This window comes from Scyliorhinus torazame, chromosome 24 (genome assembly GCF_047496885.1).
Source record: "Scyliorhinus torazame isolate Kashiwa2021f chromosome 24, sScyTor2.1, whole genome shotgun sequence".
NCBI classification, from domain to species: Eukaryota; Metazoa; Chordata; class Chondrichthyes; order Carcharhiniformes; family Scyliorhinidae; genus Scyliorhinus; species Scyliorhinus torazame.
The window spans coordinates 17066296-17127437 of NC_092730.1; the positions used below are offsets into that span (position 1 = coordinate 17066296).

The 61142-nt window shown below is 55.6% G+C and overlaps 2 protein-coding genes across 3 annotated transcripts in view; both read right to left on the reverse strand.

Annotated features, from left to right (window-relative positions):
• LOC140399931 (calpain-1 catalytic subunit-like) overlaps positions 1 to 2013 on the reverse strand; it is a 123585-nt gene extending 121572 nt beyond the window's left edge. The window contains exon 1 of the mRNA XM_072489415.1: positions 1815 to 2013. The gene's annotated coding sequence lies outside the window, so the exon portion shown is untranslated. The remainder of the gene's footprint in view (positions 1 to 1814) is intronic.
• Positions 2014 to 18641: 16628 nt separating this feature from the next.
• Positions 18642 to 59564, reverse strand: LOC140399932 (ependymin-1-like). Of its 2 annotated transcripts, none has more exons than XM_072489417.1 (7): positions 59404 to 59564; positions 56752 to 56865; positions 54333 to 54367; positions 43092 to 43229; positions 33053 to 33233; positions 29920 to 30007; positions 18642 to 19420 (listed from the first exon to the last, which is right to left on the reverse strand). In XM_072489417.1, exons 2-7 carry the CDS (start codon positions 56831 to 56833, stop codon positions 19345 to 19347), a joined length of 600 nt encoding a protein of 199 aa, XP_072345518.1. In that variant the 5' UTR covers positions 56834 to 56865; positions 59404 to 59564; the 3' UTR covers positions 18642 to 19344. The 2 variants fall into 2 exon arrangements, with proteins under 2 accessions (XP_072345518.1, XP_072345517.1); XM_072489416.1 differs by lacking the exon at positions 59404 to 59564 and adding an exon at positions 59242 to 59272.
• Positions 59565 to 61142: the final 1578 nt, after the last annotated feature.

A 61142-nucleotide genomic window follows, 5' to 3' on the forward strand; every position in this document is an offset into this window, starting at 1 on the left:
CGATCTCCCAACCCCCAATCCTCAATCTCCGTCCCCCAACCCCCGTCCACGATCCCCATCCCCCAACCCCCGTCCCCGATCCCCATCCCCGATCTCCCAACTCCCGTCCCCAATCTCCGTCCCCCAACCCCCGTCCACGATCCCCAACCCCCGTCCCCGATCCCCAATCCCCAATCCCCGTCCCCCAACCCCGATCCCCAATCCCCGTTCCCCGTCCCCATCCCCGATCCCCAACCCCCATCCCCGATCCCCGATCCCCGTCCCCAATCCCCAATCCCCGTCCCCGATCCCCAATCCCCGTCCCCCAACCCCCGATCCCCAATCCCCGTCCCCCGATCCCCAATCCCCGATCCCCAATCCCCAATCCCCGTCCCCGATCCCCGTCCCTGTCCCCGTCCCTGTCCCCGATCACCGATCCCCATCCCCGTCCCCAATCCCCGATCCCCAATCCCCGTCCCCGATCCCCATCCCCGTCCCCAATCCCCGATCCCCAATCCCCAATCCCCGTCCCCGTCCCCAATCCCCGTCCCCCAATCCCCGTCCCCGATCCCAGTCCCCATCCCCGATCTCCCAACCCCCGTCCCCAATCTCCGTCCCCCAACCCCCGTCCACGATCCCCATCCCCCAACCCCCGTCCCCGATCCCCGTCCCCAATCCCCGATCCCCAATCCCCGTCCCCGATCCCCAATCCCCAATCCCCAACCCCGATCCCCAATCCCCGTCCCCATCCCCGATCCCCAATCCCCGTCCCCAACCCCCATCCCCGATCCCCGATCCCCGTCCCCAATCCCCGATCCCCAATCCCCAATCCCCATCCCCGATCCCCAATCCCCGTCCCCCAACCCCCGATCCCCAATCCCCGTCCCCCGATCCCCAATCCCCAACCCCCGTCCCCGATCCCCGTCCCCAATCCCCGATCCCCAATCCCCAATCCCCGTCCCCGATCCCCAATCCCCGTCCCCCAACCCCCGATCCCCAATCCCCGCCCCCCAACCCCGATCCCCGTCCCCGATTCCCGTCCCCAATCCCCGTCCCCAAACCCCGTCCCCAATCCCCGTCCCCAAACCCCGTCCCCAATGCCCGTCCCCCAATCCCCATCCCCGTCCCCCAACCCCCGTCCCCGTCCCCCCAACCCCCGATCCCCAATCCCCGCCCCCCCAACCCCGATCCCCGTCCCCGATTCCCGTCCCCAATCCCCGTCCCCAAACCCCGTCCCCAATGCCCGTCCCCCAACCCCCGTCCCCGATCCCCGTCCCCATCCCCGATCGCTGTCCCCGATCCCCGTCCCCAATCCCCATCCCCGACCCCAATCCCCAGCTCTGATCCCCGTCCCCGATCCCTGTTCCCAATCCCCATCCCCATCCCCATCCCCGATCCCCGATCCCTGTCCCCAATCCCCGTCCCTGTCCCCAATCCCCGTCCCCAATCCCTGTCCCTGATACAATCCCTGTTCCTGGTACAATCCTCCAGCCCCTGCTTCCCAATCCCTGCCTTTTCTACGATCTCTGCTCCTCGATCCCTATTGCTGCTACAATCCCTGCTCCTGATCCTGGTCCAACCCCTCCTTCTGACCCTCTTCCTTGTGCCTGCTACAATCCCTGCTCCCGATGCTCCAGCCCTCTTTCCCAATCCCTGCTCCTGGTCCAATATCCCTCTTCCTTAGCCCTGCCGCCTATCCCTGGATTGTGTGGGCAGATCCCAGCCCGGGGGAACAGCTCCCTCCCTCCCAGATTGACACTCCGCAATGTTGCAATAAATTGTTGCCATTTTTTGGATACTTTGCTGTAAGTTACACTCTGGTCAATTTCACTCACCGACTCCTGGCCAAGCTGCAGTCCACCTCTCGCCTGTCCCCCTGCTCCAGTCTGTGTCTCCCTCAGTCTGTGTCCCCCCTCAGTCTGTGCCTCCCTCGCCCTGTGCCTCTCTCGCACCCTCCCCTCAGCTCCGGCTGCCTCGGGGGTTTGGCTCCTCCTGTAGCTCAGGGCTCGCCTCCGCCACTCCCGGATCTGCTGTGTGGGGGGACTGCGCACTGCGCAATGCACCGTCCGCCCGTCCCCGACACCAGCAAACCCACCCCGGCGGCAGGCAGAGGGAGAGGGTGGTCCGCACTCAGAGACCCCCACCCCACCCACCCTCCCAGAGCCCCCCCCCCAGACAACTAACACTAACTGGACCCCACGCCAGCCCAGCACCCAACCCATATCCAACCCTCACTAACCTGGTTAACCCAACCCATATCCAGCCCTCACTAACCTGGTTAACCCAACCCATATCCAACCCCCACGAACCTGGTTAACCCAACCCATATCCAGCCCTCACTAACCTGGTTAACCCAACCCATATCCAGCCCTCACTAACCTGGTTAACCCAACCCATATCCAGCCCTCACTAAACTGGTTAACCCAACCCATATCCAACCCTCACTAACCTGGTTAACCCAACCCATATCCAGCCCTCACTAACCTGGTTAACCCAACCCATATCCAGCCCTCACTAACCTGGTTAACCCAACCCATATCCAGCCCTCACTAACCTGGTTAACCCAACCCATATCCAGCCCTCACTAACCTGGTTAACCCAACCCATATCCAGCCCTCACTAACCTGGTTAACCCAACCCATATCCAGCCCTCACTAAACTGGTTAACCCAACCCATATCCAGCCCTCACTAACCTGGTTAACCCAACACATATCCAGCCCTCACTAAACTGGTTAACCCAACCCATATCCAACCCCCACTAACCTGGTTAACCCAACCAATATCCAGCCCTCACTAACCTGGTTAACCCAACCCATATCCAGCCCTCACTAACCTGGTTAACCCAACCCATATCCAGCCCTCACTAAACTGGTTAACCCAACCCATATCCAACCCTCACTAACCTGGTTAACCCAACCCATATCCAGCCCTCACTAACCTGGTTAACCCTACCCATATCCAGCCCTCACTAACCTGGTTAATCCAACCCATATCCAGCCCTCACTAACCTGGTTAACCCAACCCATATCCAGCCCTCACTAAACTGGTTAACCCAACCCATATCCAACCCTCACTAACCTGGTTAACCCAACCCATATCCAACCCTCACTAACCTGGTTAACCTAACACATACCCAACCCTCACTAACCTGGTTCAACCCAACCCATAACCAATCCTCACTAACCTGGATCAACTCAACCCACAGCCAACCCTCACTAACCTGGTTAACCCAACCCATAACAAACCCTCACGAATCTGCTTCGGACCAACCATAACCAACCCTCACTAACCTGGTTAACCCAATCCATAACAAACCCTCACGAATCTGCTTTGGACCAGCCATAACCAACCCCCACTAACCTGGTTAACCCAACCCATATCCAGCCCTCACTAAACTGGTTAACCCAACCCATATCCAACCCTCACTAACCTGGTTAACCCAACCCATATCCAGCCCTCACTAACCTGGTTAACCCAACCCATATCCAGCCCTCACTAAACTGGTTAACACAACCCATATCCAACCCTCACTAACCTGGTTAACCCAACCCATATCCAGCCCTCACTAACCTGGTTAACCCAACCCATATCCAGCCCTCACTAACCTGGTTAATCCAACCCATATCCAGCCCTCACTAACCTGGTTAACCCAACCCATATCCAGCCCTCACTAAACTGGTTAACCCAACCCATATCCAACCCTCACTAACCTGGTTAACCCAACCCATATCCAACCCTCACTAACCTGGTTAACCCAACACATAACCAACCCTCACTAACCTGGTTTAACCCAACCTATAACCAATCCTCACTAACCTGGATCAACTCAACCCACAGCCAACCCTCACTAACCTGGTTAACCCAACCCATAACAAACCCTCACGAATCTGCTTCGGACCAACCATAACCAACCCTCACTAACCTGGTTAACCCAATCCATAACAAACCCTCACGAATCTGCTTCGGACCAACCATAACCAACCCCCACTAACCTGGTTAACCCAATCCATAACGAACCCTCACAAACCTGGTTCACCCCAACTCACAACCAGCCCTCACTAACCTGGTTAACACAACCCATATCCAACCCTCACTAACCTGATTAGCCCAACACATAACCTATCCTCACGAACCTGTTAACCCAGCCCATAACATACCTTCACTAACCCTGGTTAACCCAACCCATTACCAGCTCTCACTAACCTGGATCAACTCAACCCATAACCAATCCTCACTAACCTGGTTCAGCCCAACCCATAAGCAACCCTCACTAACCTGGTGAACCCAACTCATAACCAATCCTCACTAACCTGGATCTACTCGACCCGTAACCAACCCTCACTAACCTGGATCAACTCAACCCGTAACCAACCCTCACTAACCTGGATCAACTCAACCCATAACCAACCCTCACTAAGCTGGATCAACTCAACCCATAACCAACCCTCACTAACCTGGATCAACTCAACCCTTAACCAACCCTCACTAACCTGGTTAACCCAACCCATAACGAACCCTGATAAATCTGCTTCGGACCAACCCATAACCAACCCTCGCTAACCTGGTTAACCAAATCCATAACGAACCCTCAGGAAACTGGTTCACCCCAACTCACATCCAGACCTCACTAACCTGGTTAACACAACCCATATCCAACCCTTACTAACCTGGTTAGCCCAACACACAACCAATCCCCACTAACTATGTTCAACCCAACCCATAACCAACCCTCGCTAACCTGGTTAACCCAGCCCATAACCAACCTTCACTAACCCTGGTTAACCTAACCCATAACCAGCCCTCACTCACTGGTTCAACCCAACCCATAAACAACCCTCGCTAACCTGGACCAACTCAACCCATAACCAACCCTCACTAACCTGGATCAACTCAACCCATAACTAACCCTTACTAACCTGGTTCAGCCCAACCCATAACCAACCCTCGCTAACCTGGATCAACTCAACCCATAACTAACCCTCATTAACCTGGATCAACTCAACCCATAACTAACCCTCACTAACCTGGATCAACTCAACCCATAACCAACCCTCACTAACCTGGATCAACTCAACCCATAACTAACCCTCACTAACCTGGATCAACTCAACCCATAACCAACCATTGCTAACCTGGACCAACTCAACACATAACCAACCCTCACTAACCTGGATCAACTCAATCCATAACTAACCCTCACTAACCTGGTTCAGCCCAACCCATAACCAACCCTCGCTTACCTGGATCAACTCAACCCATAACAAACCCTCACTAACCTGGATCAACTCAACCCATAACCAACCCTCACTAACCTGGATCAACTCAACCCATAACTAACCCTCACTAACCTGGATCAACTCAACCCATAACCAACCATTGCTAACCTGGACCAACTCAACCCATAACCAACCCTCACTAACCTGGATCAACTCAATCCATAACTAACCCTCACTAACCTGGTTCAGCCCAACCCATAACCAACCCTCGCTAACCTGGATCAACTCAACCCATAACAAACCCTCACTAACCTGGATCAACTCAACCCATAACCAACCCTCACTAACCTGGATCAACTCAATCCATAACTAACCCTCACTAACCTGGTTCAGCCCAACCCATAACCAACCCTCACTAACCTGGATCAACTCAACCCATAACTAACCCTCACTAACCTGGTTCAGCCCAACCCATAACCAACCCTCGCTAACCTGGATCAACTCAACCCATAACCAGCCCTCACTAACCTGGATCAACTCAACCCATAACTAACCCTCACTAACCTGGATCAACTCAACCCATAACCAACCCTCACTAACCTGGATCAACTCAACCCATAACCAACCCTCACTAACCTGGATCAACTCAACCCATAACCAACCCTGACTAACCTGAATCACCTCAACCCATAACCAACCCTCACTAACCTGGTTCAGCCCAACCCATAACCAATCCTCACTAACCTGAATCACCTCAACCCATAACCAACCCTCACTAACCTGGTTCAGCCCAACCCATAACCAGTCCTCACTAACCTGAATCACCTCAACCCATAACCAACCCTCACTAACCTGGATCAACTCATCCAATAACCAACCCTCACTAACCTGGTTCAGCCCAACCCATAACCAACCCTCACTAACCTGGATCAACTTAACCCATAACCAACCCTCACTAACCTGGATCAACTCAACCCATAACCAACCCTCACTAACCTGGTTAACCCAACCCATAATGTACCCTCACTAACCTGGTTATCCCAACCCGTAACGAACCCTCACGAACCTGGTTCACCCCAACTCACATCCAGCCCTCAATAAACTCAACCTCAAATCCAACAATTATCCCCTGACTCTCTCCTTGTGCCGATTCCCGCCTCCCAGCGAACCACTCCCCACCCATCACATTCCGAGTGGAGCGACTGCTCTTGACGTGGGAGCCAAGACTGCAGAGGCTGCTGGGGCTGGCTGAGACCTGCTTCGGAATATCACCTCACCCCTACATTCAACTGATTGTGGTCACGCTACTGAACAGGGTCACAGGAGTCAGCTGATGTCCTGGAGTGCCACATGCACTCGAGTTTCACCTCCCATGGGATCTGTCAGATACCCGGCCGTGCCAACATTGCTGGCCGGGGCTGTCGTAAGGCATCGTCAATCTTTGGGACTCCTTCGACCTCCTGTCCTTTCGCAATCCCGCTTTATTGCAAGTCCGTATCCTTCAGCCCCGTCTTTCAACTTGGGTCCTTTGCACCTCGCTCTTAAACTTCGCTCAACAGGAACTATTTCCAGATTCCTCTTTTATTTGACCAGAACGTCCGCTGAGGACCTCCTTCTGTCCCTCTCGCTGGTTTGGGGACCTCTCTGTGCTTCAAGTTTGGGGCCTGCTCTCTGTAGTCGCACTTCAAGCCAGTTCCAGGAGACTCTGCTTCCAAATGAGCGGACTACTTTTGCTGTCTCTGTGGGGCCCTCGTTCGAGGCAACAGTAGGGTTTCCCCCTACCTAGATACAGAGTAAAGCTCCCTCTACACTGACCCCATCAAACACTCCCAGGACAGGTACAGCACAGGGTTAGATACAGAGTAAAGCTCCCTCTACACTGTCCCCATCAAACACTCCCAGGACAGGTACAGCACTGGGTTAGATACAGAGTAAAGCTCCCTCTACACTGTCCCCCATCAAACACTCCCAGACAGGTACAGCACGGGGTTAGATACAGAGTATAGCTCCCTCAACACTGTCCCCATCAAACACTCCCAGGACAGTGTCATGATATTCAAACACACACATCATGATGGACACACTAACAGGCAAATCAGAGTACACAACACCACAACCAATCACAGACAAGAACACCAACCACATAAAAAGCACGAGCACGACACCTGGAGGTCAGTAGGTCTGGGGAGAAGGAAGCATGAAAGAGCTGTTGAAACACCACAAGCAGGGAGCCCCCCACGTGCAGAGTGCAAAGACCAAGTTGTAAATAGTGAGTTTAAATAAACAAGTGTTGTACCATATGCAACTGTGTTGGCTCTTCTGTGTGTTAGAACACCCAACACCACATGGTACAGGAGTGGATCGATACCTGCCTACCAACCTGCCATTCTGGACATGGACCACACCGGCAAACCGCAGCCGATGCAAGTCACGGGGAACCTAGGCACCAACTGGAAGCTCTACAGGCAGCGATTTGACCTGTACATCCGTGCCACCGAAAAACAGAATGTCTCGGATGATTCGAAGATTGCAATGCTCCTCTTCTACGCAGGCCCCCACCCAAATGATGTCTTTAATTCACTGGTGTTCGAGGAAGGCGAAAACCAGGCCAAATATGACACGGTCATCCTCAAAATGGACCAGCACTTTCAAACTGAAGTAAACGAAACTTTCGAAAGATACATCTTTCAGCAACGCCTGCAAGGTAAGGAGGAGCTTTTTCAACCCTTTTTGACGCACCTCCGGATTCTAGCGCAGTCCTGCGGTTACGGCACCACCACAGAGTCCATGATCAGGGACCAGATTGTTTTTGGCGTTGCCTCCAGTGGCCTACGCCAGCAGCTTCTTAAAATAAAGAGCCTCACCTTAGCGTCTGCTGTGGAAGCCTGTGTCCTCCATGAAAATGCGACCTGCCGTTTTGCCCGATTCCAGGCGTCCGAGTTGGCACGGAGGGGGTCCCCAGCCGTCGAATCGGCAAGCCAGGCCGCCCACGACGTTGAACGCATCCAGGCCGTCGATTTCTTCCCGCCCCACGGCCCGGACGACAGCGGCCGCTTCCCGCGCTTTTCGCGGTCTCCCGCGCAGGTGCGCGCCAAGAATAACGGCCACAACGAGGGACGCACTGCGCAGGCGCGCCCACCGCAAGATCGCACTGCGCATGCGCAGTGGCGCAACGAACGCCGTGACGTCATGACGTGCAGCAAGTGTGGAGGTCTACACTTAAAAGGGCAATGTCCTGCAAAATACCAACAGTGCAACAGATGTGCCATGATAGGCCACTACGCAGCCCGCTGTCGTGCGGCTCAACCCATGGATCCGGCGCATCCTCGACAACCTCGCACACGAGTCAGGACCGTCCAGCCCACGCATCAAGACTTCCAGTTAAGTGATGCAGATGACCAGGATGACTTCAGAGTTGCCGTCATTGATGTCAACAAGGTCAATGCCATCAATCCAGACGATGAGTGGTGTGCCACCCTGACGGTCAACCGATCGCGCGTCGCCTTCCGTCTGGACACCGGCGCATCCGCCAACCTGATTGCTTACTCTGCAGTCCAGGCCATGAAGGTCAAACCACTCATCACACCATCCCGGCTTAAGATGGTTGACTATAACGGGAACGTTATCCCGTCCGTAGGATCTTGCCAGCTACAGGTGACTCACAAGGGGTACACGGCCACACTCCCCTTCGAAGTTGTGGGCTCATCAAAGGACTCGTTACTGGGCGCACAAGCGTGTAAGGTCCTTCACCTGGTACAGCGCATCATGTCTCTCTCTCCAGATGAGATATCCGACTTCCCGGATGCTGAGTTCCACGCGAATCTCCATTCCCTCCTCGCTCACAACCAGGAGGTTTTTGAAGGCATGGGGACATTGCCACACACGTACAAGATTCGACTCAGACCGGACGCCATCCCTGTCGTTCACGCACCTCGCAGGGTTCCTGCGCCTCTCAAAGACCGCCTCAAGGCACAACTGCAGATTCTTCAGGACCAAGGGGTCCTATCCAAGGTCACGGAGCCCACGCCATGGGTCAGCTCCATGGTCTGTGTAAAGAAGCCCTCTGGCGAGCTCCGTATATGTATAGATCCAAAAGATCTGAACAACAACATCATGCGGGAACACTATCCCATCCCAAAACGAGAAGACCTCACCAGCGAGATGGCGCGAGCCAACATATTCACTAAATTGGATGCGTCCAAAGGATTCTGGCAGATCCAACTGGACCCGGCCAGCCGAAGACTATGCACATTCAACACCCCTTTTGGCAGATTCTGCTACAACCGGATGCCATTCGGCATCATTTCGGCATCTGAAGTATTCCACCGCATTATGGAGCAGATGATGGAAGGCATCGAAGGGGTACGTGTATATGTGGACGATATCATCATTTGGTCCACCACTCCGCAGGAACACATGCATCGTCTTCGACGTGTCTTCACCCGCATACGGCAAAATGGCCTGCGTCTCAACCGTGCGAAGTGTGCTTTCGGCCAGACGGAGCTGAAATTCCTCGGGGACCACATCTCAAGGTCCGGGGTCCGTCCCGATGCAGACAAGGTTAGCGCCATCACAGCCATGCCACGACCGGCTGACAAGAAGGCTGTCTTAAGATTCCTGGGCATGGTCAACTTCCTTGGGAAGTTCATTCCCAACCTGGCTTCTCATACAACAAACATGCGCCATCTCGTAAAAAAATCGACGGAATTCAACTGGCACCAGTCGCATCAGCAGGAATGGGAGGAGCTCAAGCACAAACTGGTCACGGCACCAGTGCTGGCCTTCTTTGACGCGACTCGCCCTACAAAGATCTCAACAGACGCCAGCCAATCTGGTATTGGAGCGGTACTCCTGCAAAAAGACAGCACGTCATCATGGGCCCCGGTTGCGTATGCCTCACGAGCCATGACCCCTACCGAACAGCGCTACGCGCAAATCGAAAAAGAATGCCTGGGCTTGTTAACTGGACTGGACAAGTTCCACGACTATGTGTATGGCCTGCCACGATTCACGGTCGAAACTGACCACCGCCCCCTGGTCAACATCATTAACAAAGACCTGAACGACATGACTCCTCGCCTCCAGCGCATCTTACTCAAACTCAGGAGGTACGATTTTGAACTGATCTACACTCCGGGGAAGGAACTCATAGTGGCGGACACTCTTTCCCGAGCAGTGAGCACACCACCAGATGCGGAGGGGTTCGTGCGTCAAATTGAGGCACACGTGACTCTGACAGCAGCAAATATGCCAGCTGATGATCCTTGTCTGGCCCACATACGCGCAGAGACGGCGACTGACCCTCTGCTGCAGCGAGTGATGCGCCACATGACGGAAGGGTGGCTAAAAGGGCAGTGCCCCCAGTTTTACAATGTGCGAGATGATCTCACCAATATAGACGGGGTCCTTATGAAATCGCATAGGATCGTCATTCCACACAGTGTGCGCCAGATGATTCTTCGTCAACTACACGAAGGCCACTTGGGTGTCGAAAAATGCAGACGAAGGGCCCGGGCGGCGGTATATTGGCCGGGTATTAATGAAGACATAGCCAACATGGTGCTCAACTGCACAACCTGTCAGAGGTTTCAGCCGGCGCAACCTCCGGAAACACTTCTACCACACGAGATGGTGACGTCCCCCTGGGCGAAGGTGGGTGTTGACCTATTTCACGCGCTCGGCAGAGATTACATTGTTATTATAGACTACTTCTCAAACTACCCGGAAGTCATGCCTCTCCATGATCTGACGTCGTCCGCAGTCATTGGGGCCTGCAAGGAAACGTTTGCTCGCCATGGCATTCCAAGGACTGTCATGTCAGACAATGGACCTTGTTTTGCCAGCCGTGAATGGTCGTCCTTTGCCGCAGCATATGGTTTCACTCATGTGACATCCAGCCCTCTGCATCCACAATCGAACGGGAAGGCTGAAAAGGGTGTCCACATCGCAAAGCGGCTCCTGTGCAAGGCGGCTGATGCCGGATCGGACTTTAACCTTGCCTTGCTGGCCTATCGATCGGCCCCGTTATCCACGGGCCTCTCGCCAGCGCAGCTACTAATGGGTCGCTCCCTCAGGACGACGGTACCTTCCGTCCTGGCACCGACAACAGACCATGAGGCGGTTCTTCGGGACATGCAACTGCAGCGTGATCGCCAGAAAGGTCGGTACGACACACGAGCGACGGACCTGCCCCCCCTGTCCTCCGGAGACAAAGTACGCGTCCATCAACCGTATGGTGGCTGGTCAGCACCGGCCGAAGTCCTCCGACAAGTGGCTCCCCGCTCGTTCCTGGTTCGCATGCCGGATGGTTCCGTGCGTCGCCGCAATCGGCGCGCCCTTCGCCGACTTCCACGTTCACAGCCACACAACACGCCAGATCCTCAACAGGCTTCCGAGGATGACTTTGTGGAGCTGCCGCACATCACGCCCTTTCCATCGCCACCCATGGCCATGCCTGCACAGCAGCCGGTGGTTCTTGATCCACCCTTAAGGCGGTCAACCCGAATTCGTCGCAAACCCATTAGAATGGACTTATAATACAGTTCATATGTTTAATAAGTTGGACAATTTTACATGATAACCTGTTGTTGTTTATCGTTCCAGATGTCGTCTGACTGGACAACTGTTCAAAATTTTTTTTCTTCTTCTCTCGTTCGCATTTCTGTTATGTTATGGTACAACTGGATTCATGTGACGCACTCGACATCGCCCCATGTACATAGTTCCGTCATAGACACATGCTGCACACGACACACACACACTCTTAGATGCACTCACGTCACGATCATATTTATTACCACGTAGGCACATATCTTTGTAAAAAGGGGGGATGTCATGATATTCAAACACACACATCATGATGGACACACTAACAGGCAAATCAGAGTACACAACACCACAACCAATCACAGACAAGAACACCAACCACATAAAAAGCACGAGCACGACACCTGGAGGTCAGTAGGTCTGGGGAGAAGGAAGCATGAAAGAGCTGTTGAAACACCACAAGCAGGGAGCCCCCCACGTGCAGAGTGCAAAGACCAAGTTGTAAATAGTGAGTTTAAATAAACAAGTGTTGTACCATATGCAACTGTGTTGGCTCTTCTGTGTGTTAGAACACCCAACACCACAGACAGGTACAGCACGGGGTTAGATACAGAGTAAAGCTCCCTCTACACTGTCCCCATCAAACACTCCCAGGACAGGTACAGCACGGGGTTAGATACAGAGTGAAGCTCCCTCTACACTGTCCCCATCAAACACTCCCAGGACAGGTACAGCACGGGGTTAGATACAGAGTAAAGCTCCCTCTACACTGTCCCCATCAAACACTCCCAGGACAGGTACAGCACGGGGTTAGATACAGAGTAAAGCTCCCTCTACACTGTCCCCATCAAACACTCCCAGGACAGGTACAGCACGGGGTTAGATACAGAGTAAAGCTCCCTCTACACTGTCCCCATCAAACACTCCCAGGACAGGTACAGCACGGGGTTAGATACAGAGTAAAGCTCCCTCTACACTGTCCCCGTCAAACACTCCCAGGACAGGTACAGCACGGGGTTAGATACAGAGTGAAGCTCCCTCTACACTGTCCCCATCAAACACTCCCAAGACAGGTACAGCACGGGGTTAGATACAGAGTAAAGCTCCCTCTACACTGTCCCCATCAAACACTCCCAGGACAGGTACAGCACGGGGTTAGATACAGAGTAAAGCTCCCTCTACACTGTCCCCATCAAACACTCCCAGGACAGGTACAGCACGGGGTTAGATACAGAGTAAAGCTCCCTCTACACTGTCCCCATCAAACACTCCCAGGACAGGTACAGCACGGGGTTAGATACAGAGTAAAGCTCCCTCTACACTGTCCCCATCAAACACTCCCAGGACAGGTACAGCACGGGGTTAGATACAGCTTTGTTCTGTGTTTGGAACTCTCTCCAAAGGGACGATGGGGACACTCCATGTGATCAGTCTGGGCTGAAGTGGAACTAGCATTACGAAGTGAAAGTAATGTAATGTAATGTAACAGTCAGTTCCTTAAAAACCCTCATTTCTCTACCCACCTCTCAGATCTCCGTCTCAGCTACTTCCTATCAACATTAACCACAGAGAACATTGAATCTCTCTGTATGAGAACTCTGACTGGCTTCATAGTCACACCGCGTGGAAACATAAGTGTGGAAGGAGACACACTAAACTCATCATGCACATCACGCCCGCTCTACACTTACTTTCCCCCGTCTGGGTCCTCCATTGTTTCCCATCCCTAATTGCCCCCCCTCGAACCGAGTGTCTCGTTCGGCCATTTCAGAGGGGTGCGGTTAAGAGTCGACCACATTGCTGTGTGTGTATGTGTGAGGGGGTGGGTCTGGAGTCACATGTAGGCCGGACCGGGGTAAGGACGGCAGATTTCCCCCTTTCCCCTAAAGGGGGACATTAGTGAACCAGATGGGTTTTTATTTACGGCAATCGATGATCGTCGTCACGGTCGCCGTTACCGAGACCGAGCTTTAGAATTTCAGATTTTACTAATGGAATTTAAAATCCAGCAGCTGCTGTGGTAGAGTTCGAACCTGTGTACCCCCTGAACACTAACCTGGAGGTCTCTGGATTACTGGCCCAGTGGCGTCACCTCCTCTCCTGATTTGACAGGCACGGAAATAAGTCGTATACTCGTTCCGTACGCCCGGGGGGCACTGTCTGTGTCCCTGGTTAGGAGTGCAATGTCGAGGGATGCCGCCAAGTTGCTCTCCCATCCCTCCTCCATGTACAGTCTCCGCAACATCGCAGTTGCCGTAAAAAGAAAACACTAATGTCTCCCGTTACCCTTTGGGGGGATAGTAGTGGTGAATGGATTGGTCAACTGATTATCAGCCCGTTGAACAATGTTAAGAACATTACTCCCATGGCCAACAGAGAGAGTCAGAGAGAGAGAGAGAGACAGAGAGAGAGAAAGACAGAGAGAGAGAGAGGGAAAGAGAGGCAGAGAGAGAGTGAGACAGAGAGAGAGGCAGAAAGATAAAGAGAGACAGAGAGGGAGTCAGAGAGAGAGAAACGGAGATGTTGTGTTAATCACCCTGGGGTAACACGGACCGCAACTGGGTGCAGTCGTACTGGAAAGTAGACTCCAAACGTTGATGTTGGCTCAATACGTTTTATTGAACTTCTGTAAGTGCACACAGTTCGCTGTGGGTTTGACACTCTACTAATCTAAGTGTGCTAACTATAACTAACTAGACCAGACTAGCTCTGAGCCACGTGTAGAAGGTGCTGACTGATATATACACCCTGACTGTCACTACAGTTATCACCAGTGGAAAGAGGCGGAGTGCTGATGCCTCCTGTGTTTTATAGTGGGAAACCCCCTTGTAGTGTTCTGCCTGGTGATTGGTTGTGTTCTGTCCTGTGTGTTGATTGGCTGTACTGGGTGCCTGTCACTGCCTGTCTGTATCTCATTATGTGCATGAATGCATATCATGACAAGAGAGAGAGACAGAGAGATAAAGAGAGATAGAGAGAGGGAGACAAAGACAGAAATGGAGAGTCAGAGAGAGAGAGAGAGAGAGAGAGAAAGTCAGAAAGCGAGAGACAGAGAGATAGAGAGAGAGAGACAGAGAGAGAAAGAGATGGAGATAGAGACAGAGAGAGAAAGACAGAGAGAGAGACAGAGACAGAGACGGAGAGAGGTAAAGAGAGATAGCGAGTGAGAGGGAGACAGAGAGAGACACCAAGACAGAGAGAGAGACAGAGAGTTAGAGAGAGACAGAGAGATAGAGAGAGACAGAGACAGGGAGAGTAAGACAGAGAGACAGAGAGAGTGAGAGAGACAGAGAGAGAGAGGGAAAGAGAGATAGCGAGTGAGAGGGAGAAAGAGAGAGAGACACAAAGACAGAGAGAGAGAGACAGAGGTAATGACAGAGAGTGAGAGCGAGACAGAGACATAAAGACAGAGAGAGAGAGAGACAGAGTGAGAAAGAGCGAGACAGAGGGAAAGATGGAAAGAGAAAAGAGAGAGAACGAGACAGAGAGAATTGATGAATGCAGAACAATTAGTAACATGTTTGTCTCAGTACCGTGTTTGGGATTTTAAAAGCCTGGAGGTTTCAGGAGGAGGGATAGACTGAGGGAGGTCAGGAATGTGATAATTAGGGAGCCTTGTTATGTCTCAAACCGCCTCTTTTTAATTAAGCCGATGATACCTTCTGTACAAGTCTCTTTGTAGAAACCACATTCAGCTGAGTGAGTATAATTAGCAATGGCATTTCCGGTCCTGATGCATCACCCAGTCGCTACGAGCACTCTGTTTGCCTTTTACTAATTCATGTATTTCATTGGAAAGTAATTTCCTTTGATCCCATCGAGAGGTGTTTTAATTTGCGGCACATCTCTGGCTTTGAACCTTGGCTCGAAGTGACCGCTGGAAATCTAACCTGCGTAAAAATTGTTGCGTTGGCCGCTCTGGATCCGTGGAACACACACAGGTCACCAACACTTGAAATAGTGCAACACTATTTTATTGAGTCATTAATTGTTTAACATACTCTGACTGTGGGTTAACACGGTGCTAGCTTTAACTAAAGACCTTTGCCTTGTCCTAACCAGTCGATGCACTCAGCACATGGTGAATGTCTGTGCTGCAGGCTGTAAGCTCTGTCCTACTAGGAAGCTGCAGCTCGAATGAGCGGGAACTCTGATGCCCCCTGTCTTTATAGTGCGTGTGCTCTCACTGGTGATTGGCCTCGGTGTTGTGTGTGTTGATTGGTCCCACTGTGTGTCCATCAGTGTGTGTCTGCACCATGATATACTGGTGTATATTATGACAAAAATAATTTAATTTTGCCTCAGGAATAGTTGCAAGACCTGTCCTGGGAGATGTAGAAAGCCCAGTGCAGGCAGAGCACCGCATGTTTGATTTGGCTCCACACCCAACCAGGTATCCTAACTTCGGGCCTTCTCCTGAGGCTTATCGCCAGTTCACCTTGGAGTACAGCGCAGTGGATTGGGCAAACCCAGGGTCTCAAGGAGCCCCAAGGGCCACTCCATATCAAGAATTAAGTATCGACGCCGTAGTTCAGGTTTATTGAGAGAAGAGACTTCATCGCAAAAAATCTAGGCTGACACATTTCAATGACTGGGGTGCTGTTGCGCCATCTGAGGTGCCATTTTCTTGTTAAATCAAGGCCCCGTTACTAAACCTCACCTCTTGACCCCCCCCCCCCCCGGCGATTCTCCGGCCCGCGATGGGCCGAAGTCCCGCTGCTAGAATGCCTGTCCCGCCGCCGTGGATTAAACCACCTCTCTTACCGGCGGGACAAGGCGGCGCGGGCGGGCTCCGGGGTCCTGGGGGGGGGGGGGCGCGGGGCGATCTGGCCCCGGGGGGGGGTGCCCCCACGGTGGCCTGGCCCGCGATCGGGGCCCACCGATCCGCGGGCGGGCCTGTGCCGTGGGGGCACTCTTTTCCTTCCGCCTTCGCCACGGTCTCCACCATGGCGGAGGCGGAAGAGACCCCCTCCGCTGCGCATGCGCGGGGATGCCGTGAGCGGCCGCTGACGCTCCCGCGCATGCGCCGCCCGGCAGTGTCACTTCCGCGCCAGCTGGCGGGGCACCAAAGGCCTTTCCCGCCAGCTGGCGGGGCGGAAATCAGTCCGGCGCGGGCCTAGCCCCTCAAGGTGAGGGCTCGGCCCCCCAAGATGCGGAGGATTCTGCACCTTTGGGGCGGTGCGATGCCCGACTGATTTGTGCCGCGTTTGGCGCTGGCCGGCGGACATCGCGCCGATTACGGAGAATTTCGCCCCAGGTGTGTGAGGGAATACTCTCCACTCGCCTGGGTGAGCGCGGCTCCAACAACACTCGAGAAGCTCGACACCATCCAGGACAAAGGAGGTGGGAGGGAACGGTACTCGGTGAGTTGCTCATTCAGAGGGCTGGTGCAGACACGATGGGCCCAATGGCCTCCTTCTGCAGTGTAGCGATTCTGTGACTCCTAACAAACTCCTGCTCTCATAACCTCTCAGGCACACTGCAGGCCAGGGAAGATCTGACCCAGAAACGGCCGTCCAAATAGTCAAGACAGTTTGAAATCTGCCAACACCTCTTTTTTTCTCATTCTTTTACAGGACGTGGGCGTCGCCGGCGATAGGCCCCTCCCTAATTGCCCCTTGAGAAGGTGGTGGGTGAGCTGCCACCTTGAACCCGCTGCAGCCCCGTGTAGTGTAGGTACACCCACCGTGATGTTAGGGAGGAACTTTGACCCCGGCCACAGTGAAGGAGCGGCTGATATATTTCCGAGTCGGAGCGGCTCGGAGTGGGGGGGGGGGGGGGGGGGGGGGGGGGGGGTGTTCCCCGTGCGTCTGCTGCTGCCCTCGTCCGTCTAGACGGTAGAGGTGGCGGGTTTGGAAGGTGCTGTCGAAGGAGCGAGTGTCTGCGGGGCGTCTTGTAGACGGTGCACACGGCTGCCGCTGTGCGTCGGGGGTGGAGGGAGCGAATGTTTGCGGTTGGCGTGTCGATCGAGCGGGGCTGCTTTGTCCTGGATGGTGTCGAGCTTCTCGAGTGTCGTTGGGAGCCGCGCTCATCCAGGCGAGTGGAGAGTATTCCCTCACACTCCTGACTTGTGTCTTGTCGATGGTGGACAGGCTTTGGGGGGGTCTAAGAGTTGCTTGAGAGAGAGAGAGAGATCGCGAAAGAGAGAAGAGAGAGAGGAGAGAAAGAAAGAGAGCAGAGAAGAGAGAGAGAGGCGAGAGAGAGAGAGATAGCGAGAGAGAGAGGAGAAGAGAGAGAGAAAGAGAGAGAGATGGAGCGATATAAGGACGGACTTCCGCAGCTTAGGACCCAGGGAGCTGATAACACGGCCACCAATAGTGGAGCGATAGAAATTGGGGGACACGGAAGAGGCTGGATTCGAATAAGTGCAGAACTCTCAAGGAGCTGTGGGGGCCGGCGGAGATTACACAGGAGGGCGTGGAGAGGGCATTGAGGGGTTTAAACACAAGGGCGGGAATTTTAAAATCAAGGCATTCGTTACTGGACAACAGGTCTGGAGCAAGGAAGGTCAGGGGTTAAAGGTGAATAATACGAGGTGAGAGTAAGGGTGGAAACCAGCAGAATTTCGGATGACCTCGGGAAATTTGACCACCAAAGTTTGCAAACTCAACAGATTCTTTATTTAAAAAAAAAATTTAGAGTACCCAATTATTTTTCCCAATTAAGGGGCAATTTAGCGTGGCCAATCCACCTACCCTGCACATCTTTGGGTTGTGGGGGCGAAACCCACGCAGACACGTAGAGAATGTGCAAACCCCACACACGGACAGTGACCCAGAGCCGGGATCGAACCTGGGACCTTGGCGCCGTGAGGCAACTGTGCTAACCACTGCGCCACCGTGCGGCCCTCAACTATTCTTTGTTACAGCGAGTTCGAGAAATCTGTATATTGAGTCAGATTATTACAGCGAGTTCGAGAAATCTTTATATTGAGACAGATTATTACAGCGAGTTCGATAAATTTTAATATTGAATCAGATTATTACAGCGAGTTCGAGAAATCTTTATATTGAGTCAGATTATTACAGCGAGTTCGATAAATTTTAATATTGAATCAGATTATCGCCGTGAGTTCAATAAATCGTTTTTTTTAAAAATAAGTTTAGAGTACCCAATTACTTTTTTTCCCAATTAAGGGGCAATTTAGCGCGGCCAATCCACCTACCCGGCACATCTTTGGGTTGTGGGGGCGAAACCCACGCAGACACGGGGAGAATGTGCAAACTCCACACGGACAGTGACCCCGGGGCCCGGATCGAACCCGGGACCTCGGTGCCGTGGGGCAGCAGTGCTAGCCACTGCGCCACCGTACTGCCCAATAAATCTTGATTAATATCAAAACAGATTATCACAGCGAGATTGATGAATCTTAATATTGAGTCGATCATTAGCGTGAGTTGATGAATCTTAATATTGAGTCGATCATTAGCGTGAGTTGATGAATCTTAATATTGAGTCGATCATTAGCGTGAGTTGATGAATCTTAATATTGAGTCGATCATTAGCGTGAGTTGATGAATCTTAATATTGAGTCAGATCATCGCGGTGTTTTTGGTGAATCCTGACTTTGAACCGACTCTCTGTGAGAATATTCACTTGGGTTCAGTTCTGTTGAAAGCAGACTGGTGGAGGTTTAAATATATCCGGATCACGGATCCCCTTTGTCAAGTTGGTGAACCTAGACACGAAAAAAAGAAAACACAAAACAGAATTATCATAGAATTATCATAGAATTTACAGTGCAGAAGGAGGCCATTCGGCCCATCGAGTCTGCACCGGCTCTTGGAAAGAGCACCCTACCCAAGATCAACACCTCCACCCTATCCCCATAACCCAGTAACCCCACCCAACACTAAGGGCAATTTTGGACACAAAGGGCAATTTATCACGGCCAATCCACCTAACCCGCACATCTTTGGACTGTGGGAGGAAACCGGAGCACCCGGAGGAAACCCACGCACACACGGGGAGGATGTGCAGACTCCGCACAGTGACCCAAGCCGGGAATCGAACCTGGGACCCTGAAGTTGTGAAGCAATTGTGCTAACCACCGTGCTACCGTGCTGCCCGTTGCAGTCTCGTCCACCAACGTTCCCCGAAAGCCATCCACATCCAGGCAGTCGCCCGTCCGAGGGGGGCAGGTGGCCGATTGGAGCCAGAGCCAATTGCCTCCCGTAAACAGAGGGCGGGCAGCGCGGTGCTGTTGTCGAATCACGGGTGTGGACCAGGACACCGGGGGGGGGGGTGGGGGCGGAGGGGAACAAGGCCCCCCTCCCGCCCCCCGCCCCCCCCCCCCCCGTCACCCAGAGTCTCCCCACCCCCAACTCTGCTCCCACGGATCCGCACGGGCGGAAGAGGTTAACCTCTCAACGGGAAAATGTGGCAACGACAAATTGCATTGACTTAGCGCCATCCCCCTCCTTCGCCAACCAATTGAGGCACTTCGTAGGAAAGCAAACCAGCGTCGCTGCACGGCGGCGCAGTGGGTTAGCGCCGCTCCCTCACGGCGCCAGGGACCCGGGTTCGATTCCGGCCTCGGGCGACTGTCTTGTGTGGAGGGTTGTAGCAGCTGGAGGAGGTTACAGAGATAGGGAGGGTTGTAGGGGCTGGAGGAGGTTACAGAGATAGGGAGGGTTGTAGCAGCTGGAGGAGGTTACAGAGATAGGGAGGGGTGTAGGGGCTGGAGGAGGTTACAGAGCTAGGGAGGGTTGTGGGGGCTGGAGGAGGTTACAGAGAAAGTGAGGGTTGTAGGGGCTGGAGGAGGTTACAGAGATAGGGAGGGGTGTAGGGGCTGGAGGAGGTTACAGGGATAGGGAGGCTTGTAGCAGCTGGAGGAGGTTACAGAGATAGGGAGGAGTGTAGGGGCTGGAGGAGGTTACAGAGCTAGGGAGGGTTGTGGGGGCTGGAGGAGGTTACAGAGAAAGTGAGGGTTGTAGGGGCTGGAGGAGGTTACAGAGATAGGGAGGGGTGTAGGGGCTGGAGGAGGTTACAGAGATAGGGAGGGGTGTAGGGGCTGGAGGAGGTTACAGAGATAGGGAGGGGTGTAGGGGCTGGAGGAGGTTACAGAGATAGGGAGGGTTGTAGGGACTGGAGGAGGTTACAGAGATAGGGAGGGGTGTAGGGGCTGGAGGAGGTTACAGAGATAGGGAGGGGTGTAGGGGCTAGAGGAGGTTACAGAGATAGGGAGGGTTGTAGGGACTGGAGGAGGTTACAGAGATAGGGAGGGGTGTAGGGGCTGGAGGAGGTTACAGAGATAGGGAGGGGTGTAGGGGCTGGAGGAGGTTACAGAGATAGGGAGGGTTGTAGGGGCTGGAGGAGGTTACAGAGATAGGGAGGGTTGTCGGGGCTGGAGGAGGTTACAGAGATAGGGAGGGTTGTAGGGGGCTGGAGGAGGTTACAGAGATAGGGAGGGTTGTAGGGGCTGGAGGAGGTTACAGAGATAGGGAGGGGTGTAGGGGCTGGAGGAGGTTACAGAGATAGCGAGGGTTGTAGGGGCTGGAGGAGGTTACAGAGATAGGCAGGGTTATAGGGGCTGGAGGAGGTTACAGAGATAGGGAGGGGTGTAGGGGCTGGAGGAGGTTACAGAGATAGGGAGGGTTGTAGGGGCTGGAGGAGGTTACAGAGATAGCGAGGGTTGTAGGGGCTGGAGGAGGTTACAGAGATAGGAAGGGTTATAGGGGCTGGAGGAGGTTACAGAGATAGCGAGGGTTGTAGGGGCTGGAGGAGGTTACAGAGATAGGCAGGGTTATAGGGGCTGGAGGAGGTTACAGAGATAGGGAGGGGTGTAGGGGCTGGAGGAGGTTACAGAGATAGGGAGGGTTGTAGGGGCTGGAGGAGGTTACAGAGAGAGGGAGGGTTGTAGGGGCTGGAGGAGGTTACAGAGATAGGGAGGGTTGTAGGGGCTGGAGGAGGTTACAGAGATAGGGAGGGGTGTAGGGGCTGGGGGAGGTTACAGAGATAGGGAGGGTTGTAGGGGCTGGAGGAGGTTACAGAGATAGGGAGGGTGTAGGGGCTGGAGGAGGTTACAGAGATAGGGAGGGTTGTAGGGGCTGGAGGAGGTTAGAGATAGGGAGGGCTGTAGGGACTGGAGGAGGTTACAGAGATAGGGAGGGCTGTAGGGACTGGAGGAGGTTACAGAGATAGGGAGGGTTACTGGGACTGGAGGAGGTTACAGAGATAGGGAGGGTTGTAGGGGCTGGAGGAGGTTAGAGATAGGGAGGGCTGTAGGGACTGGAGGAGGTTACAGAGATAGGGAAGGTTGTAGGGGCTGGAGGAGGTTACAGAGATAGGGAGGGTTGTAGGGGCTGGAGGAGGTGACAGAGATAGGGAGGGTTGTAGGGGCTGGAGGAGGTTACAGAGATAGGGAGGGTTGTCGGGGTGGAGGAGGTTACAGAGATAGGGAGGGTTGTTGGGGCTGGAGGAGGTTACAGAGATAGGGAGGGTTGTAGGGGCTGGAGGAGGTTACAGAGATAGGGAGGGTTGTAGGGGCTGGAGGAGGTTACAGAGATAGGGAGGGTTGTCGGGGCTGGAGGAGGTTACAGAGATAGGGAGGGTTGTAGGGGCTGGAGGAGGTGACAGAGATAGGGAGGGTTGTCGGGGCTGGAGGAGGTTACAGAGATAGGGAGGGTTGTAGGGGCTGGAGGAGGTTACAGAGATAGGGAGGGTTGTTGGGGCTGGAGGAGGTTACAGAGATAGGGAGGGTTGTAGGGGCTGGACGAGGTGACAGAGATAGGGAGGGTTGTAGGGGCTGAAGGAAGTTACAGAGATAGGGAGGGTTGTCGGGGCTGGAGGAGGTTACAGAGATAGGGAGGGTTGTCGGGGCTGGAGGAGGTGACAGAGATGAGGAGGGTTGTAGGGGCTGGAGGAGGTTACAGAGATAGGGAAGGTTGTAGGGGCTGGAGGAGGTTACAGAGATAGGGAGGGTTGTCGGGGCTGGAGGAGGTTACAGAGATAGGGAGGGTTGTCGGGCCTGGAGGAGGTTACAGTGATAGGGACGGGTGTAGGGACTGGAGGAGGTTACAGAGATAGGGAAGGTTGTAGGGGCTGGAGGAGGTTACAGAGATAGGGAGGGTTGTAGGGGCTGGAGGAGGTTACAGAGATAGGGAGGGTTGTCGGGCCTGGAGGAGGTTACAGAGATAGGGAGGGTTATGGTGTTTGGAGGAGGTTACAGAGATAGGGAGGGTTGTAGGGGCTGGAGGAGGTTACAGCGATAGGGAGGGTTGTAGGTGCTGGAGGAGGTTACAGAGATAGGGAGGATTGTAGTCGCTGGAGGAGATTACAGAGATGGGGAGGGTTGTAGGGGCTGGAGGAGGTTACAGAGATAGGGAGGATTGTTGTGGGAGCTGGAGGAGGTTAAAGAGATAGGGAGGGTTATGGGGTTTGGAGGAGGTTACAGAGATAGAGAGGGTTGTAGGGGCTGGAGGAGATTACAGAGATAGGGAAGGTTGTAGGGGCTGGAGGAGGTTACAGAGCTAGGGAGGGTTGTCGGGGCTGGAGGAGCTTACAGAGATAGGGAGGGTTATGGTGTTTGGAGGAGGTTACAGAGATAGGGAGGGTTGTAGGGGCTGGAGGAGTTTACAGAGATAGGGAGGGTTGTCGGGGCTGGAGGAGGTTACAGAGATGAGGAGCGTTGTAGGGGCTGGAGGTGGTTACAGAGATGGGGAGGGTTGTAGGGGCTGGAGGGGGTTACAGACATAGGGAGGATTGTAGTGGCTGGAGGAGGTTACAGAGATAGGGAGGATTGTAGTCGCTGGAGGAGGTTACAGAGATGGGGAGGGTTGTAGGGGCTGGAGGAGGTTACAGAGATAGGGAGGATTGTCGGGGGAGCTGGAGGAGGTTACAGAGATAGGGAGGGTTATGGGGTTTGGAGGAGGTTACAGAGATAGAGAGGGTTGTAGGCGCTGGAGGAGGTTACAGCGATAGGGAGGGTTGTGGGGGCTGGAGGAGGTTACAGAGATAGGGAAGGTTGTAGGGGCTGGAGGAGGTTACAGAGATAGGGAGGATTGTCGGGACTGGAGGAGGTTACAGAGATAGGGAGGGCTGTAGGGACTGGAGGAGGTTACAGAGATAGGGAGGGTTGTAGGGACTGGAGGAGGTTACAGAGATAGGGAGGGTTGTAGGGGCTGGAGGAGGTTACAGAGATAGGGAGGGTTGTCGGGGCTGGAGGCGGTTACAGAGATAGGGAGGGTTGTCGGGGCTGGATGAGGTTAGAGAGATAGGGAGGGTTGTCGGGGCTGGAGGAGGTTAGAGAGATAGGGAGGGTTGTAGGGGCTGGAGGAGGTTAGAGAGATAGGGAGGGTTGTCGGGGCTGGAGGAGGTTAGAGAGATAGGGAGGGTCGTAGGGGCTGGAAGAGGTTACAGTGATAGGGAGGGGTGTAGGGGGCTGGAGGAGGTTACAGAGATAGGGAGGGTAATGGGGTTTGGAGGAGGTTACAGAGATAGGGAGGGTTGTATGGGATTGGAGGAGGTTACAGAGATAGGGAGGGTTGTATGGGATTGGAGGAGGTTACAGAGATAGGGAGGGTCGTAGGGGCTGGAAGAGGTTACAGTGATAGGGAGGGGTGTAGGGGGCTGGAGGAGGTTACAGAGATAGGGAGGGTAATGGGGTTTGGAGGAGGTTACAGAGATAGGGAGGGTTGTATGGGATTGGAGGAGGTTACAGAGATAGGGAGGGTTGTATGGGATTGGAGGAGGTTACAGAGATAGGGAGGGTTGTAGGGGCTGGAGGAGGTTACAGAGATAGGGAGGGTTGTCGGGCCTGGAGGAGGTTACAGAGATAGGGAGGGTTGTCGGGGCTGGAGGTGGTTACAGAGATAGGGAGGGGGTTGTAGGGACTGGAGGAGGTTACAGAGATAGGGAGGGTTGTTGGGGCTGGATGAGGTTACAGAGATAGGGAGGGTTGTGGGGTTTGGAGGAGGTTACAGAGATAGGGAGGGTTGTCGGGGCTGGAGGAGGTTACAGAGATAGGGAGGGTTGTAGGGGCTGGAGGAGATTACAGCGATAGGGAGGGTTGTAGGGGCTGGAGGAGGTTACAGAGATAGGGAGGGTTGTTGGGGCTGGATGAGGTTACAGAGATAGGGAGGGTAGTCGGGGGCTGGAGGCGGTTACAGAGATAGGGAGGGTTGTAGGGGCTGGAGGAGGTTACAGAGATAGGGAGGGTTGTCGGGGCTGGAGGAGGTTACAGAGATAGGGAGGGTTGTCGGGGCTGGAGGAGTTTACAGAGATAGGGAGGGTTGGAGGGGCTGGAGGAGGTTACAGTGATAGGGAGGGTTGTAGGGGCTGGAGGAGGTTACAGAGATAGGGAGGGTTGTTGGGGCTGGATGAGGTTACAGAGATAGGGAGGGTTGTCGGGGCTGGAGGAGGTTACAGAGATAGGGAGGGTTGTCGGGGCTGGAGGAGGTTACAGAGATAGGGAGGGTTGTCGGGGCTGGAGGAGGTTACAGAGATAGGGAGGGTTATGGTGTTTGGAGGAGGTTACAGAGATAGGGAGGGTTGTAGGGGCTGGAGGAGGTTACAGAGATAGGGAAGGTTGTAGGGGCTGGAGGAGGTTACAGAGATAGGGAGGATTGTCGGGGCTGGAGGAGGTTACAGAGATAGGGAGGGTTATGGGGTTTGGATGAGGTTACAGAGATAGGGAGGGTTGTCGGGGCTGGAGGAGGTTACAGAGATAGGGAGGGTTGTCGGGGCTGGAGGAGGTTACAGAGATAGGGAGGGTTGTTGGGCTGGAGGAGGTTACAGAGATAGGGAGGGTTGTTGGGCTGGAGGAGGTTACAGAGATAGGGAGGGTAGTCGGGGCTGGAGGAGGTTACAGAGATAGGGAGGGTTGTTGGGCTGGAGGAGGTTACAGAGATAGGGAGGGTTGTTGGGCTGGAGGAGGTTACAGAGATAGGGAGGGTTGTCGGGGCTGGAGGAGGTTACAGAGATAGGGAGGGTTGTCGGGGCTGGAGGAGGTTACAGAGATAGGGAGGGTTGTCGGGCCTGGATGAGGTTACAGAGATAGGGAGGGTTGTCGGGGGCTGGAGGAGGTTACAGAGATCGGGAGGGTTGTCGGGCCTGGAGGAGGTTACAGAGATAGGGAGGGTTGTCGGGGCTGGAGGAGGTTACAGAGATAGGGAGGGTAGTCGGGGCTGGAGGGACTTGAGAACAAGGACGGGATTGTTTAATTCGGACTGCTGGGACACCGGGAGACAGTGTCAGTCAGCGATGCGAGGGTGACGGGTGAGTGCCGGGACAGGGCAGGGTCTCGAACGTTCCTCGCGCTAACAGGAAGAGAGTGAGGGGAATAATCAGGGGGGGGGGGGGGGGGGGGGGTCTGTGGGGTAAACCTGATGGCCACAAAGCGACGGGCCAGGGGTCCGGTCACGGATGAGTTGAGGAGAGCGGAGTAATGGACGATATTACACAGGGCGACTGATGTTGCCCACACCACTGAGGGCGTCAGGGGGCAGGAGGTTTGGCCGATCGGCGAGAAATATCCTCCCCCCCCCCCTTCCGTGCCTGCCTGGGGCACGGGTTCGGCACCTGCGCGACCTTTAACACTTCGCACTCTGACCCCGGAGCACAAAGAGCCGCAGGGGTTGGGGCGGGTGGAGGTGACCAAGCACTGCACCCGGAACACTGCGCCGGGCCAGGGACTTGCAATGAAGCACCTCCCTCCGGGAAACGATACACCAGCTCCCCCTGGTGACACAGGCGGGAAGTAGCAGCCGAGCCCAGAAGGCCTGGGGTGCAGGCGCCCACTCCCTCGATCCCTTCTGACGACCGTGACGTGGCGAAGCCGGCGTTGGGCTGGGGTGAGCACAGCAGGAAGTCTCACAACACCAGGTTCAAGCCCAACAGGTTGGTTTCGAATCACTAGCTTTCGGAGCGCTGCTCCTTCCTCAGGTGAATGGAGAGGTGGGTTCCAGAAACACATATATAGACAAAGTCCAAGACGCCAGACGATACTTTGAATGTGAGTCTTTGCAGGTAATTAAGTCTTTACAGGTCCAGACGGAGCAACTGGAGACAGGGGTAACCCCAGGTTAAAGAGGTGCGAATTGTCTCAAGCCAGGACAATTGGTAGGATTTCGCAAGCCCAGGCCAGATGCTAACGGTAAGATTCTTGGCAGTGTGGCTGAGCAGAGAGATCTCGGTGTCCATGTACATAGATCCCTGAACGTTGCCACCCAGGTTGAGAGGGTTGTTAAGAAGGCGTACGGTGTGTTAGCTTTTATTGGTAGAGGGATTGAGTTTCGGAGCCATGAGGTCATGTTGCAGCTGTACAAAACTCTGGTGCGGCCGCATTTGGAGTATCGCGTGCAATTCTGGTCGCCGCATTATAGGAAGGATGTGGAAGCATTGGAAAGGGTGCAGAGGAGATTTACCAGAATGTTGCCTGGTATGGAGGGACGGTCTTATGAGGGAAGGCTGAGGGACTTGAGGCTGTTTTCGTTGGAGAGAAGAAGGTTAAGAGGCGACTTAATTGAGGATTACAAGATGATCAGAGGATTGGATAGGGTGGGACAGTGAGAGCCTTTTTCCTCGGATGGTAATGTCTAGCACGAGGGGATATGCGCAGCATGGTAGCATTGTGGTTAGCACAATTGCTTCACAGCTCCAGGGTCCCAGGTTCGATTCCGGCTTGGGTCCCTGTTTGTGTGGAGTCTGCACATCCTCCCCGTGTCTGCGTGGGTTTCCTCCGGGTGCTCCGGTTTCCTCCCACAGTCCAAAGATGTGCAGGTTAGGTGGATTGGCCATGATAGATTGCCCTTAGTGTCCAAAATTGCCCTTGGTGTTGGGTGGGGTTACTGGGTTATGGGGATAGGGTGGAGGTGTTGACCTTGGGTGGGGTGCTCTTTCCAAGAGCCGGTGCAGACTCGATGGGCCGAATGGCCTCCTTCTGCACTGTAAATTCTATGACCTATGATAGCTTTAAATTGAGGGGAGATAGATATAGGACAGATGTCAGAGGTAGGTTATTTACTCAGAGAGTAGTAAGGGCGTGGAATGCCCTGCGTGCAACAGTAGTGGACTCGCCAACACTAAGGACATTCAAATGGGCATTGGATAGACATATGGACGATAAGGGAATGGTGTAGATGGGCTTTAGATGGTTTCACAGGTCGGCGCAACATCGAGGGCCGAAGGGCCTGTACTGCGCTGTAATGTTCTATGTTCTATGATGGTGGGGGGTGAATGTAATGCGACATGAATCCAAGGTCCCGGTTGAGGCCGCACTCATGTGTGCAAAACTTGGCTATAAGCTTCTGCTCGGCGATTCTGCGTTGTCGCGGGTCCTGAAGGCCTCCTTGGAGAACGCTTACCCGGAGATCAGGGGCTGAATGCCCTTGACCGCTAAAGTGTTCCCCGACTGGAAGGGGACATTCCTGCCTGGTGATTGCCGCGCGATGTCCGTTCATTCGTTGTCGCAGCGTCTGCATGGTCTCGCCAATGTACCACGCTTCGGGACATCCTTTCCTGCAGCGTATGAGGTGGACAACTTGGGCCGAGTTGCACGAGTATGTACCGCGTACCTGGTGGGTGGTGTTCTCACGTGTAATGGTGGTATCCATGTCGATGATCTGGCACATCTTGCAGAGATTGCCATGACAGGGTTGTGTGGTGTCGTGGACACTGTTCTGAAGACTGGGTAGTTTGCTGCAAACAATGGTTCGTTTGAGGTTGCGCGGTTGTTTGAAGGCAAGTAGTGGGGGTGTGGGGATGACCTTGGCAAGATGTTCATCGTCATCAATGACGTGTTGAAGGCTGTGAAGAAGATGACGTAGTTTCTCCGCTCCGGGGAAGTTCTGGACGACGAAGGGTGTTCTGTCGGTTGTGTCCCATATTTGTCTTCTGAGGAGGTCGGTGCGGTTTTTCGCTGTGGCGCGTTGGAACTTTTGATGATGTCAGTCGCGGAATCGACAAAAGCGAGTCGACGGACGGAGTAAGTTTGGACTTTCGGAAGGTTCTTTTGATAAAGTCCCCCACGGGAGGTGGAATAGCGAAATAAAAGCACAGGGTATGGGGTAGGGGGGGGTTCAGGATTGGCTGACAGGCAGAAAACAGAGAGTTGGAACAAACGGGTCATTCTCGCGGTGAGAGGCTGTGGCTAGTGGAGTACCCCAAGGATCAGTATTAGGGGGCCCCAGCGGTTCACAGTACACATCAACGGTTCGGACGTGGGGGACCAAATGTACTATTTCCAAGTTGAAGCAAAACTAGACCGGAATGTGCGTTGTGAGGAAGATGCAAAGCAACTACAGGCAGATAAGGACAGGCTTAGCGAGTGGGCGGGAAGAGGGCAGGTTCAACATAATGTGGAAAAATGCGATAATCCGCTTTAGTCGAAGGAGCAGATTTGTAGCGTATTTCTCAAACGGCGAGAGATTCGAAAAGTGCGGGTGTACAGAGGGACCTGGGTGTCCTTGTCTATAATTCACCGAGGGCGAACCCGCAGGTGCAGAAAGCGATTAGGACGCCTAACGGAATGTTAGCCTTTATCGCCAGTGGATTTAAGTTGCGAGGCCTGGCTTCAATTGGACAGGAGCTTGGTTAGGCCGCACCTGGAGTACTGTGAGCAGTTTTAGTCCCCTGACCCCAGGAAGGATATCACTGCCACAAAGGGAGCGCAATGACGGTTCACCAGACTTGACCCCGGGGATGACGGGACTATCTCGTGAAGAGAGATTGTTTCCTCTTGTGGGAGAACCGAGAACGAGGGGGGAGGGGGGGGGGGCGTTTAAAAATAAGTGGCGCCCCGTTTAAGACGGAGACGGGGACAAATGTTTTCTCTCGGAGGGTGGCGACTCTCCGGAACTCTCTTCCTCGAGAGGCGGCGGATGAGAACCTTTGAACATCGTTAAGGCCGAGGTGGGTAGATTCTCGATTGACAAGGGGGAGGGGGGGGGGGTGAAAGGTTATTGGGGGGGAGGGGGGGGGGGCGAATCTGAGGTCAAGGTGAGAATCAGACCGGCCGTGATCTCATTGGATGGCGGATCACGCTCGAGCGGCCTAGACCCGCTCCCCGTAGCCCAGTGAGAGCCAGGCGGAGGGGAAGGAGACACAACATTAGGTGGGGTGAGGGATGGGGGGGGGGGGGGGGCGGGAAGGAGGGGGCTGGGGGGGGGGGGGGGTGGGGAGTGGGTAGCGGACGCAGGCGTAGAAAGCAAAGACAGCGAAAAAGTCAAAACTACTCACGATTCCAACTTAAAGCCGATTTCCTTGCTGGCGTATATGCTGGACACGGGGAAGCAACCGTGCGTGGTGTAGGTCATCGAGTAGTACCCTAGGAAATAAAACATTGTTGGTGGAGTGGTTCGAATCCCGGCTCTGGGTCACTGTCCGTGTGGAGTTTGCCCATTCTCCCCCGTGTCTGCGTGGGTTTCGCCCCCACAACCCAAAGATGTGCAGAGTTAGGTGGATTGGCCGCGCTAAATTGCCCCTCAATTGGGAAAGAAAAATAATTGGGTACTCTAAATGTGTAAAGAAAAAGAATTGTAAGAACTGCAAGGGTTAATGAAGTGTCTAGAGTAGCCACTGGAGGGAGCTACAGTTCGAACTATATAAATCAGTGCTGCTAAGCCTTGTGAGAGAGTGTGTGCAGGAGCTAGCTAGAGAGAGTCAGAAGTACCGATAGTGTAAGTGAGAGCAGATCATAGTTTATATAAGTAGTTAGATTAGCTGTAGATGAGTGCAGTTTAAATGTTCTTAATGAACTGTGTGTTCATTAAGAGGACTTGTCGAATCCAAGATAGTCATAGAATCATAGAATTTACAGTGCAGAAGGAGGCCATTCGGCCCATCGAGTCTGCACCGGCCCTTGGAAAGAGCATCCTACTTAAACCCACACCTCCACCCTATTCCCGTAACCCAGTAACCCCACCCAACATTTTTTGGACGTTAAGGGCAATTTATCACGGCCAATCCACCTAACCCGCACATCTTTGGACTGTGGGAGGAAACCGGAGCACCCGGAGGAAACCCACGCAGACACGGGGGGGATGTGCAGACTCCGCACAGACAGTGACCCAAGCCGGGAATCGAAGAAAGCATAGAACGCATCCTATCGGGCTGCATCGCAGCCTGGTATGGCAACTGCTCGGCCCAGGACCGCAAGAAACTTCAGAGAGTCGTGAACACCGCCCAGTCCATCACACGAACCCCGCCTCCCATCCATTGACTCCATCTACACCTCCCGCTGCCTGGGGAAAGCGGGCAGCATAATCAAAGACCCCTCCCACCCGGCTTACTCACTCTTCCAACTTCTTCCATCGGGCGGGAGATACAGAAGTCTGAGAACACGCACGAACAGACTCATAAACAGCTTCTTACCCGCTGTTACCAGACTCCTAAACGACCTTCTTATGGACTGACCTCATTAACACTACACCCTGTATGCTTCATCCGATGCCAGTGCTTATGTATTTACATTGTGTACCTTGTGTTGCCCTATTATGTATTTTCATTTCTTCCCATGTACTTAATGATCTGTTGAGCTGCTCACTGAAAAATACTTTTCACTGGACCTCGGTACACGTGACAATAAACAAAAAATCCAACCAGCCAATATCTGCCCTATCAGTCTGCTCTCCATCTTCAGCAGAGTGATGGAAGGAGTCGCCAACAGTGTTATCAAGCAGCACTTACTCAGCAATAACCTGCTCCCGGACGCTCAGTTTGGGTTCCGCCAGGGTCACTCAGCTCCTGACCTCATTCCAGCCTTGGTTCAAACATGGACAAAAGAGCTGAATGCCAGAGGTGAGGCGAGAGTGACTGCCCTCGACATCGAGGCAGCGTTTGGCCGAGTGTGACATCACGGAGCCCGAGCTACACTGGAGTCAGTGGGAATCAGGGGGAAACTCTCCGCTGGTTGGAGTCAGACCCGGCACAAAGGAAGATGGTTGTGGCGGTTGAAGGTCAATCATCTCAGCTCCAGGACGTCACTGCGGGAGTTTCCTCGGGGTCGTGTCCTAGGCCCCAACCATCTTCAGCTGCTTCATCAATGACCTTCCCTCCATCACAAGGTCAGAAGTGGGGATGTTTGCGGACGACTGCACAATGTTCAGCACCATTCGCGGCTCCTCAGATACTGAATCAGTCCCTGTCCAAATGCAGCAAGACCCGGACAATATCCAGGCTCGGGGCTGACAAGGGGCAAGTTACATTCACACCACACAAGTGCCCGGCAATGACCATCTCCTACAAGAGAGGATCTAACCATCGCCCCTTGACATTCCCATCGCTGAATCCCCCACAATCAACATCCTGGGGGTTACCATTGATCAGACACTGAACTGGGCCCAGCCACATTAATACTGTGGCTACCAGAGCAGGTCAGAGGCTGGGAATCCTGCGGAGAGTAACTCATCTCCTGACTCCCCCCAAAGCCTGTCCACCATCTACAAGGCACAAGTCAGGAGTGTGAGGGAATACTCTCCACTCGCCTGGATGAGCGCGGCTCCCAACGACACTCGAGAAGCTCGACACCGTCCAGGACAAAGCAGCCCCGCTCGATCGACGCGCTAACCACAAACATTCGCTCCCTCCCCCCCCCCCCGACGCACAGCGGCGGCCGTGTGCACCGTCTACAAGACGCGCCGCAGCCACTCGCTCCTTCGACAGCACCTTCCAAACCCGCCACCTCTACCGTCTAGAAGGACGAGGGCAGCAGCAGACGCACGGGGAAACACCCCCGCCTGCAAGTCGTGTCCCCCCCCCCCCCCCCCCCCCCCCGAGCCGCTCGCCATCCCGACTCGGAAATATATCGGCCGTTCCTTCGCTGTGGCTGGGGTCAAAATCCTGGGAGCGCCCTCCCTAACAGCATGGTGGGTGTACCTACACCGTACGGGATTGCAGCGGGGTCAAGATGGCGGCTCACCCGCCACCTTCACGAGGGGCAATTAGAGATGGGCGATCAATGCTCTGTCTTAGCCAGCGACACCCATTCCTCATGGGGGAAGGGAAAGTCAGCCAATGGAACAATCAAACTCATTCTGTGTGACACAGGGACAAGAGGAGTCCATTCTGCCCCTCCAGCCACTGAGCGAAATCACGGCCTAGCCCCCGATCTCCGATTTCAAACCACCGATGAAACAAAGGTAGGAAACTCCGGCCTTCCCCCAGCTGCGTGCTTCTCGGCAGTGGGAGGCGTCACTCACACACAGTCGGCGCAGAGACTGGATGAGGCACTGGAGGGGGCGGTCAGTGAATGTTTATTCCAATCTGAGAGAGAGGGAGAGAGAGAGAGAGAGAGAGAGCGAGAGCGGGAGGAGGAAGGTGGGGGAAGCGGGTCGGGAACGTAGAATAAATAGGGGTCCAGCCCCATGCTTACCAGAGCCAAATGCACCCATCCAGACGTCGACCAGCAGTCTATCTCCGGGGTCCAAGGAGTCACCAAAATATATCTGACCGACAAATGTTGCATTCTTGGGAATTGCGAACGACCGGAACGGATCATGGAGCGGGTACTTCACACAGCTCCCGTTCTTAGGGTAGAACTGGTAAATCACAGCCTGAAACAGAGGTGAAGGCAGAACTTTACTCTGTATCTAACCCCGTCCTGTACCTGTCCTGGGAGTGTTTGATGGGGACAGTGTAGAGGGAGCTTTACTCTGTATCTAACCCCGTGCTGTACCTGTCCTGGGAGTGTTTGATGGGGGCAGTGTAGAGGGAGCGTTACTCTGTATCTAACCCTGTGCTGTACCTGTCCTGGGAGTGTTTGATGGGACAGTGTAGAGGGAGCTTTACTCTGTATCTAACCACGTGCTGTACCTGTCCTGGGAGTGTTTGATGGGGGCAGTGTAGAGGGAGCTTTACTCTGTATCTAACCACGTGCTGTACCTGTCCTGGGAGTGTTTGATGGGACAGTGTAGAGGGAGCTGTACTCTGTATCTAACCCCGTGCTGTACCTGTCCTGGGAGTGTTTGATGGGGACAGTGTAGAGGGAGCTTTACTCTGTATCTAACCCCGTGCGGTACCTGTCCTGGGAGTGTTTGATGGGGACAGTGTAGAGGGAGCTTTACTCTGTATCTAACCCCGTGCTGTACCTGTCCTGGGAGTGTTTGATGGGGACAGTGTAGAGGGAGCTTTACTCTGTATCTAACCCCGTGCTGTACCTGCCCTGGGAGTGTTTGATGGGGACAGTGTAGAGGGAGTTTTACTCTGTATCTAACCCCGTGCTGTACCTGTCCTGGGAGTGTTTGAAGGGGACAGTGTAGAGGAAGCTTTACTCTGTATCTAACCCCATGCTGTACCTGTCCTGGGAGTGTTTGATGGGGACAGTGCAGAGGGAGCTTTACTCTGTATCTAACCCCGTGCTGTACCTGTCCTGGGAGTGTTTGATGGGGGACAGTGTAGAGGGGTATTACTCTGTATCTAACCCCGTGCTGTGCCTGTCCTGGGAGTGTTTGATGGGGACAGTGTAGAGGGAGCTTTACTCTGTATCTAACCCCCTGCTGTGCCTGTCCTGGGAGTGTTTGATGGGGACAGTGTAGAGGGAGCTTTACTCTGTATCTAACCCCATGCTGTACCTGTCCAGGGAGTGTTTGATGGGGACAATGTTGAGGGAGCTTTACTCTGTATCTATCCCCGTGCTGTACCTGACCTGGGAGTGTGTGAATGGGGACAGTGTAGAGGGAGCTTTACTCTGTATCTAACCCCGCGCTGTACCTGTCCTGGGAGTGTTTGATGGGGACAGTGTAGAGGGAGCTTTACTCTGTATCTAACCCCATGCTGTACCTGTCCAGGGAGTGTTTGATGGGGACAATGTCGAGGGAGCTTTACTCTGTATCTATCCCCGTGCTGTACCTGCCCTGGATGTGTGTGATGGGGGACAGTGTAGAGGGAGCTTTACTCTGTATCTAACCCCGCGCTGTACCTGTCCCAGGAGTGTTTGATGGGGACAGTGTAGAGGGAGCTTTACTCTGTATCTAACCCCGTGCTGTACCTGTCCTGGGAGTGTTTGATGGGGACAGTGTAGAGGGAGCTTTACTCTGTATCTAACCCCGTGCTGTACCTGTCCTGGGTGTGTTTGATGGGACAGTGTAGAGGGAGCTTTACTCTGTATCTAACCCCGTGGTGTACCTGTCCTGGGAGTGTTTGATGGGGACAGTGTAGAGGGAGCTTTACTCTGTATCTAACCCCGTGCTGTACCTGTCCTGGGAGTGTTTGATGGGACAGTGTAGAGGGAGCTTTACTCTGTATCTAACCCCGTGCTGTACCTGTCCTGGGAGTGTTTGATGGGGACAGTGTAGAGGGAGCTTTACTCTGTATCTAACCCCGTGCTGTACCTGTCCTGGGAGTGTTTGATGGGACAGTGTAGAGGGAGCTTTACTCTGTATCTAACCCCGTGCTGTACCTGTCCTGGGAGTGTTTGATGGGGACAGTGTAGAGGGAGCTTTACTCTGTATCTAACCCCATGCTGTACCTGTCCTGGGAGTGTTTGATGGGGACAGTGTAGAGGGAGCTTTACTCTGTATCTAACCCCGTGCTGTACCTGTCCTGGTAGTGTTTGATGGGGACAGTGTAGAGGGAGCTTTACTCTGTATTTAACCCTGTGCTGTACCTGTCCTGGGAGTGCTTGATGGGACAGTGTAGAGGGAGCTTTACTCTGTATCTAACCCCGTGCTGTACATGTCCTGGGAGTGTTTGATGGGGACAGTGTAGAGGGAGCTTTTCTCTGTACCTAACCCCATGCTGTACCTGTCCTGGGAGTGTTTGATGGGGACAGTGTAGAGGGAGCTTTACTCTGTATCTAACCCCGCGCTGTACTTGTCCTGGGAGTGTTTGATGGGGACAGTGTCGAGGGAGCTTTACTCTGTATCTAACCCCGTGCTGTACCTGTCCTGGGAGTGTTTGATGGGGACAGTGTAGAGAGAGCTTTACTCTGTATCTAACCCCGTGCTGTCCCTGTCCAGGGAGTGTTTGGTGGGGACAGTGTCGAGGGAGCTTTACTCTGTATCTAACCCCATGCTGTACCTGTCCTGGGAGTGTTTGATGAGGACAGTGTAGAGGGAGCTTTACTCTGTATCTAACCCCGTGCTGTACCTGTCCTGGGAGTGTTTGATGGGGACAGTGTAGAGGGAGCTTTACTCTGTATCTAACCCCGCGCTGTACTTGTCCTGGGAGTGTTTGATGGGGACAGTGTCGAGGGATCTTTACTCTGTATCTAACCCCGTGCTGTACCTGTCCTGGGAGTGTTTGATGGGGACAGTGTAGAGGGAGCTTTACTCTGTATCTAACCCCGTGCTGTCCCTGTCCAGGGAGTGTTTGATGGGGACAGTGTCGAGGGAGCTTTACTCTGTATCTAACCCCATGCTGTACCTGTCCTGGGAGTGTTTGATGGGGACAGTGTCGAGGGAGCTTTACTCGGTATCTAATCCCGTGCTGTACCTGTCCTGGGAGTGTTTGATGGGGCAGTTGTAGAGGGAGCTTTACTCTGTATCTAACCCCGTGCTGTACCTGTCCTGGGAGTGTTTGATGGGTGTCATGATATGCAAACATGCAACCAATGAGCACTCAGAATTAGGACACAACCAATGGGCAGTCAGGATACTCAAAGGTGGCATCACCACAAGGGGGGCATGCCATAAACACTATAAAAGGGATAAGGCACTCACGTCCTGCCTCTTTCGACATCTAGAGAGTGAGACAGGGTTGATCAGCAGCCTCACACCCCAGCACGTGGCTTAGAGCAGGCTGGCACAGTTAGACTGAGTTCCTGCAGTTAGATTAGCAGAGAGTCGAACTCATTTGAGAATTGGGGCTGCACGGTAGCATTGTGGATAGCACAATTGCTTCACAGCTCCAGGGTCCCAGGTTCGATTCCGGCCTTGGGCCACTGTCTGTGCGGAGTCTGCACATCCTCCCCCGTGTGTGCGTGGGTTTCCTCCGGGTACTCCGGTTTCCTCCCACAGTCCAAAGATGGCAAGTTAGGTGGATTGGCCGTGATAAATTGCCCTTGGTGTCCAAATTGCCCTTAGTGTTGGTTGGGGTTACTGGGTTATGGGGATAGGGTGGAGGTGTGGACCTTGGGTAGGGGGGCCCTTTCCAAGAGCCGGTGCAGACTCCGATGGGCCGAATGGCCTCCTTCTGCACTGTAAATTCTATGATAATCTATGAAAACTGTGCTAATCGTTCAATAAACACGGTGAACTCATTCAGAGTCTGGAGCATCCTTTAGTTAAGACTGCATCAAGTAGCAGCCTGTGTTATCCGAAGTAGCATATGGGTGTCGTGTTGGGTGTTCCGATGCACAAATGATCCAACACGGCTGTAGATGGTACAACTCTGTTTTATTGTCTAAACAACGGTAACAACTAACTGCTGGCTTGGGTACGTGCTTCACCAGCTAACCTGTGGACCCGGCCCTGTCAGTATCTTAGTGAGGCACTCAGCACATGGTCTATGTCTGAGTGGCACGCTGTGAGCTCTGTGCTCTGAGCTATCTCTGGTAGAATGAGCGGGATCTGTGGTGTTCCCTGTTTTATAGTGCGTATGCTCTCACTGGTGATTGGCTGTGATGTTGCGTGTGTGTTGGTTGGTCCAACTGCCTGTCCATCAGTGTGTGTGTGATTGCACCATGATATGCTGATGTGGATATCATGACATCCCCCCCCTTTTCACAAAGGATATGTGCCGACATGATAATAAATAGAAATGTGTACTGAGTGCATCTGAGTATGTGTGTGCAATATTTACAACATGTACATGAAGCTAAACTATATACATAGGAAGGTGTCAGGTGCAACAGAACAACGAGGTTGTACCAATAACAGAACAAATGCAATCCGCAAACGACAAGAGAAAACTTCTGGAACAATGAATGACAAGAAAGGAAACTCGTTAACAGTACTGTCAAACAATTCAGTGAGTCCAATGTGCTAACAGGCTCATAAGTCAAGTCTCTCAGGTGGGCGACGAATTCGGGTTGACCGCCTCAAGGGTGGGTCAGGATCCACCGGCTGAGGAATGGGCCTGGCCACGGGCGAGAGAGGAATAGGCAGAGTGGCAGGAAGCTCCACGAAGTCGACATCAGGAACAACAGGAGGGCGTGGCACCGGTGCATGATCACGTAGCGAGGGCGGAAGCAGCCGAAGGGCCCGCCGATTACGCCGGCGAATGGAGCCATCAGGCAGGCGAACCAGGAACGAGCGGGGAGCCACGCGGCGGAGAACCTCGGCGGTTGCCGACCAGCCACCCTCCGGTAGGTGGATGCGGACGTTGTCTCCAGGCGCCAGGGCAGGAAGATCAGTTGCCCGAGTGTCATGTGCCACCTTCTGCTGAGCACGCTGCTGTCGCATCCTTTGCAGTACTGGAGCATGGTCGGGTGTAGGGACAAGAATGGACGGCACAGTGGTCCTGAGGGCGCGACCCATCAACAGCTGGGCTGGCGAGAGGCCCGTGGACAGTGGGGCCGAGCGATAGGCCAGCAGGGCGAGGCAGAAATCCGATCCGGCATCAGCAGCCTTGCAGAGGAGCCGCTTGACGATATGGACGTCCCTGTCGAACGCGTGAAAAAGGTCCACACCCATCTTCGCCCAGGGGGACGTGACCAACTCATGGGGCTGAAGCGTCTCAGGAGGTTGCGCCGGCTGAAACCTCTGGCAGGTGGGGCAGTTGAGCATCATGTTGGCGATGTCGTCGCTGATGCCCGGCTAGTATACCGCCTCTCGGGCCCTCCGCCTGCACTTCTCAACCCCGAGATGGCCTTCGTGCAATTGTTCGAGGACCAGCCTGTGCATGTTGTGTGGGATCACAATCCGGTCCAACTTTAGGAGGACACCGTCAATGACGGCCAAGTCGTCCCGGACATTGTAGAATTGTGAGCACTGTCCTTTGAGCCACCCTCCCGTCATGTGGCGCATTACACGCTGTAGAAGGGGGTCAGCCGCAGTCTCACGGCGAATGTGGGCCAGACGTGCATCAGTAGCCGGCAGATTGGCCGATGTGAAGGCTACTTGTGCGTCGACCTGACAAACGAACCCCTCCGAGTCGGGCGGTGTGTCGACCGCCCTGGACAGAGCGTCTGCGATGATGAGATCCTTCCCCGGGGTGTAGACCAGTTGGAAGTCGTACCTCCGGAGCTTGAGCAGAATGCACTGGAGGCGAGGGGTCATATCGTTGAGGTCCTTCTGAATGATGCCGACCAGGGGGCGATGGTCGGTCTCCACAGTGAACTGCGGAAGACCATGTACATAATCGTGAAACTTGTCGATGCCGGTCAACAGGCCTAGGCACTCCTTCTCGATCTGCGCATAGCGCTGCTCTGTGGGGGTCATGGCCCGCGACCGTAGGCGACCGGGGCCCATGATGCAGTGTCGTCCCGTTGCAGGAGTACCGCCCCAATGCCGGACTGGCTGGCATCAGTCGAGATCTTTGTGTCTCGAGTAGTGTCGAAGAACGCCAATACCGGGGCTGTGGTGAGCTTAATCTTGAGCTCCTCCCATTCCTGCTGGTGTGCGGGCAGCCACTGGAACTCCGTGGTCTTCTTCACCAGGTGGCGAAGAGCCGTTGTGTGGGAGGCAAGGTTGGGAATGAACTTCCCCAGGAAGTTGACCATCCCGAGAAAGCGCAGCACTGCCTTCTTGTCTGCCGGCTGCGGCATGGCTGCAATAGCTGCCACTTTGTCTGCATCCGGCCGCACCCCTGGCCGGGATATGTGGTCCCCCAGAAACTTCAGCTCAGTTTGGCCAAAAGAACACTTGGCTCGGTTGAGGCGCAGGCCGTGTTCTCGTATCCGAGCGAAGACACGCTGGAGACGACTGATGTGCTCCCGTGGTGTGGTGGACCAGATGATGACGTCGTCAACATAGACGCGCACCCCTTCGATGCCCTCCATCATCTGTTCCATGATGCGATGAAACACCTCGGATGTCGAGATGATGCCAAACGGCATCCTATTGTAGCAGTATCGGCCAAAGGGAGTGTTGAAGGTGCACAGCTTCCTGCTGGACTGATCCAGTTGAATCTGCCAAAAACCCTTTGAGACATCAAGCTTGGTAAATATATTTGCCCGGGCCATTTCACTCGTGATCTCTTCCCGTTTGGGTATGGGGGTAGTGTTCCCTCATGATGTAGTTGTTCAGATCTTTCGGGTCGATGCAGATCCGGAGTTCGCCAGAGGGCTTTTTAACGCACACCATGGAGCTGACCCATGGCGTGGGCTCCGTGACCCGGGATAGCACCCCTTGGTCCTGGAGGTCCTGCAGCTGCTGCTTGAGGCGGTCTTTGAGTGGCGCTGGGACTCTACGAGGTGCGTGAATGACCGGGGGGTGGCGTCCGGTTTGAGCCGTATTTTGTAGGTGTAGGGCAGTGTGCCCGTGCCCTCGAAAACCTCCTGGTTGTGGGCGAGGAGCGAGTGGAGCTGTGCCCTAAAGTCTGCATCCGGGAAATCGGACGTGCCTTCTGGAGACAGAGTGTGTACCCGCTGAACGAGCTGGAGAATCTTGCACGCCTGTGCGCCCAGCAGGGAGTCCTTCGAGGATCCAACGATCTCGAAGGACAGTGTGGCTGTCTATGAATTGTGTGCAACCTCGAGCTGGCAGGATCCCATGGCCGGGATAACGTTTCCATTGTAGTCAACCAGCTGGCAGTGGGATGGCAGAATCGGTGGTTTAACCTTCAAGGTCTGGAAGGCTGACCATGCGAGGAGATTGGCGGAGGCACCAGTGTCCAGGCGACATGTGATCTGTGACCGGTTGACCGTTAGGGTGGCACACCATTCATCGCCCGGATTAACGCTGTGCACTGGCAGCGGCTGGTGGTTCCGACTTGGGGACATCCGGTTCTTGTGGATTACCGCAACGCGGAAGGGCTCCCTGTCTTCGGTATCGCTGGTCTGCATTCTATCTGGATATGACTCAGTGTAGGGGGGCTGAATCGCCCTCACGTCCCTGCGAGGCTGGCGGAATTGTTGGGAGTTGGCAGGTTGAGCTGCTCGACAGCAGGCAGCATAGTGGCCCATCCTGCCACAGCGGAGGCATTGTCGCGCTTTGGCCGGACATTGCCGCTTTAAGTGGGCGGAGCCACAGTTGCCGCACGTCGTGACGTCATGGCGTTCGTTGCGCCACCGCGCATGCGCGGTGCGGTCCTGCGTAGAGCGCTGCCTGCGCATCCCGTCCCTCTGCGTCGACGTCCCCTCTTTTGGCGCGTACAAGCGCGGGAGGCCTCGTAAAGCGCGCGTAATGACCGCCCTCGTCCGGGCCGCGGGCCGGGAGGAACTCGATCGACTGGACCCGCTCCGCCTCGTAGGACCCCGTGCCTTGCCGACTCGGCTGCCTGGATTTGGGAGTAGCGGCTGGTCGCGTTTTCGTGGAGGACGCAGGCTTCGATGGCGGAGGCTAGAGTGAGGCGCTTTATTTTGAGGAGCTGCTGGCGTAGGGTGCCCGAGGTGACCCCAAAAACTATCTGATCCCGAATCATGGAGTCGGAGGTGGCCTCGTAGCCGCAGGACTGCGCGAGGATACGGAGGTGAGTCAAGTAAGATTGGAAAGGCTCATCCTTACCCTGCAGGCGCTGCTGGAAGAGGTACCTCTCGAAGCTCTCATTAACTTCCACGCTGAAGTGTTCCTCGAACTTCAGAAGCACCGTCTTATATTTTGTTTTGTCCTCGCCTTCCGCGAATGCCAGGGAGTTGTAGATGTGGATGGCGTGTTGCCCTGCCGTGGAGAGGAGAAGGGCGATCTTCCTGGTGTCCGATGCATTCTCCCTGTCTGTGGCTTCTAGGAGGAGCTGGAAGCGCTGTTTAAACAGCTTCCAGGTTACGCCAAGATTTCCAGCGATTCGGAGCGGCTGCAGCGGGCTGATGGTGTCCATGGCGCAGGATGGCGGATTTCTGAAAGGGTGCAGGTAGATCACACAGTCGCTGGTTTGCGTCCACTACTGGTATCATGTCGTGTTGGGTGTTCCGATGCACAAATGATCCAACACGGCTGTAGATGGTACAACTCTGTTTTATTGTCTAAACAACGGCAACAACTAACTGCTGGCTTGGGTACGTGCTTCACCAGCTAACCTGTGGACCCAGCCCTATCACTATCTTAGAGAGGCACTCAGCACATGGTGTATGTCTGAGTGGCGCGCTGTGAGCTCTGTGCTCTGAGCTATCTCCTGGTAGAATGAGCGGGAACTGTGGTGTTCCCTGTTTTATAGTGCGTGTGCTCTCACTGGTGATTGGCTGCGATGTTATCTGTGTGCTGGTTGGTCCAACTGCCTGTCCATCAGTGTGTGTGTGTGATTGCACCATGATAGCTGATGTGGATATCATGACAATGGGGGCAGTTTAAAGGGAGGTTGGGCCTGTGATGTACCCTCAATGATCACGCGGCGAATGGTGAAGTATTGTGGCTTTATTGTGCTAGATACAGAGCCTGCTGGGCAGAGCCAGCAGAACGGGATTTACCGTAATAACTGGAGGACAATGGCAGTGTACCGTAATGCATGTAATGTATGTTCAGTGGCCTACCACAGCCTGTAGCTGTCATTTGATCACCTCAAGGTAAATATCCCAGTCCTTAAGATCGCTCCCATCAGGTGATCCCTGGTCCTGTGATTGGGCGGGTTCCAGAAACAGGGGCGAGATTCTCCGACCCCCCCGGCCGGGTCGGGGAATCGCCGGGGTCTGGCGTGAATCCCGCCCCCGCCGGTTGCCGAATTCTCCGGCAACCGGATATTCGGCGGGGGCGGGAATCGCGCCGCGCCGGTTGGCGGCCCCCCCCCCCCCCCCCCCCCCGGGCGATTCTCCGGCCCGCGATGGGCCGAAGTCCCGCTGCCGGAATGCCTGTCCCGCCGGCGTGGATTAAACCACCTCTCTTCCCGGCGGGACAAGGCGGCGCGGGCGGGCTCCGGGGTCCTGGGGGGGGGGGGGGGCGATCTGGCCCCGGGGGGGGTGCCCCCACGGTGGCCTGGCCCGCGATCGGGCCCACCGATCCGCGGGCGGGCCTGTGCCGTGGGGGGCACTCTTTTCCTTCCGCCTTCGCCACGGTCTCCACCATGGCGGAGGCGGAAGAGACCCCCTCCACTGTGCATGCGCGGGGATACCGTGAGCCGCCGCTGACGCTCCCACGCATGCGCCGCCCGGCAATGTCAGTTTCCCACCAGCTGGCGGGGCGGAAATCAGTCCGGCGCGGGCCTAGCCCCTCAAGGTGAGGGCTCGGCCGCTCAAGATGGGGAGGATTCCGCACCTTTGGGGCGGCGCGATGCCGGACTGATTCGCGCCGTTTTTGGCGCCGGTCGGCGGACATCGCGCCGATTGCGGAGAATTCCGCCCAATATCTCTTTGTGGGTCCCGGGCCAGGATGTGGGGGAGCGGAGTCAGACCAATCAGAATTTAAAGTTAAAAATCGGGCCCTGGGAGGGCCCTGTGTACCCACCTCATTGTATAGCAAATAGTCCAGCACTGGGTCCGCCATGGCACTGCCCGTGAAGGCCACCCTCGCAACATAAACTCTCTTCTGAATAGCGTCGTAGGAGAAGCTCATGCTTTCCGTCTGGCCTTTCATTGGATTAACCTTTAAAACAATATCGAGAGGAGTCGTTCAAGGCCGGAGAGGTTGGTACTTTTATATAATTCCGGATTTTATTCATTGGAGTTACATTCCTCCAGCTGCGGGGGGGGGGATTCGAACCCATGACCGCCCCCCCCCCCCCCCCCCCCACCCCCCAGACTGTGGGACTCGCTCCCACGGCGAGGGGGGGGAGAATGTGGAACTCGTTCCCACGGGGAGGGGGGGGAGAATGTGGGACTCGCTCCCACGGGGAGTGGGGGAGAATGTGGAACTCGCTCCCACGGGGAGTGGGGAGAATGTGGGACTCGCTCCCACTGGGAGTGTGGGAGAATGTGGGACTCGCTCCCACGGGGAGTGGGGAGAATGTGGAACTAGCTCTCACGGGAGTGGGGGAGAATGTGGAACTCGCTCCCACAGGGAGTGGGGTAGAATGTGGGACTCGCTCCCACAGGGAGTGGGGAGAATGTGGGACTCGCTCCCACGGGGAGTGGGGGAGAATGTGGGGACTCGCTCCCACAGGGAGTGGGGAGAATGTGGGACTCGCTCCCACAGGGAGTGGGGAGAATGTGGGACTCGCTCCCACAGGAGTGGGGAGAATGTGGAACTCGCTCCCACAGGGAGTGGGGGAGACTGTGGGACTCGCTCCCACAGGGAGTGGGGGAGAATGTGGGACTCGCTCCCACAGGGAGTGGGGAAAGTGTGGGACTCGCTCCCACAGGGAGTGGGGAGAATGCGGGACTCGCTCCCACAGCAAGTGGGGGAGAATGTGGAACTCGCTCCCACAGGGAGTGGGGGAGAATGTGGGACTCGCTTCCACAGGGAGTGGGGGAGAATGTGGGACTCGCTTCCACAGGGAGTGGGGGAGAATGTGGGACTCGCTCCCACGGGGAGTGGGAGAGAATGTGGAACTCGCTCCCACAGGGAGTGGGGGAGAATGTGGAACTCGCTCTCACGGGGACTGGGGGGAGAATGTGGGACTTGCTCCCACAGGGAGTGGGGGGAATGTGGGACTCGCTCCCACGGGGAGTGGGAGAGAATGTGGAACTCGCTCCCACAGGGAGTGGGGGGAGAATGTGGAACTCGCTCTCACGGGGACTGGGGGGAGAATGTGGGACTTGCTCCCACAGGGAGTGGGGAGAATGTGGGACTCGCTCCCACGGGGAGTGGGGGAGAATGTGGGACTCGCTCCCACAGGGACTGGGGAGAATGTGGGACTTGCTCCCACAGGGAGTGGGGGAGAATGTGGAACTTGCTCTCACGGGGAGTGGGGGAGAATGTGGGACTCGCTCCCACAGGGAGTGGGGGATAATGTGGGACTCGCTCCCACAGGGACTGGGGAGAAGATGGGACTTGCTCCCACAGGGAGTGGGGGAGAACGTGGAACTAGCTCTCACGGGGAGTGGGGAGAATGTGGAACTCGCTCCCACAGGGAGTGGGGAGAATGTGGAACTCGCTCCCACAGGGAGTGGGGGAGAATGTGGGACTCGCTCCCACAGGGAGTGGGGAGAATGTGGAACTCGTTCCCACAGGGAGTGGGGGAGAATGTGGGACTCGCTCCCACAGGGAGTGGGGGAGAATGTGGACTCGCTCCACAGGGAGTGGGGAGAATGTGGAACTCGCTCCCACAGGGAGTGGGGGGAGAATGTGGGACTCGCTCCCACAGGGAGTGGGGAGAATGTGGAACTCGCTCCCACGGGGAGTGGAGGAGAATGTGGGACTCGCTCACACGGGGAGTGGAGGAGAATGTGGGACTCGCTCCCACAGGGAGTGGGGGAGAATGTGGGACTCGCTCCCTCGGGGAGTGGGGAGAATGTGGGACTCGCTCCCACAGGGAGTGGGGAGAATGTGGGGACTCGCTCCCACAGGGAGCGGGGGAGAATGTGGAACTCGCTCTCACGGGGAGTGGGGGGGAATGTGGGACTCGCTTCCACAGGGAGTGCGGGAGAATGTGGGACTCACTCCCACAGGAAGTGGGGGAAATGTGGAACTCGCTCTCACGGGGAGTGGGGGGAATGTGGGACTTGCTCCCACAGGGAGTGGGGGGAGAATGTGGGACTCACTCCCACAGGGAGTGGGGAGAATGCGGGACTCGCTCCCACAGGGAGTGGGGAGAATGTGGGACTCGCTCCCACAGGGAGTGGGGAGAATGTGGAACTCGCTCCCACAGGGAGCGGGGAGAATGTGGAACTCGCTCCCACAGGGAGTGGGGAGAATGTGGGACTCGCTCCCACAGGGAGTGGGGAGAATGTGGAACTCGCTCCCACAGGGAGTGGGGAGAATGTGGAACTCCGCTCCCACAGGGAGTGGGGAGAATGTGGGACTCGCTCCCACAGGGAGTGGGGAGAATGTGGAACTCGCTCCCACAGGGAGTGGGGAGAATGTGGAACTCGCTCCCACAGGGAGTGGGGAGAATGTGGAACTCGCTCCCACAGGGAGTGGGGAGAATGTGGGACTCGCTCCCACAGGGAGTGGGGGAGAATGTGGGACTCGCTCCCACGGGGAGTGGGGAGAATGTGGAACTCGCTCTCACGGGGAGTGGGGGGAGAATGTGGAACTCGCTTCACAGGGAGTGGGGAAAATGTGGGACTCGCTCCCACAGGGAGTGGGGGAGAATGTGGGACTCGCTCCCACGGGGAGTGGGGGAGAATGTGAAACTCGCTCCCACAGGGAGTGGGGGAGAATGTGGAACTCGCTCCCACAGGGAGTGGGGAGAATGTGGAACTCGCTCCCACAGGGAGTGGGGGAGAATGTGGAACTCGCTCCCACGGGGAGTGGGGAGAATGTGGGACTCGCTCCCACAGGGAGTGGGGAGGAATGTGGGACTCGCTCCAACAGGGAGTGGGGAGAATGTGGAACTCGCTCCACGGAGAGTGGGGAGAATGTGGGACTCGCTCCCACAGGGAGTGGGGGAGAATGTGGGACTCGCTCCCACAGGGAGTGGGGGAGAATGTGGGACTCGCTCCCACAGGGAGTGGGGAGAATGTGGATCTCGCTCTCACGGGGAGTGGGGGAGAATGTGGGACTCGCTCCCACAGGGAGTGGGGGAGAATGTGGGACTCGCTCCCACAGGGAGTGGGGGAGAATGTGGGACTCGCTCCCACGGGGAGTGGGAGAGAATGTGGAACTCGCTTCCACAGGGAGTGGGGAGAATGTGGGACTCGCTCCCACAGGGAGTGGGGAGAATGTGGGACTCGCTCCCACAGGGAGTGGGGGAGAATGTGGAACTCGCTCTCACGGGGAGTGGGGGAGAATGTGGAACTCGCTTCCACAGGGAGTGGGGAAAATGTGGGACTCGCTCCCACAGGGAGTGGGGGAGAATGTGGGACTCGCTCCCACGGGGAGTGGGGGAGAATGTGAAACTCGCTCCCACAGGGAGTGGGGAGAATGTGGAACTCGCTCCCACAGGGAGTGGGGGAGAATGTGGAACTCGCTCCCACAGGGAGTGGGGGGAGAATGTGGGACTCGCTCCAACAGGGAGTGGGGAGAATGTGGAACTCGCTCCCACGGAGAGTGGGGAGAATGTGGGACTCGCTCCCACAGGAAGTGGGTAGAATGTGGAACTCGCTCCCACAGGGAGTGGGGGAGAATGTGGGACTCGCTCCCACAGGGAGTGGGGGAGAATGTGGGACTCGCTCCCACAGGAAGTGGGGGGAGAATGTGGAACTCGCTCCCCAGGGAGTGGGGAGAATGTGGGACTCGCTCCCACAGGGAGTGGGGAGAATGTGGGACTCGCTCACACAGGGAGTGGGGAGAATGTGGGACTCGCTCCCACAGGGAGTGGGGAGAATGTGGAACACGCTCCCACAGGGAGTGGGGGAGAATGTGGGACTCGCTCCCACAGGGAGTGGGGGAGAATGTGGGACTCGCTCCCACAGGGTGTGGGGGAGAATGTGGAACTCGCTCCCACGGGGAGTGGGGGAGAATGTGGGACTCGCTCCCACAGGGTGTGGGGAGAATGTGGAACTCGCTCCCACAGGGAGTGGGGGAGAATGTGGGACTCGCTCCCACAGGGTGTGGGGGAGAATGTGGAACTCGCTCCCACGGGGAGTGGGGGAGAATGTGGGACTCGCTCCCACAGGGTGTGGGGGAGAATGTGGAACTCGCTCCCACGGGGGAGTGGGGAGAATGTGGAACTCGCTCCCACAGGGAGTGGGGAGAATGTGGAACTCGCTCCCACAGGGAGTGGGGGAGAATGTGGGACTCGCTCCCACAGGGTGTGGGGGAGAATGTGGAACTCGCTCCCACGGGGAGTGGGGGGAGAATGTTGGGACTCGCTCCCACAGGGAGTGGGGAGAATGTGGAACTCGCTCCCACAGGGAGTGGGGAGAATGTGGAACTCGCTCCCACAGGGAGTGGGGGAGAATGTGGAACTCGCTCCCACAGGGAGTGGGGAGAATGTGGAACTCGCTCTCACAGGGAGTGGGGGAGAATGTGGAACTCGCTCCCACGGGGAGTGGGGGAGAATGTGGGACTCGCTCCCACAGGGAGTGGGGAAAATGTGGAACTCGCTCCACAGGGAGTGGGGAGAATGTGGGGACTCGCTCCCATGGGGAGTGGGAGAGAATGTGGAACTCGCTCCCACAGGGAGTGGGGGAGAATGTGGGACTCGCTCCCACAGGGAGTGGGGAGAATGTGGAACTCGCTCCCACAGGGACTGGGGGAGAATGTGGAACTCGCTCCCACAGGGAGGTGGGGAGAATGTGGAACTCGCTCCCACAGGGACTGGGAGAGAATGTGGAACTCGCTCCCACAGGGAGTGGGGGGAGAATGTGGGACTCGCTCCCACAGGGAGTGGGGAGAATGTGGAACTCGCTCCCACGGGGAGTGGGGAGAATGTGGAACTCGCTCCCACAGGGAGTGGGGAGAATGTGGGAACTCGCTCCCATGGGGAGTGGGGAGAATGTGGGACTTGCTCCCACAGGGAGTGGGGAGAATGTGGAACTCGCTCCCACAGGGAGTGGGGGGAGAATGTGGAACTCGCTCCCACAGGGAGTGGGGGAGAATGTGGGACTCGCTCACACGGGGAGTGGAGGAGAATGTGGGGACTCGCTCCCACAGGGAGTGGGGAGAATGTGGAACTCGCTCTCACGGGGAGTGGAGGAGAATGTGGGACTCGCTCCCACGGGGAGTGGGGGAGAATGTGGAACTCGCTCCCACGGGGAGTGGGGGAGAATGTGGAACTCGCTCCCACAGGGAGTGGGGAAAATGTGGAACTCGCTCCCACAGGGAGTGGGGAGAATGTGCGACTCGCTCCCACGGGGAGTGGGAGAGAATGTGGAACTCGCTCCCACAGGGAGTGGGGGAGAATGTGGAACTCGCTCTCACGGGGAGTGGGGGGAGAATGTGGGACTTGCTCCCACAGGGAGTGGGGGAGAATGTGGGACTCGCTCCCACAGGAAGTGGGGGAGAATGTGGGACTCGCTCCCCACAGGGAGTGGGAGAAGAATGTGAAACTCACTCCCACAGGGATTGGGGGAGAATGTGGAACTCGCTCCCACAGGAGTGGGGAGAATGTGGGACTCGCTCCCACGGGAGTGGGGGAGAATGTGGAACTCGCTCCCACAGGGAGTGGGGGGAGAATGTGGGACTCGCTCCCACAGGGAGTGGGGGAGAATGTGGGACTCGCTCTCACAGGGAGTGGGGAGAATGTGGAACTCGCTCCCACAGGGAGTGGGGAGAATGTGGGACTCGCTCCCACAGGGAGTGGGGAGAATGTGGAACTCGCTCCCACGGGGAGTGGGGGAGAATGTGGGACTCGCTCCACAGGGAGTGGGGGAGTATGTGAGATTCGCTCCCACGGGAAGTGGGGGAGACTGTGGGACTTACTCCCACAGGGAGTGGGGGGAATGTGAACTCGCTCCCACAGGGAGTGGGGGAGAATGTGGGACTCGCTCCCACGGGGAGTGGGGAGAATGTGGAACTCGCTCCCCCGGAGTGTGGGGAGAATGTGGGACTCGCTCCCACAGGGAGTGGGGAGAATGTGGAACTCGCTCCCACAGGGAGTGGGGAGAATGTGGGACTTGCTCCCACGGGGAGTGGGTAGAATGTGGGACTCGCTCCCACAGGGAGTGGGGAGAATGTGGGACCCGCTCCCACAGGGAGTGGGGAGAATGTGGGACTCGCTCCCACAGGGAGTGGGGAGAATGTGGGACTTGCTCCCACAGGGAATGGGGAGAATGTGGAACTCGCTCCCACAGGGAGTGGGGGAGAATGTGGGACTCGCTCCCACAGGGAGTGGGGAAAATGTGGAACTCGCTCCCACAGGGAGTGGGGAGAATGTGGGACTCGCTCCCATGGGGAGTGGGAGAGAATGTGGAACTCGCTCGCCACAGGGATGGGGGAGAATGTGGGACTCGCTCCCACAGGGAGTGGGGAGAATGTGGAACTCGCTCCCACAGGGACTGGGGGAGAATGTGGAACTCGCTCCCACAGGGAGTGGGGGAGAATGTGGAACTCGCTCCCACAGGGACTGGGAGAGAATGTGGAACTCGCTCCCACAGGGAGTGGGGGCAGAATGTGGGACTCGCTCCCACAGGGAGTGGGGAGAATGTGGAACTCGCTCCCACGGGGAGTGGGGGAGAATGTGGGACTCGCTCCCACAGGGACTGGGGAGAATGTGGAACTCGCTCCCACAGGGAGTGGGGGAGAATGTGGGACTCGCTCCCACAGGGAGTGGGGAGAATGTGGAACTCGCTCCACAGGGGACTGGGGGAGAATGTGGGACTCGCTCCCACAGGGAGTGGGGAGAATGTGGGACTCGCTCCCACAGGGAGTGGGGAGAATGTGGGACTTGCTCCCACAGGGAGTGGGGGAGAATGTGGAACTCGCTCCCACAGGGAGTGGGGGAGAATGTGGGACTCGCTCCCACAGGGAGTGGGGAGAATGTGGAACTCGCTCCCACAGGAGTGGGGAGAATGTGGAACTCGCTCCCACAGGGAGTGGGGAGAATGTGGAACTCGCTCCCATGGGGAGTGGGGAGAATGTGGGACTTGCTCCCACAGGGAGTGGGGAGAATGTGGAACTCGCTCCCACAGGGAGTGGGGGGAGAATGTGGAACTCGCTCCACAGGGAGTGGGGGAGAATGTGGGACTCGCTCACACGGGGAGTGGAGGAGAATGTGGGACTCGCTCCCACAGGGAGTGGGGGAGAATGTGGAACTCGCTCTCACGGGGAGTGGAGGAGAATGTGGGGACTCGCTCCCACGGGGAGTGGGGGAGAATGTGGAACTCGCTCCCACGGGGAGTGGGGGAGAATGTGGAACTCGCTCCACAGGGAGTGGGGAAAATGTGGAACTCGCTCCCACAGGGAGTGGGGAGAATGTGCGACTCGCTCCCACGGGGAGTGGGAGAGAATGTGGAACTCGCTCCCACAGGGAGTGGGGGAGAATGTGGAACTCGCTCTCACGGGGAGTGGGGGGAGAATGTGGGACTTGCTCCCACAGGGAGTGGGGGAGAATGTGGGACTCGCTCCCACAGGAAGTGGGGAGAATGTGGGACTCGCTCCCACAGGGGAGTGGGAGAAGAATGTGAAACTCACTCCCACAGGGATTGGGGGAGAATGTGGAACTCGCTCCCACAGGGAGTGGGGAGAATGTGGGACTCGCTCCCACGGGGAGTGGGAGAATGTGGAACTCGCTCCCACAGGGAGTGGGGGAGAATGTGGGACTCGCTCCCACAGGGAGTGGGGGAGAATGTGGGACTCGCTCTCACAGGGAGTGGGGAGAATGTGGAACTCGCTCCCACAGGGAGTGGGGAGAATGTGGGACTCGCTCCCACAGGGAGTGGGGAGAATGTGGAACTCGCTCCCACGGGGAGTGGGGGGAGAATGTGGGACTCGCTCCACAGGGAGTGGGGGAGTATGTGAGATTCGCTCCCACGGGAAGTGGGGGAGACTGTGGGACTTACTCCCACAGGGAGTGGGGGGAATGTGGAACTCGCTCCCACAGGGAGTGGGGGAGAATGTGGGACTCGCTCCCACGGGGAGTGGGGAGAATGTGGAACTCGCTCCCCCGGAGTGTGGGGAGAATGTGGGACTCGCTCCCACAGGGAGTGGGGAGAATGTGGAACTCGCTCCCACAGGGAGTGGGGAGAATGTGGGACTTGCTCCCACGGGGAGTGGGTAGAATGTGGGACTCGCTCCCACAGGGAGTGGGGAGAATGTGGGACCCGCTCCCACAGGGAGTGGGGAGAATGTGGGACTCGCTCCCACAGGGAGTGGGGAGAATGTGGGACTTGCTCCCACAGGGAATGGGGAGAATGTGGAACTCGCTCCCACAGGGAGTGGGGGAGAATGTGGGACTCGCTCCACAGGGAGTGGGGAGAATGTGGAACTCACTCCCACAGGGAGTGGGGAGAATGTGGGACTCACTCCCACAGGGAGTGGGGGAGAATGTGGAACTCGCTCCCACAGCGAGTGGGGGAGAATGTGGGACTCTCTCCACAGGGAGTGGGGAGAATGTGGGACCCGCTCCCACAGGGAGTGGGGGAGAATGTGGGACCCGCTCCCACAGGGAGTGGGGGGAGAATGTGGGACTCGCTCCCACAGGGGAGTGGGGAGAATGTGGGACTCGCTCCCACGGGGAGTGGGAGAGAATGTGGGACTCACTCCCACAGGGAGTGGGGAGAATGTGGGACTCGCATCCCACGGGGAGTGGGGAGAATGTGGGACTCGCTCCCACGGGGAGTGGGGAGAATGTGGAACTCGCTCCCACGGGGAGTTGGGGAGAATGTGGAACTCGCTCTCACGGGGGAGTGGGGAGAATGTGGGACTCGCTCCCACAGGGAGTGGGGGAGAATGTGGAACTCGCTCCCACAGGGAGTGGGGAAAATGTGGAACTCGCTCCCCACAGGGAGTGGGGAGAATGTGGGACTCGCTACCACGGGGAGAGTGGGAGAGAATTTGGAACTCGCTCCCACAGGGAGTGGGGGAGAATGTGGAACTCGCTCTCACAGGGAGTGGGGGAGAATGTGGGACTCGCTCCCACAGGGAGTGGGGAGAATGTGGAACTCGCTCCCACAGGGAGTGGGGGGAGAATGTGGAACTCGCTCCCACAGGGAGTGGGGAGAATGTGGGACTTCGCTCCCACAGGGAGTGGGGAGAATGTGGAACTCACTCCCACAGGGAGTGGGGGAGAATGTGGGACTCGCTCCCACGGGGAGTGGGGGGGAATGTGGGACTCGCTCCACAGGGAGTGGGGGAGTATGTGAGATTCGCTCCACAGGGAGTGGGGGAGAATGTGGGACTCGCTCCCACAGGGAGCGGGGGAGAATGTGGGACTCGCTCCCACAGGGAGTGGGGGAGAATGTGGGACTCGCTCCCACAGGGAGTGGGGGAGAATGTGGGACTCGCTCCCACGGGGAGTGGGGAGAATGTGGAACTCGCTCCCACAAGGAGTGGGGAGAATGTGGGACTCGCTCACACAGGGAGTGGGGGAGAATGTGGGACTCGCTCCCACAGTGGAGTGGGGGAGAATGTGGGACTCGCTCCACAGGGAGTGGGGAGAATGTGGAACTCACTCCCACGGGGAGTGGGAGAATGTGGGACTCGCTCCCACGGGGAGTGGGGGAGAATGTGGGACTCGCTCCCACAGGGAGTGGGGGAGAATGTGGAACTCGCTCCCACAGGGAGTGGGGGAGAATGTGGAACTCACTCCCACAGGGAGTGGGGGAGAATGTGGAACTCGCTCCCACAGGGAGTGGGGGAGAATGTGGAACTCGCTCCCACGGGGAGTGGGGAGAATGTGGGACTCGCTCCCACAGGGAGTGGGGGAGAATGTGGAACTCACTCCCACGGGGAGTGGGGGAGAATGTGGGACTCGCTCCCACGGGGAGTGGGGAGAATGTGGGACTCGCTCCCACGGGGAGTGGGGGAGAAGGTGGGACTCACTCCCACAGGGAGTGGGGGAGAATGTGGGACTCGCTCCCACGGGGAGTGGGGGAGAATGTGGGACTCGCTCCCACGGGGAGTGGGGGGAGAAGGTGGGACTCACTCCCACAGGGAGTGGGGGAGAATGTGGGACTCGCTCCCACGGGGAGTGGGGGAGAATGTGGAACTCGCTCTCACAGGGAGTGGGGGAGAATGTGGGACTCGCTCCCACGGGGAATGGGGGGAGAATGTGGAACTCGCTCCCACGGGGAGTGGTGGGAGAATGTGGAACTCGCTCCCACAGGGAGTGTGGGAGAATGTGGGGAGTCGCTCCCACAGGGCGTGGGGAGAATGTGGAACTCGCTCCCACAGGGAGTGGGGAGAATGTGGGACTCGCTCCCACAGGGAGTGGGGGAGAATGTGGGACTCGCTCCCACAGGGAGTGGGGGGAGAATGTGAAACTCGCTCCCACAGGGGAGTGGGGGAGAATGTGGAATTCGCTCTCAAAGAGAGTGGGGAGAATGTGGGACTCACTCCCACGGGGGAGTGGGGGAGAATGTGGAACTCGCTCTCAAAGAGAGTGGGGAGAGTGTGGGACTCGCTCCCACAGGGAGTGGGGACAATGTGGGACTCGCTCCACAGGGAGTGGGGGAGAATGTGGGACTCGCTCCCACGGGGAGTGGGGGAGAATGTGGAACTCGCTCCCACAGGGAGTGGGGGAGAATGTGGGACTCGCTCCCACGGGGAGTGGGGGAGAATGTGGAACTCGCTCTCAAAGAGAGTGGGGAGAATGTGGGACTCGCTCCCACAGGGAGTGGGGAGAATGTGGGACTCGCTCCCACAGGGCGTGGGGGAGAATGTGGAACTCGCTCTCACGGGGAGTGGGGGAGAATGTGGGACTCGCTCCCACAGGGGAATTGGGAGAATGTGGAACTCGCTCCCACGGGGCGTGGTCGAGGTGAATAATATCGATGCATTCGTGGTGTGGTGTGGAAGATGAACCACCCAAATGTGCTTTCCCGCCTGTGCCTTCGGGGGATAATCTGACTGCGGGACCACCCATCCCCCTTTCTGTGATTACACGATTGGCTGCCAGTTTCCTGCGGGGGCCCCGGGTGCCTCCACCAGCCAGTGGGCCGCGGTTTGACCCCCACCATGCCCCAGCGGAATAGACACACGGCTGAAGATTTGATGCCTCTCGCCCAAACGCAGGGAGGCCTGAGGCGCGATGTTGATACTCACAAGATACTCTTGACCTTCCAGGAGCTTTGGTAGGTCTGTTAGATACAAAGCAGAGAAAACGGGTCTGTTACCGGGCAGCCTGACCGCATTAGAGGAATTGTTGGACACATTTTACACTCTCCGGCGTGGAGTTACGCGCTACTGGATATCTAGCTATGCAGACCATTCATTGAGCCCAACTAGCCTATACCGGAGTCTACACAGCACATCAGCCTCTGCCTCCTCCTCACTCCACCCCCCCGCTCCTCAACACCCCCTCTCCCTCTGCCATGTTGTAGCAAGTATCCCAGACAGATCAGGCCCCAACAGCGACGAGGATACTGGACCGAACCCCCGATATTTTAGTTTATTTGTAAACCTTTGGCTGCCGCTCCACATCACGAATCCAGCGAACTGAGCCGACGGAACTCGCTGGAACTTTACCCCATCGCACCAATCGTGGTGTTAACAAAGAACAAAGAAAAATTACAGCCCAGGAACAGGCCCTTCGGCCCTTCAAGCCTGCGCCGATCCGGATCCTCTATCTAAAACGGTCACCTAGTTTCTAAGGATCTGTATCCCTCTGCTCCCTGCCCATTCATGTATCTGTCTAGATACATCTTGAATGACGCTATCGTTCCCCGCCTCTACCACCTCCGCCGGCAATGCGTTCCAGGCACCCACCACCCCCTGCGTGAAGAACTTCCCCACGCACATCTCCTGAAACTTTTCCCCCTCTCACCTTGAACTCGTGACCCCCTAGCTTTGCACAGGGGAAAACATACCTTGGGTTGGGCGTGGTGTGTACACATGGAAACATACATCGCAAATAGGAGCAGGAGGAGACCATTCGGCCCTTCGAGCCTGCTCCCCCCCCGTTCATTCTGATCATGGCCGAGCATCAAGTTCGACACCCTGAGGGGCGGCACGGGTGGCGCAGTGGGTTAGCACTGCTGCCTCACGGCGCCGAGGTCCCAGGTTCGATCCCAGCTCTGGGTCACTGTCCGTGTGGAGTTTGCACATTCTCCCCGTGTCTGCGTGGGTTTCGCCCCCACAACCCAAAGATGTGCAGGGTCAGGTGGATTGGCCGCGCTAAATTGCCCCCTTAATTGGAAAAAAATTAATTGGGTACTCTGAATTTATTTTTATAAAATAGTTCTATGCCCTGATCCCGCCTCCCCCCATATCCCTCGATCCCTTTAGCCCCCAATAACTATATCTAATTCTTTTTTGAAATGACAACATTTTGGCCTCCACTACTTTCTGTGGGAGCGAATTCCACAGATTCACCCGCTCTCTCTCTGGGTGAAGAAATTTCTCCTCACCTCAGTCCTAAAAGGTTTACCCCTGACCCTCAAACTATGACCCCCTAGTTCTGGACTCCCCCCACCATCGGGGACATTCTTTCTGAATCTCCCCGTCTAATCCTGTTAGAATTTTGTAAGTTTCTATGTGATCCCCTCCCGCTCGTCTAAACTCCAATGAATAGAATCCTAACTTTAAAAAATAAATTTAGAGTACCCAATTCTTTTTTGTTTTTCCCCAATTAAGGGAGCAATTTAGCGCGGCCAATCCACCTACCCTGCACATCTTTGGGTTGTGGGGGCGAGACCCACGCAGACACGGGGAGAATGTGCAAACTCCACACAGACGGACAGTGACCCAGACGAACGGAAAACAAAAAAGAATTGGGTGCTCGAAATTTTAAAAATCTGTATTATTATTATTAATTTCAGCATTGGCCAAGGTGGGATTCGAACCCGTGTTCCCCGAGCATTGGCCTGTTGCTCCGGATTATGAGTCAGTGACACTGCCATTGCGCCAACGCCTCCCCACTCTCTCCGCTGGTGGGGGAATCGGGGACAGGGGTGGTCCTCCCAAGAGTGGTCCACTCCGAGGTCACCCCCCGCCCCTGTTGTGTTCTGCTTCTTCGTGTACCATAAGTTGCTTCCTTGATGTCTGCTCTGACAAAGGAAGGTTCAGACTTGGAGATAGGTTTAACACATTTATTGAACAGCCAACAATTCTCCTACGTCAGTTCGACTCTCCTGCTGATCTTGCGATAGTAACTCAGTCGAACTAACCAGTCTGCTCTAAGCCACGTGGTGGGTGTGATGCTTCCTGATCTGCCCCTGTCTCTCTGAGTGTCGCCTGTGGAAAAGAGAAAGAGCACGTGTGCCCTGTCCTTTTATATGGGTCGCCCCCTTGTGGTAGTGTCACCTCTGGGTGTGTCTTGACTGCCCATTGGTCGTGTCCTATCTTACTGACCTATTGGTTGAATGGCTGGATGTCTCTGGTGCTCCCTCTAGTGTTTATTTAGTCCGCCTGTATCTACATTAACCCCTTGTGCATCTACAGCGATGCACATCACCACACCCCGACCTCTACCTCCGCTCCCGTTCCTTGGTGTCTGCTGGAGTGCGGTCTCAAGGCGACTTACCACAAGGGCGATGTGTGTCCTCCGTCGCCACCACCAGGACGGACAAGGAACAGCAGGACAACACAGCTGCCAATAGCTTCATGGTGTCAGGTCTCAGCGTCTGACTTTCAAATCCTGGTGGGCAAACAAATAAGACAAACAAATAAACACAAGGGGATACAAAACAAAGAACAAAGAAATGTACAGCACAGGAACAGGCCCTTCGGCCCTCCAAGCCCGTGCCGACCATACTGCCCGACTAAACTACAATCTTCTACACTTCCTGGGTCCGTATCCTTCTATTCCCATCCTATTCATATATTTGTCAAGATGCCCCTTAAATGTCCCTATCGTCCCTGCCTCCACTACCTCCTCCGGTAGTGAGTTCCAGGCACCCACTACCCTCTGCGTAAAAAACTTGCCTCGTACATCTACTCTAAACCTTGCCCCTCTCACCTTAAACCTATGCCCCCTAGTAATTGACCCCTCTACCCTGGGGAAAAGCCTCTGACTATCCACTCTGTCTATGCCCCTCATAATTTTGTATACCTCTATCAGGTCGCCCCTCAACCTCCTTCGTTCCAGTGAGAACAAACCGAGTTTATTCAATCGCTCCTCATAGCTTATGCCCTCCATACCAGGCAACATTCTGGTAAATCTCTTCTGCACCCTCTCTAAAGCCTCCACATCCTTCTGGTAGTGTGGCGACCAGAATTGAACACTATACTCCAAGTGTGGCCTAACTAAGGTTCTATACAGCTGCAACATGACTTGCCAATTCTTATACTCAATGCCCCGGCCAATGAAGGCAAGCATGCCATATGCCTTCTTGACTACCTTCTCCACCTGTGTAGCCCCTTTCAGTGATCTGTGGACCTGTACTCCTAGATCTCTTTGACTTTCAATACTCCTGAGGGTTCTACCATTCACTGTATATTCCCTACCTGCATTAGCCCTTCCAAAATGCATTACCTCACATTTGTCCAGGTTAAACTCCATCTGCCATCTCTCCGCCCAAGTCTCCAGACAATCTAAATCCTGCTGTATCCTCAGACAGTCCTCATCGCTATCCGCAATTCCACCAACCTTTGTGTCGTCTGCAAACTTACTAATCAGACCAGTTACATTTTCCTCCAAATCATTTATATATACTACAAAGAGCAAAGGTCCCAGCACTGATCCCTGTGGAACACCACTGGTCACAGCCCTCCAATTAGAAAAGCATCCCTCCATTGCTACCCTCTGCCTTCTATGGCCTAGCCAGTTCTGTATCCACCTTGCCAGTTCACCCCTGATCCCGTGTGACTTCACCTTTTGTACTAGTCTACCATGAGGGACCTTGTCAATGATTTCTTTCTTTTGTTTGATCGTGGCTGATCCTTAAAATCTTAAAAGCCACTCTCCCCCTCTCTCCCCGTTCCCTTTCACAGAGTCAGCATGGATTTACAAAAAGAAAACCGTGCTTGACAAAGCTACTGGAATTCTTCGAGGATGTAACTAGGAGGGTTGATGAGGGGGAGCCAGTGGATGTGGTATATTGGGACTTTCAGAAGTTTTTTGACAAGGTCCCACGTAAGAGACTAGCTGTACCAGATATCAGATCAAGGACGAAGCAGGCACCATAGCAACATGAAGGCACCATTGTTCACAATGCAGATAACAGCTAAGTCAGCAGAAGACCAGTTTTTGTTGGTAAAGATTAAGCAGAATATCGCATTCCATAACATGCACAAATTGTCAGACATGAAACAATTAAAAAATCATGTTGCACATTGAAGATGGACGGCTTGCTATCAAATCAAATGTGTTTGAGTCTAACGCAAACCAATTAGGATTATATTGGGGTGTGATTAGATGATTTAAGAAGTATTTTGTAGGAGTGTTTTTGGGGTAGTGTTTTTGACTTTGAGTTTGAGTTTAGCTGAAGATTAGCTCTCTCTCTCTCTCTCTTCATGTTTCATTGCCAGACTTTGACCTTTTAAAAGTTACTTTCGAGCTGGCTGCCTAAGCAAAGAAAGATAATGTCTGCCTTTTAAATGACTTTCAAATTGTAATCAATAGAAGAAAAATAAAAGAATTCCTTTTGGCACCTGAGAAGTTCACAGGCATTGGGAGAGTGTGAGGGGGGTGGGGGTGGGTGGGGGGGGACACGTTGGGGGGGGGGGACACGTTGGGGGGGGGGGGGGGGGGGCGAGGGTTGCCGGGAATCCGTGATCGGAACCGCAGCTTTGGACAACAGGTAAGCTCGGATTTCATCCAAGCAATTGTTCAGAGGGGCAATGGCTGCGCAGGCCCCGATCGATCGGTGTATCAGCGTGGCTTCCCGCCCTCGCACTCTGGGGGTGGGGGCAGAAATGTGGGTGAGCGCAGCCCCCCCCCCGCCCCCATGAGCTGGAAATCCTCCTCGGGTGCGCGGTAGTGTTTAAGTCTTGCGGGCAGCTCGAGTCACACTCCGAGTCGAAACGATACAGCACAGGCAACACAGCCGACATTTCCCGCTGGCCCGTTTACCATTGTCGAGGGCCATGATTGCGGACGTACGCCACAGGAGAAAGAGCTGCACACGCGAACCCTCCTTTTAAATAATGCCGACAGCAATTGTGTAAACGGGAGGGCCCCAGCCAAACGCAGCCTGCTGAGCGAGATTCAGAAAGGGGCCACCTCTGCACTAACCTGTGATTCGGACAACTCCGGCACTCCCGTACTTCTGAAGGTCAGGCTGGGAGTATTTGTACTTCCTCGCGAGCTGACACGGCGATTGTGTAACTGGAGACAAAAACGCCTATTCATTGAAGTGGTTGCTTACAATCTGACTTCCTGATGCAATCTCGACGCTGATTGGCTGCTGAAAAAGTCTCCACCACCAAGATTTCTGGTGGGAGGGCGGGGTTTGGGGGGGGACGGGTTGTGAGGGGGGGGGGGGGGGGGGCGGGCTGTGAAGGCGGGGGGGGGCCGGATTCTTGGACCGGTGAGAAAGTTGACATCATTCGCTTTGAGCCACTGAAATTAAAAAAATGAAAATCGCTTATTGTCACAAGTAGGCTTCAAATGAAGTTACTGTGAAAAGCCCCCTAGTGGCCACATTCCGGCGCCTGTTCGGGGAGGCTGGTACGGGAATCGAACCGTGCTGCTGGCCTGCCTTGGTCTGCTTTCAAAGCCAGCGATTTAGCCCTGCGCTAAACAGCCCACTGGATCCGCATTGTTCCCCGAATGTGGGCATTGTTGTTTTATCGCAACGCCGAGGGACCCCCCCACCCCACCCCGCCACACACCCCTCCCCAGCCCCCCTCACCCCACCGCCCACCCCCGTGAATCTAGACACCCCCCCGGGTGTGATAATATGCATAAGGCAAGTTTGTACGTAATGTCGTGCACGACCTCCGACCACTAGGTGGTGTTGTAAACCCATCACATGACCCTGTGATCAGGGAGTTGGGAGTAGGTTGTGCTGGAGGATAGAGGCATTTGCACTGGATACACAATGTTAATAATCTTTATTAGTGCCACAAGTAGCCTTACATTAACACTGCAATGAAGTGACTGTGAAAATCCCCCAGTCGCCACACTCCGGCGCCTGTTCGGGTACACAGAGGGAGAATTGAAAATGGCCAAATCACCTCACAAGCACGTCTTTCGGGGACTTGTGGGAGGAAACCGGAGCGCCCGGAGGAAACCCACGCAGACACGGGGGAGAACGGGCAGACTCCGCGCAGACAGTGACCCAAGCCCGGAATCGAACCTGGGACCCTGGCGCTGTGAGGCAGCGGGGCTGACCGACTGCGCCAACGTGCTCTAATGTGGACCCCGTGTGAATCTCAATTCCCTGACTGTGATAAACAAGTGTTTGTTTTTTTAAATTCCCCCTCAATTAACGAGACTTGTGACGACCTGAATGGAAGCCAATAGAAAGCTGCCGGGAGAGGGGCAGATGCGTGGGGTCCACCCGTTGTTGAAGGCAGAGGCGTCTGTGTTTTGGGGTTCTCGGTTTCACCGCTGGTCTGTCAGGATTATCTGAAATCCGACGGCCTCGTAGAGGTTGGATTAATGCACCTGAGGGTTTTGGTTGCCCCTGGGGGGGGGGGGGGGGGGGAGGCGTAGTCTCTGTTCTGTTTGCTCGATCGCCCCGTACTGTCTTTCCCTTACCGACTGCCGACAGGAAATCCTGCTGACGAACGGGATGGCCCCCTCTGCTCCGTCAACGCTGACGTACTCTCAGCAGGGACCCTCAGCAGGGGAGGACCTCCCTGCTCTCCGCCCAAGCGTGGCCGAGGGGTGGTTTACGAGGAAGGGAGGGAGTGGGTTCTCTGGGGTGATACGTTATCGGGGGGGGGGAGGGGGGGGGGAGCGGCAGGGGGGAAGGGGGATTCAGATTTGGGAGCGGCCGTGATCTCATTAAACGGCGGAGCTGGCTC

Bases quoted from the DNA above. Each gene is read 5' to 3' on its own strand.
- LOC140399932 (XM_072489416.1), bottom strand. The intron at 43,230-54,332 runs GTGAGTATCAAC...ATTGTTTTAAAG, and splicing joins TGGAAGGTCAAGAGTATCTT to GTTAATCCAATGAAAGGCCA. The intron at 30,008-33,052 runs GTAAGCATGGGG...TTTATTTCCTAG, and splicing joins GATGGGTGCATTTGGCTCTG to GGTACTACTCGATGACCTAC.